Source organism: Malus sylvestris, chromosome 8 (assembly GCF_916048215.2).
Source record: "Malus sylvestris chromosome 8, drMalSylv7.2, whole genome shotgun sequence".
NCBI lineage: Eukaryota > Viridiplantae > Streptophyta > Magnoliopsida > Rosales > Rosaceae > Malus > Malus sylvestris.
This window is the reverse complement of record NC_062267.1, coordinates 24,050,974-24,109,383: the sequence shown is the minus strand read 5'-3', so window position 1 is coordinate 24,109,383 and position 58,410 is coordinate 24,050,974. Positions and strand designations below refer to the sequence as shown.

General features: G+C 37.2%; 6 protein-coding genes across 15 annotated transcripts; 3 read left to right on the top strand and 3 right to left on the bottom strand.

Moving 5' to 3' along the window:
• The first annotated feature begins 1,424 nt into the window (after positions 1 to 1,424).
• On the top strand, positions 1,425 to 3,814 carry LOC126631055 (phosphoribosylformylglycinamidine cyclo-ligase, chloroplastic/mitochondrial-like). Its single transcript, XM_050301208.1, has 8 exons — positions 1,425 to 1,881; positions 1,996 to 2,090; positions 2,182 to 2,283; positions 2,378 to 2,437; positions 2,694 to 2,866; positions 2,966 to 3,068; positions 3,173 to 3,331; positions 3,463 to 3,814. Exons 1-8 carry the CDS (start codon positions 1,536 to 1,538, stop codon positions 3,631 to 3,633), a joined length of 1,209 nt encoding a protein of 402 aa, XP_050157165.1. The 5' UTR covers positions 1,425 to 1,535; the 3' UTR covers positions 3,634 to 3,814.
• Positions 3,815 to 7,574: 3,760 nt separating this feature from the next.
• Positions 7,575 to 19,532, bottom strand: LOC126631056 (myosin-2-like). 9 transcript variants are annotated; one of them, XM_050301210.1, is made up of 11 exons: positions 19,297 to 19,532; positions 18,441 to 18,639; positions 16,818 to 16,902; positions 16,637 to 16,746; positions 15,940 to 16,043; positions 15,677 to 15,814; positions 15,230 to 15,247; positions 15,095 to 15,159; positions 14,925 to 15,011; positions 14,751 to 14,828; positions 14,084 to 14,221 (listed from the first exon to the last, which is right to left on the bottom strand). In XM_050301210.1, the coding sequence occupies exons 1-10, from the start codon at positions 19,426 to 19,428 to the stop codon at positions 14,765 to 14,767; spliced, it is 1,002 nt and encodes a 333-aa protein (XP_050157167.1). In that variant the 5' UTR covers positions 19,429 to 19,532; the 3' UTR covers positions 14,084 to 14,221; positions 14,751 to 14,764. The 9 variants fall into 9 exon arrangements, 8 of the variants coding, with proteins under 8 accessions (XP_050157173.1, XP_050157172.1, XP_050157167.1 ...); XM_050301213.1 differs by having other exon boundaries at positions 15,940 to 15,968; XM_050301209.1 differs by lacking the exon at positions 16,637 to 16,746 and adding an exon at positions 16,510 to 16,619.
• On the top strand, positions 12,526 to 13,506 carry LOC126631058 (uncharacterized). Its single transcript, XM_050301217.1, has 2 exons — positions 12,526 to 12,906; positions 13,084 to 13,506. Exons 1-2 carry the CDS (start codon positions 12,838 to 12,840, stop codon positions 13,504 to 13,506), a joined length of 492 nt encoding a protein of 163 aa, XP_050157174.1. The 5' UTR covers positions 12,526 to 12,837.
• Positions 19,533 to 34,858: 15,326 nt separating the features above from the next.
• Positions 34,859 to 37,232, top strand: LOC126631053 (phosphoribosylformylglycinamidine cyclo-ligase, chloroplastic/mitochondrial-like). Of its 2 annotated transcripts, XM_050301206.1 has the most exons (8): positions 34,861 to 35,318; positions 35,433 to 35,527; positions 35,621 to 35,722; positions 35,819 to 35,878; positions 36,136 to 36,308; positions 36,408 to 36,510; positions 36,618 to 36,776; positions 36,906 to 37,232. In XM_050301206.1, the coding sequence occupies exons 1-8, from the start codon at positions 34,973 to 34,975 to the stop codon at positions 37,074 to 37,076; spliced, it is 1,209 nt and encodes a 402-aa protein (XP_050157163.1). In that variant the 5' UTR covers positions 34,861 to 34,972; the 3' UTR covers positions 37,077 to 37,232. The 2 variants fall into 2 exon arrangements, with proteins under 2 accessions (XP_050157161.1, XP_050157163.1); XM_050301204.1 differs by having other exon boundaries at positions 34,859 to 35,318; positions 35,433 to 35,722.
• Positions 37,233 to 37,485: 253 nt separating this feature from the next.
• On the bottom strand, positions 37,486 to 47,388 carry LOC126631051 (uncharacterized). Its single transcript, XM_050301202.1, has 23 exons — positions 47,050 to 47,388; positions 46,890 to 46,961; positions 46,046 to 46,660; positions 45,448 to 45,671; positions 45,165 to 45,230; positions 44,929 to 45,063; positions 44,383 to 44,501; positions 43,995 to 44,300; positions 43,416 to 43,503; positions 43,233 to 43,338; positions 43,035 to 43,142; positions 42,094 to 42,257; positions 41,852 to 41,972; positions 41,477 to 41,701; positions 41,201 to 41,391; positions 40,141 to 40,308; positions 39,941 to 40,046; positions 39,641 to 39,778; positions 39,080 to 39,241; positions 38,792 to 38,992; positions 38,171 to 38,365; positions 38,013 to 38,084; positions 37,486 to 37,919 (listed from the first exon to the last, which is right to left on the bottom strand). The coding sequence occupies exons 2-23, from the start codon at positions 46,935 to 46,937 to the stop codon at positions 37,767 to 37,769; spliced, it is 3,711 nt and encodes a 1,236-aa protein (XP_050157159.1). The 5' UTR covers positions 46,938 to 46,961; positions 47,050 to 47,388; the 3' UTR covers positions 37,486 to 37,766.
• A 3,826-nt stretch (positions 47,389 to 51,214) lies between these two features.
• Positions 51,215 to 57,256, bottom strand: LOC126631052 (glucose-6-phosphate isomerase 1, chloroplastic-like). Its single transcript, XM_050301203.1, has 14 exons — positions 56,562 to 57,256; positions 56,305 to 56,427; positions 55,997 to 56,095; positions 55,514 to 55,597; positions 54,694 to 54,837; positions 54,555 to 54,620; positions 53,988 to 54,056; positions 53,762 to 53,869; positions 53,085 to 53,137; positions 52,865 to 53,003; positions 52,555 to 52,711; positions 52,271 to 52,349; positions 51,679 to 51,745; positions 51,215 to 51,580 (listed from the first exon to the last, which is right to left on the bottom strand). The coding sequence occupies exons 1-14, from the start codon at positions 57,090 to 57,092 to the stop codon at positions 51,446 to 51,448; spliced, it is 1,854 nt and encodes a 617-aa protein (XP_050157160.1). The 5' UTR covers positions 57,093 to 57,256; the 3' UTR covers positions 51,215 to 51,445.
• Between the last annotated feature and the right edge of the window lie 1,154 nt (positions 57,257 to 58,410).

The following is a 58,410-nucleotide window of genomic DNA, read 5'->3' as shown; positions in this document are numbered from 1 at the left end:
TGGACAACATGTTACTTCTGTTTCTTAAGGAGACGGGCATCTTGCATGGTTTTTACTTTGCACGTTTGTGCTTGAAAACTATGATGCTAGAATAAGAAGAAAACAATTTTTATATTTTTTTGTCAGTTGCTCAAACATGTGCCTAACCTACAGGATATATATTTTGCCACCTTTACTACAGGGGCAAGATTTGTGTGAACTACATGTTACTTATGTTTCTTCTTTTTATTAGGGAACCAAAACGTTTTGTTTCATTATGTTAATTATACAATGTCTTTTCATATAAGCTAAGTTGAATGTATATAAAAACAAAGTTAAATATCTTACCGACCCCATTCACTCATCTATCCCTCTCTTCATTCTTGATTATATTGAATTTATTCAGGTAAAATGTATCTTAATCATGCAGTTCAACGTCATGCATTCAAGTCCTGCAACATCGCGCATGCAAATTTTCTAGTGTAATCTATTTTGATTGATCTTTCTCTCTTATTGTAATATGTTTTTGTAGCATGATTTTGTAGAAGTGGATGGTCCTATGTTGGTGAATGGAGGCAAGGCCATAGTCCCAAATGTAATCAAGGCCATCCAAATCACTAGGTATCATGGGATTCTTGTAGTTTGGGTAAATCCTCTTTCCTTTCTTTTGTTTTTCTAGTACAACAATATATTTTACATTAAAAAATAATGAGTTCGGTTAAGCCACGCAATGGGTAATCTAATTTAGTATCGAATTCACCATCTATGATATTTGAACCTAAAGCCTCTCACTTACAAATAAAGATAAATACCGTCAGACCGTAGTAATTAGTGACATTTTCTTTTCCTTGTTAAGTTTATTGAAAATATGACTTACGTATTGAACAAAATCCAATTCCAAAATAGTTGCAAAGGCAAAAAGATAATTAAGAGGGGTGTATTCAATTTAGATTTTGAGAGATTTTAATTCTTTTAATGAATTTAGACGTATTCAATCAGGATTTTCAGTGATTCTCTAAAATTCAAGGTGTATTGAATTGGAATTTTAAGATGGTTTATTAAAATCCTTAGAAATCCGAGTGTATTCAATAGGGATTTTAAAGATGTTTATAACATTTCAGGTGTATTCAATTAGAAATTGAATTTTGAAAAAAAAAATTAGAAATTGAATTTAAAGAATTTGATAAAGTTGAGGAATTAGAGAGAATTGAAGAGATTTGGTAGTGTATTTTAAGCATCCACAAATCTCACCTCTTCCCATGAGATTTCAAGGGAATTGAATCAAAATTTTATATGGAATCTCTACAAATCAATTAAATCCATAAAAATCCATAGATTTATAAATTCATTAAAATCTCTCAAATTCTCAATTGAATACACCCCATATCAAAAGCGCCTTTTTTGTTTTTTGGTTGAGAGGTAAATTTGAGAGGTAAATTTACGAAACAACAACCCTAGCCAAGGAGCCATTGCTTCAGCTCGCGTTTTATTCCCGCCACTCTCTCTTTGTGAGCTCCGTCGCTTTCGGCATAAACCCAGCTACTCACTCAGTTACCATGGTCTCCTCCTTGAAACCAAACACTCAGCTCTCTCGCTGCTTGCCCACTTCGCCCAGACCCTCTTTCTCCACCCCCAACTCCGCCCAAACCCAACTATGCACACTCCCACCTGGGTCTCACTCCGCCGCCTTCTCCGCCCTGTCCATGTCTTCCTCCCCCGAAACTTCCCGGAAAACCCACGTGCTTTCAGCCTCCAAAAACGAGTCCGGAGAAAGTGGCAGCGGCTATGACGGGCTGACGTATAAGGGCGCCGGTGTTGATATTGACGCCGGCGCGGAACTTGTTCGGCGAATTAAAAAAATGGCTCCCGGGATTGGAGGTTTTGGGGGTCTTTTCCCTTTCGGTACGAATATTGTTATTCTAGCTGTTTGAGTTTTTGATTACTTGGGGTGATCTGTGCTCTGTTTGTTTGAATTTTGGATTACTTTGGGCTGATGAACATTTGTGGTGATTGCAGATGATAAATACCTTGTTGCCGGGACGGATGGCGTCGGGACGAAGCTTAAGCTTGCTTTCGATACTGGAATTCACGATACCATTGGTATTGATTTGGTAATGCTGATTTTGTTTTCAAGTGAATTGTCATGTGGTACACAATTGTCATCGATTTGTTACTTCTGTGCTAATTAATCTCGATTCGCAGGTTGCTATGAGTGTCAATGACATTGTTACTTCTGGTGCTAAGCCATTATTTTTCCTTGATTACTATGCTACAAGCCGCCTCGATGTTGATCTTGCTGAAAAGGTAGAGCTCACAGTGCCTGAGTTGCTTGGGTTGTGTAAATATATATCACTAATTGAAGCTTACTCAAGTTTTGTGTTTGTTTTACCTTTTCTAGGTTGTAAAGGGTATTGTCGATGGTTGCCAACAATCTGACTGTGTTCTTTTAGGTGGAGAGGTACGCATGCTTAAGAATCAGTTCGTATGTTAATATGTATATCAAGCATATATTTTTGCTGTTTATTTGGATATATAGCATTTTGTCCCACACACATGTTAATACTTTGATAAGGTAGAGGCTCGCTGAATTGCATGTACCGAGCATATATAATTGCAGTTAATTTGTCTGTGTATGGTGTTTGTTCTTATTTTTTGCACATGTTATTACATATTTTGGATAAGGTAGGGCATCAATGAATTGCATATGTTTGCAGACTGCAGAGATGCCAGGATTTTATGCAGATGGTGAGTATGACCTCAGTGGTTTTGCTGTTGGAACTGTGAATAAAGATGCAGTGATTGATGGGAAAAACATTGTGGCTGGAGATGTCCTCGTTGGCCTACCCTCCAGTGGGGTTCATTCTAATGGTTTTTCTCTCGTAAGAAGGTTGGTCCTGTCAAATAAAATTAGTTCTTACTGGTTTTCATATGCTATTGTAACAGACGCAATTAGCCTGAAGAATTTTTTTCCGGTGTATCTTTACAGGGTTCTGGCGCACAGCGGTCTTTCTCTGAAGGATCAGCTACCCGGAGAAGATATTACATTAGGTGAAGCTTTGATGGCCCCAACTGTGATATACGTTAAGCAGGTGACCGCTAAACCGTGCATCCAATTATTTTGCATCTTTGCTTATCATTGGGTGTTTTGCTAGTTGCTGAAAATGCTCTCTTTTTTTCCATGCACCAATAACAGGTCCTTGACATAATCAGCAAGGGAGGCGTAAAGGGGATAGCCCACATCACGGGGGGTGGTTTCACAGACAATATACCTCGAGTGTTTCCAAAAGGCCTAGGCGCTGTCATCTATAATGGTTCTTGGGAAGTCCCGGCTGTTTTCAAATGGATCCAAGAGGTATAAATATATATAACATCCAGCAAACCCAATTTCGGATTTGAAACTTGTATTATATAAATCTCTTTGAGCTGGCATCTTGAAACTATGAACTCTATTGTTTTCTGATTGTTTTTAATTTCTATCACTAGGCTGGAAGAATAGAAGAGGCCGAGATGATGCGAACGTTTAACATGGGTGTTGGGATGGTTCTTGTTGTGAGTCGAGAGGCAGCTCATAGAATACTTGAGGAGGCAAACGGAGCAAATAAAGCTTACCGCATTGGTGAGGTTGTACGTGGTGAAGGAGTTAGTTACAGTTGAAATGTCTAATGTTCGAATCCTGTTTTAATATTTGCTCTTTTGAGCCAATTTGACAAGGTGAGGTACGAGGTAATGTAAGTGCGGCTTGGATTTTGCGGTTTATGTATCTTGACGTTCAGAAGTTCACTGGAATATGTATGTCAGAGTTGTCATGAAAGGTTGAAATCACCATGTTCTGGTACAGCTTTGTTTAAGTTATGTAGTGATCGCTTTCACCGCTAATGTTCGAATTTGATTCTGAATCTCGTATTCAGTGTGCAAAAAATACCTTATCGGCACTGGTACGCCCTGCATTTTTCATGCCGATGCTTTCAGCTAACCGGTGAACAACAGTTACACTACATAATTTAAGCATCCATACAGTATAGAGAATCGAACAACTTTGGGTTATGTGTTACGGTTGTTATTTCTGTTTCTAGGCTGGAGCCTTTTTTTTTTTTTTTTTAATCAACTTTGGGTTCATGTCTTCTGTTTTGCAATTCTGGTAGATACTAACTGTTCGTCTCTTTCTTGCAAAACATGGATGAGTAACGGAAACAAAAGAGAACCCCAGGGCTGGTCGAGCCTTCGCTCAATTCATTCAATTTCATTGGCCGTTGTAGCGTTGGCCCAACCCAATGCTCATTTCGGATGTTACCGCCATTCCCTCCCTCTCTTGGTTTGGTAAAACTCTTTTGATCAAATCAAAAGTAAAGTGTATTACGTAGGAATCAACCATTCATACGATTCTTTGATACAAAGAAATCACAAAAAATGGTTCGGTGGGTTTGGCTTCGTGCCTTGGTGTCAAAACCAGGGTATCCCATTGCTTTGGTGAAAATTATTTGTTATTTGGTGGTGCTTGGAGGGATCCGCAATCCACCTATCTGTTTTGCGTTGTATATTGCATTCAAAGGTATTAAATTTATGCAATTGTTATGTAGCCATCCAATAGGTGGCTCTTCTGTTTGAAATTTTTCCCTTTTTTTTTTTTTTTTGGCCCTCATGTTAGACGTTTTGTTTATGTGTTTAGATTGTTATTTTCTGTTTGTAGGCTCTGGAGCCTTCTTTTTTAATCAATTTTGGGTTCATGTCTTCTGTTTTGCAATTCTGGTAGATACTGATGCTTGCCAAACTCTTCGTCTCTTTCTTGCAGAACATGGATAAGTAAATTGCACGTCGTTTATAATTTTCATTGTTTTTTGTTTCCTTAGTTTTGTGGGAATTTCTTATGTGTCGTTGCAATTTCCTCTTCATAGGATAAATGGAAAGCGTGCTCCCAACTCCTATTGATCGGTTAAGACCATATACGAAGGTGGACAAAATCAAAGTTTGGATATGCAGTAATTGGAAATCCACGATCCCAAGAACTGTTCAGAAATACACTGCCCTGCACTGTATATTGGGTTACGAAGTAGTGAAAAATTGTTGTTTGATTTCTTTAAACAAAAGTAGAGACAGTGACAATTAACTGAGTAGACTGCTCATCTCGGGATTGTGCATCCACCATCTGTTCCCTCTCTTCTTTTTCTTTTTTTTTCCCTCAATTTTTCGGCTTCTTCGCTTATGATTGACACGTGGCTTTTTCCGTCTCAATTTTTTGTGCGCCCATGGATTTTTGTTTACATCTTACTTGAAATAATTTAACTATTTTGATTCATTATGTTTGCTTATGGTAACACTTTGATTTATGTGATGTTGTTTGTGTTGTGCATGATATGTGTTTTCATTTCTTTATCGACCGATTTTCTGACTTTTTTTTTTCCTCTTTTTTAATACAATGTGAAGCAACATGCTGTGGAGGGTTGTACACCGGATGTTGATCATGATGTTATGGCCTCCAAAATTGAAGCCAGTGGATGCTAAGAAATCACCGATTTTCGGACTGTTAGAATTAGAAGACAATACAGGGTAGTGTTGCATGAAACTCAGGTTTTGTTTAGCTCAAAAACAGTGTTTTAAAAATTAATGAAAACGTCTTCCCGCCTATCCCTCACCATCGATTTTTTGTATAAGATTACAACACACTATATCCTCGCTTGAACAGAGTTGATATTCTCACAAGTATTGTTAATGTATATGTGCATGTACATGGGTTAAAGTGTGTTTACATTTGTTTTCTAAAATGGACTTTAACGATCTGCATGTGTTTATCTTTTAAATAATAAAATGTCATTGGTTGTATAAGCGTTGTGCAACATCGTGAACCTAAACAGATTAATCAGAGGATTGCATACAAGTGTGACGTCTGTATCCAAAAGATAAGGGTTTTTTTCTTATGGATGTTCTTCGCAATTCTTTTCAATATTTGTTACTTTGCTGCTGTAAAAAAAAAAAAAAAGTGAAAATTTTATTTGTTGTTCCCTTTGTCAACAGAAAAGAGGAACTGATGGTTACGTTGTGGGCAGACATCAGAGAAGCTTTTTCTTCTTAGCCAACGAAGACGTTTTTTTTGCCAGCTGTTGTTGTTTTCACAAGTCTAAAACTGAAGCTCTACTTGGGTATTTTGTTTTCTTAAAAACTTATTTTTGTCTATTTATTTTGGTTTGTGCAGACGTTGTTTTGTTTAAATTTTCTAGATGTTTCATTGTTCTGCAATCTATTATATGTCTTTGGCCCGATTTGTCGTTATATGTTTTCCTTCTTCTTCATCGATTAGTTTACAAGTATCTTAATATATGAGTGATTAGTCACCCCTACTGATCATTTTCTTACTTTATTTTCTTTTTTATTCAGCCATATGTGTTAAGTAGATTTGAGCATGGTCAGTTTTTTTATTAATAGTTTGAAAATGATCAATATTGTGTTATGAATGAGTTAGTTGGTTTGAAATGCACCACATCATAAAGCTGATTGTCCCAACATTTTAAAAAGAAGAGTATCTACGTATTGTTGGTTATCTTAAAAATAATGCCTCCCTCTTCAAAACAAGCAACGAGGATGAAGTTTTGCAGAATGCTAGAAAGGTTACGATTGATGAATTAGCTTCTTCAGATCCGGAGTTGCACAAGGTATAAAAACTAATTTTGGTTTTTTGTGTTCTCTCAAAATTTTGTATTTTTAACAGAACTAAATTATGTTGTTGTTCTGACTGTTACAAATGTGTGACAAAACATATTACAGGATGATACATTTATGTGTCGAGCATCTGTTAGCGTTTTGACACATGCTTTGATTGGTGGTACAGTGTTTACCCGAACTGTGTAAAACAGATGCACAAGGATCTAACCACCGGGCAGCTCATTTGCCAAAAACATCCTTACCAGATTCCAACGCCTTGGTAATGTTAAATCGAATATTTAAAGCGAGGCTACCAAAAATTTGCTCTTTCTTTGTGCTGTGTTTGTTGTCATTAACTAATTGGAACAAATAAATATAGAGAAGGTTATTGACGTTCAGTACGGATATACAAATTCAGTTTGATAAGTTACGCAATCACACTTTAAAAAATTTTAAATTTGGGATTATAAAGCATTTTTACAATGGATGTACAGAATGGTTGCTAAACAAGCTATTGTTCGAAAATTTATTTTTGTTATCATTGTCTTCTCTTTGCTTTGTGTTTTTGTCTGACTTAAGTCATGTAAACTTAAATCTTATAATTTTTTTCCTGCTGTGGCAAAAAAAAAAAAAAAAAAAATCTTCCCTTTGTTTCCTTTTCCTTTTTCTCTTTTCTTATATCTGGTTACCTGTGAGGGTTATATAATTCTATAAAGTTACCTTACATGTGTAATCTGTTTTTATTGTACTTTTTTACATATTGAGTTTGTGGCAATCTGTGACTCTCAAAAATCTCATCAAGTTCAGTTTCCAAATGTTGGTACAAAGTCAACCTCATTCTCGAAGATGAAGCAAATGGAACTTTTTGGCATGCCCTGTGACACACCCCAACCTAGATCAAGGCATGCTGGCCGTCACGTGAGGGTGACGTAGCCATGTGCGCAGTGCAGAAGTGATAAGGATATAGAAATGCGAGTGTCGAGATTTAGGTGTGATTACAAATAATCAGAGCGTAGATAGCCTAAGTGCAGTCCAGCAGGACAATACTAATTATACAATATTAGAGATGGTCCTACATTAGTGATAATCTGTCAGAACCGCCGTCGATTCCTCGTGAGCCACCAACAAGCAATCCTACCTAAAACCTGGAGGGGCGCAAAACAGAAAGTGTGAGTGGGCAAAAAATAAAGCTTTTCAAATCCATTTCAATTATCAAAAGTAGTAACCCCTCGCCGTAAAACCTGTATAATTCCCAGAAAACAACAGGCATGTCTATATCTCAAAATCACATACGAAATAACAATTTCACAATCTGAAATGGTATGCCATCCGGAGTCACCTAACGTAACCTGTACGGCTGGATCTATAGCTCATCAACTGGTTTTCTGCACACAAGTCGGAACCACCTAAAGTTGTATGTACGACAGGCTAAGTGTAAATAAATACGCTCAAGTGCTACGATCACGTGAAGGCTGTGCAAAGTATCGCAAGTCACCTACGACTCGGAATCACCTAATGTGGTCTGTACGACAGGCTGGCACCTACCTTGGATCCAAGGTGAGCATGTGGTGCAGGAGGTGAACGATCACGTGAAGGTTAGGCCCTGTCCTCAGGCGGAGCACTAACACCGAGGTGCAGGTTTATGAGCTCTAAATGCATCAAATGTAATCATAACCATACAACTCACATCATCCACAATCTATAAACTCACCTGGAACTTACATAAGCGCCCGCAGCGTCAACAACAACATATGCAACTTCTAAATACATATTCTAAGTATAAAACATTTGGCATGGCATTTCCAAATTTTTCAATGTCCAATGCGCCGGCCAAGGTACGGCCACACGCATAGGCACGTGCCTGGCACGCTGGACAGAAACCCTAACAACGTTTGGGAATATTCCGTTAAAAATCAGCATATACCGTTATTTTTACTTGACGCCGTTAGCATATTTCGTCAACTTTGACAGAATATTCTCCTCATTCTTCCTTGGTTCGTTGGAGTCCGGCGCCAGCCACCGCTATTATTGCCAGATTCTAGGAAAATTTCAAACCTTAATATCTCATCCATTTTTCAACCAAAATTCATAAAATTTATATCAATGTGAAGCTTAGGATGAAAGGAACATATCCTTACCACTTTTAGGTCCTATAACCAATGGAATTTGGTCGGAAAAATCTCGATAGTCCAGCCACCCCTGCAACTCTTCGAACTCGAGTGTTCCGACGTCCAAAACCTTCTAAAACTCTTCTATAAGCTTCGTGAAGAAGTTCTAAGGCTCCCTAGGACCCTAAAACTCGACGAAACATCCGCGATCAAGACGGAGCAAATTACACCCCTTGCCGGAGCTCGGATATTTCGAGTTTCCGAGGTCCCAACGTCGAACTAAAGGTATGGTTCAACTCCTAAGCTTGCAAGGAGTCCAAATCTCGCCTCCATAGACTTGATCCACGACTGGTGAAGCTCGTTGAGAGATTGACCGTACGATTGTACGAAAAAGGAAAGAAAATCCGAGAGGGAAAGAGAGAGAGAGAGTCAACGGATGTGTGGTCCAGATTGGTCACGATATAAAATCCTTACATTCTAATTGAGTCCAACTAATTAGGACTTATCCATTTTTATCATTGTTAGCCAATAAATAATTATAAAAGTAACTTCATCATGGCAATAATCATATCCAGCACCGTTCCATGATTGTTATCAACCTTTAAAATCAAATTTAGCATCAGTATGTTTTGCCTCTATTTCAATCTTAACCATAAGCGGCTACAATTTTGTATTAATTACCGTTATCGATTGTTCTTAACATATGATCATCAGATCCCAATACGTCTGCAATCGTTTTCCCTACCTTATCATATGTGAAATGATTATATTTGCACTCATTTTTATTCATTGCAAACAGAATTTGGATATGTTTCAGTTTCCTACAGCCAAATTGAAAGCAACCTGAAAGAGCTACGTCTATTCATCGTCTTCAAGGTATAACATTGATCACTCTTAACTTTTAATTTCTTTTTCAACTTTTTTTCCGTATGCATTTCTTCAATAGATATTGATATGGTCACTTACAGCATAAAAAAAAACTTTTTTTTTTGTCAATATTTAAGTTTTTCTTAATTTTCTTCATGAACCACATCAGCCCATAACTCTGTAACCATCCAAGTATAGAACTTATCCATTTTTATCATTGTGGTATCAATACAAATTTTCTCTTATGCTTTCAGGTGGGATTGGTTTTAAAACACAAGAAAAATTAAATTGATCCCATTGTTCTCTACACAAAAATTCCATCGACCCAAAAACCTCACATGGAAAACAAACGTATTCACCTCTTTTTTATTCTGCTTCTCCTTTGTTTTTACCTATTTTTAAATTTTTTTCACAGCGTTTTCTTTTTCAGGATTAGGTTTAGCACACAGTTTTTAAACATGTTAAAGCCTATTTGTTTTAAGTGTTTTGCTTCATTTTTTAACATTCATTTGGGTTTTTTATTGATATCAATTTGGTCAGGTTTTCATTACTTGCAAAGCATGGAAAATCTTGGATCCCTTGACATTTATCCAATCGATAAATTCATGACATTCTTTTTGGTGAAACACTAAAGGTCCCATACGCCAATTTCTCTTTTATCATCATCAGCAAACTATTCTTATCATCTTGAGCCCAACTTCAGCCAGTCCGCATTTACTAATAAAACGATTGTGACTGGGAAGGAAGGGTCATAAAAATTAATGTTCAGTTCCTCTAATTAGTAATCATTAATCTTGTTTGGGAGAATGTAATTGAGTGGAAAATTTTGTGTATCAATTCTATAACTGTAAACCTAATATTCCTAGTTCCATCATTTCAGAATTACTTTGTATCCTTTCTTTTATTCGAGCGGTATTTTAATCTAATTTAATAATGAGAGGGAGATATCAAACTTTAGTGTAAGGAGGACGCAGATTTCTCAAGCCCTTTAGCTACCCCAAGTCAGAAGATAAATTACTCATCCTTCACGTGTGATCGCTTCTAATCCCCTCAAAATTTACATTCATTCACCTTTACCCTCTAGCTATACTTTAAATTTACAAGTTATCCAATCCAATACAATCCTAGGCACCAAAATCCCTCATCCAAACATATTGCTAAGAAGTTGAATATAGAATAATAATAATAACAACAATTATATAATGTAAACTGCTGTTAGAAAGATAATAAAAAAATTAAAAATAAAAAAACACATTGGAAAAGTAGGTACTAATCACTTCATACACAGGCAATATGAACATATATTTTCCACATCTTCAATAACAAGATCTATACTAGCACATTACATCAATGCCAACAGATTATACACAAACTACGACAACTAATCAATTAAGAAATAACGGCTGAAAGCATTTAGGGAAGTCCCTAGTTTTCTGTTCACATGATCCCAAAGGTTCCGAATCCGGAGTCTGTTGCTCAATTCAATCCCATTAGCCTGTGCAACTTTTCTTATAAGGTACTTTCTAAAATCTTAGCCAATCGTCTTAAACCCCTCTTACCGAAGTTAATTTCTCCATTGCATAATGCTTTTGTAGCAGGCCGGCATATTCAAGATAATATTCTGATTGCCCATGAGATTTCCATTTCATGAAACTAAGAAGAACTAAGAGAAAGTTTGAACTGGGTATAAAGTTGGATATGAATAAAGCTTACGATCGTGTGGAGTGAGATTTCTTGGAGGAGGTTATGGTCAACATGGGGTTCAATCGAAGATGAATTGATTTAATTATGAAGTGTGTGGTTACTGTTGATTTCTCCGTTATAATCAATGGCATACCTGGTAGGAAATTTCTTCCTTCTCGTGGACTTCGGCAAGGGGATCCTCTCTCACCCTACCTTTTCTTGTTTGTAAGTGATGTTCTTGCTTTGCTAATTCAAAAAGCTGTGGATTTGGATTATATTGAAGGAATTAAAATTAGTTCAAATTGTCCAAGTATTTTGCATATGTTCTTTGCGGATGATACCTTGATTTTTCTCCAGGCCAATCAACAAAATTGCAGGAACATTATTAAGATTTTAAATGCTTATTGTGATGCTTCGTGCCAGCAAGTTAGTCTTAATAAATCAAGTATGTATCTCAGTGCTAATACCCCAAGAAATGTAATGGAAGAATAGGGTGCTATTGGAATGCAAATTGTTGGTAATCCTGGTACTTATCTTGGTTTGCCAACAATTTTGGGTAGGTCTAAACGTCAAGCTTTGGGGTATATTAAGGATCGATTATTAAGGAAAATCCAGGGATAGAAACAGAAGTTGTTGTCTCATGCGGGAAAGAAGATGCTTATTAAAGCGGTTGCTCAAGCTGTACCAGTTTACCCAATGAATATTTTTAAATTTCCTGCTAGTATCTGTAAAGAATTTGACTCTTGTGGCTGGGTTTTGGTGGGGACAAAATTATGATGATAAAAAGATTCGCTGGGTTAGTTGGGATGTATTAGGTTTGCCAAAACAAGAGGGAGGTTTGGGTTTCAGGAACTTACAGGAGTTTAATGTGGCTTTGTTGGCTAAACAATGTTGGAGAATGGTGATGGAGCCGGAATCCTTATGGGTGAGAGTTATGAAGGCAAAATACTTTCTGAATTCATCATTTCTGGAAGCTAAAAAAAGGAAGTAGAGCTTCGTGGGCTTGGGCAAGCTTATTGGAAAGGAGAGAGATTTTATTGGGCAATGCTCAATGGCAGGTGATGAATGGTGAAACAATACGGTTATGGGTCGATCGATGGATTCCTTCATTACAAAATGGGCATCCTAATCCTTGTGAGGATTCTAATATAAACCCAAACCAAAATGTTGCTTCTATAACTCGGCCTTCCTCTCAAGAATGGGATCTTCAACCCATTAGTTCTTGCATCTCTCAGAGGGAGCTTAATGAGATAAAAGAAATACAAATTGGGGATCCTTCCTGTAATGATAGATTAATTTGGCCTTTGGAGAAAAGGGGTGTCTATACGATGAAATCGGGTTATCATTGGATTCATGATAAGGAGTCTAATCGAAACCGGAGCTCTTCCTCCAGGCATAAATTAGTTGCCAAGTCTGGAAATGCATCTGGAAGCTGGAAACCCCTCCTAAAATTCGCACTTTTATGTGGAGAGTTCTCCATAGAGCTCTTGCTACAAGGTTGGCCCTCTTTAAGAGACGTGTTGCTGACTCTCCATTATGCCCCATTTGTAATGAGTAAGAGGAGACTATGGAGCATATGTTTTTTCTTTGTCCATTGGTTGAATCTGTCTGGTTTGGAGAACAACTTAACTATAAGGTGAATAAACATGAAATTGATACTTTTAATAATTCGTTGCACTTTTTAATTGTGCATATCATGGGCAATAAGTAGGATAAAACATGAATTTTGTCACAAGTGGCGTTCACTTGTTGGAGTATTTGGAAAGAGAGATGTAATGCTATTTTCAATCAAAAGAGTGTGTCACCTTTGCAGGTTATTCACAAGATTAGATGTGCTTATGCTGCTTTTATGGAGGCTACTAAGAGAACTCAAAGGGCTATAAGCGGGATGCGGACAAGTTCAGACAACCATGGAAATCTAGAAGGTAATTCTCAACCCATATATGCTTGGTCTCCTCTTGATCGGTCTTTGTTTAAAGTAAATGTGGACACTAGCTGGAATGCTACAACGAAGAAAGGAAATGTTGCAATAGTGATTCGAGATTTGAATGGTAAGTTTGTTGCTGCAAGGAAATTATGTATTTCGGCTTCAAGCGTTCAAGTGGCGGAGGCTAAGGCAATTTTGGAGGGATGTATGCCTGCCAAGAACTTGGAGCTAGACAAAATCATTATGGAATCTGATTCAAAGGAAGTAATTTTAAGTTTATGTGATTCCACTTTCAATGGCAGGATTTAGGGTGACACAAAGTTGTGGTTTGTGTCGGGTCTTTATTCCCTTTGTCACTCTGTTGTAGTTTATTATGTTATGTTTGTGGGTTGGTCCTTGCTTTGATCTCCCTTGTATCTTTATTGGCTTTGCCCTGGTTATAAATCCAGTTTACCAAAAAAAAATACTACCCCACACCAAATTCACCGATCTGTGATGCCATGTATGTAAACAGAGGAGAAGCTAATGAAGAAGGAGAGGTAGCTTACTGAGAAGGTTCCTTTCTTCAATCATCCTCTTAGGTATCTCCTTCTTGGTCCATCATGAGACGGTGATTGATCATCTAAAACAAGATATTACAATGCTCTTGAGCCTATCTTTCCCCACCATTTTCTCCGTCGCTTTTCCTCCTGTGTGCCAAATTTTATGAAGCTTTGTCTTTGTCTCCCGTAATCTTGCCTTGTACTCTTTCGTCCAGGACTCAAAGCGGTGTTCAGGTTTTTGTATCATCGCCGAATATCTGTCTCCACTGCTCAAATTCCCTCAACAGATTGCTGACTGCATTTGAACTGCCGTTAGCCTGACACCCTGCTCCATTAAAGGGTGTGCTTGCACCAGGAGTTCCAGGTCCCAAAGATGTGGCTTCTTCAGAATCGTAGCGGGGTGATGAAACAGAACCTAGTCTTCCAGGTTGACCAGCAGTATTGTCAGATGCAAAACTCCTTCTGGCTGCAGAAAGACTCGTCTGCATAATAATGAGCATTAAAGGTGATACAAAGTTCAAGCTCAGTAGAAGAGCTGGCCACATACTTGATAACGAAATCCACCAGATTCACATAATGGCTTTAACGAAAGAGGCAAATACTTTGATCACTTCAGAAAAGCACCCTTCTTACTTTGCAATGGGAGAAGAGCGCCCAATGAATTTTACAATTAAGAATCAATTAGAACATTACAAGTGAAATGGATAGTTGAGGGGTTTTCCTCCAGCTGAGCTATTGAAGTGTTTCTTTAAAAAAATATACAGAAAACAGAAGACTAATACCACCAAATTCATAGCTTTTATAGCCATCATGCAATGTGGAACTCTATTAAGATATCATAAGCATTCAAATCAAGGTAAAGCAAACATGTAAAGGCACAACCCCTCATTGTCATAAATTATACGAGTTGATTTGAATGTCATATATACTATACAGTGAAGATGAATCTAATGAACTTGTGACGAAAAATTAGCAGGTCAATGATATAGAAGGCTTAAATCAATGAAATACCTTCTCAAATAGATTCAAGCATTCTTGATTGTCTTGAAAATCAACTTTAGTCCAATCAACCCCATCCAATTCACATTCCTGAAGTAAAAGGATTGTCACAATTCAAACGTTTAGTCATAACATGTAGCCTGACACTAAGTAACCTTAATGCTACATTGCACTTGAGATGCTCACCTCCTGCTCAAGCTTATATAATTGTCGGTTGAAATGTTGCTGCAGCCTCTCATTTGCATAATTAATACACATTTGTTCAAAGCCGTTCTTTGAAAAATAGCCCTTAAGATCATTACTAAATACACAAATCTTATTGCAAACATCACCAAAAGTGAAGTATATATTATTACCTGGAATGACTCAAACCCGTAAATACCAAGTATACTGATGGATCTCCCAGTACAGCATTTCCCCACTGCAAGTGACTAGTTAATTTGTTCTACAAGCCAGTCAAACAAGCTCACAAAGATAAATTTTGCCAATACCTTTCTTGCAACAATTGCCTGAATACAAGAGAAAGAAAGAAAAAACAAGCCTCATTTTCATAAAAAAAAAATGCATTTAATAGCTGTCAGGACTCAAGCATAGATTGTTACATAAACTAACAGGTTGAGTGTCAATCTAACAAAACAAACACATTCTGAGACTGCAGATAGTTGACATGGAATGAAATCAGAAACTGAGGAAAATCTCAGACAAAACTTGGGATAGACAAAATCTTAAAGGTCACACTCTTAACACTGCTCAATAATATGACTGCAGTTGTGGACCTAAAAATGCCATTCCAGTGATGCAGTTAATGACCAAATATAAAAGCTAAGTAGTTAGAACTATCACTAAAAATCCAAGCCAGGAATGCAACTGGCTTAGAATCAGCATTGTATGCAAAAGATCCCACGGAAAGATCACCAAGTGAATGACCTGTATATTACCTTCATCAGCCAACACTTCCACATGCTTCTCATTGTCAATTGCTTGAAATGATATGTTTCCCAGCCATAACACTGCGGCCAGCAATGAAAGCATGTGTTCTTGATCTTCCTTACAGACTTGAACAACATCAGCACTTCCTGAGAAGATGCGAAAACAATAAAACAAGGAAGAAAGTGACACTTTGGTTATAGAAGGAACAAACCAGAAAAGAAAGTGTATTGACTGCTTGAATGGTGATATAAACAACTATCTGTTTACTTACCAGAAGTATATGAAACTTCCGCGCATCACCTACACCATCAATTTCCAAACAATCACTCTGATTAAGATACTTGTACTCACTAGCCCTTTTAACGTTTAGCCTCACTGCAATTAAAAACAAACAATGATTCCCTAATACTTGCACAGAAGAACTGTTGAAGGTTCTAATTTTGTAAAATAACCGAACTAAAAAATTAAAAGGCAAATGGTTATCATAGAACTTGTATATGAAATTATGAACTCATTTAAGCAAGGGCCATTACTCATAACTGATCATTGCTAATTATCATATGAACCAGTTGTAAAAAGCAATCAAGAAGACTGGAAAAAGTCAACTCAATGCTTCTACTAACACGCCATGTTCTAAGAGACGCTAGGTGCTAGTTAGGCGGGGGGCTAGGACTTAGTGCTTAGGCGGACTAGACGAATTTAAGTTAATTTATTACATATCATAAAATAAGTGTCTATTTAAAATATACATAATTGCAAAATACAATAACATGTAGACTAAAAAGTATTAAAACATATTGGAGACATGAGAAATAAGCATATAATTGCAATTAACGCTTACCCCATAATTGTCCGCCGCTGTACGGGTCGTTCGCTGCAGCTTGGTGTAAAAGGTCCCTCACAAACTCTACTGCTCGAGCCCCATCTGCAGGAAGATCTCGGAGAATGATGCTGCAAACAACGCTTACCCCATAATTGTCCGCCGCTGTACGGGTCGTTCGCTGCAGCTTGGTGTAAAAGGTCCCTCACAAACTCTACTGCTCGAGCCCCATCTGCAGGAAGATCTCGGAGAATGATGCTGCAAACAAAAATCTGTTAGCAGAAGAATGACTTCATATTGCAAAAATATTACATTATATTTTGACTTACTGGTCTGATCCAGACCCCGCAGCTGCTGGCCACTGACCACCACCATTATCATCCTTTGTAAAGGAGCTGGTCCTCCAGCTCGGCGACCGCTCCGCCACCGTCGTCGAAGCGTCCTTTTTGCTTTTTCAAGCCTACTGCTTGTAAACCTGAGTCTCTCATGGCGTTTTTGGACCCAAAAATCATTTGGGTTCTCAAAACTCCATTCCGGTTCCTATTGACGAAGAGCAAACAACCCTTTATATTTTTAAAATTTTCCCATGTATTTTCTTCTTGCCGCATTCCTACTGCTGTAAATCTGACTCAGAAAGTTGATTTCCTACGGCTGTAAATCTGCTCTTCGTCAATAGGAACCGGAAAGGAGTTTTGAGAACCCCAAATGATTTTTGTAAAGGCACTGACCACCCTCCATTATCATCCTTTGTAAAGGCACTGGTGAAGCCATGACATTGTAGATCTGCTGGTGAGAACTGTTAAGATCCCAGCCAACGACCAGGGCACCGGCGGGATCACAACACCTAAACTGGTAAGCCGTAAATGCCGCTCTATGGCAAACTCATCATCTGTTATTAATAATATAGTATTTTAGGAACCAACAAACTGATGATATATTAAAAGAAAATAGACAATGATTGGTAAAAGAAAAACCCAGAAAATAAAAATAAAAATTTTACCTCTTCACGAACCTGCTTGAGCATCAGCCACCAACTTCCGGTTACGCCGTTCATGGTCATGTAAATGTCGCCCCATCCCCAATGCAGCTTCGGGCATGATTCGCTGAGAATAAATCCCCATAAATCACAGAGCCTAGAATCACACGGGACGACCAATATCGCTTATGCGCACTCTACAGATATACTTGTAGCCATGGATTCTAGGCTCTCTGATTTATGGGAATTTATTCTCTACGAATCATGCCCGAATCTGCATTGGGGGTGGGGCGACATTTACATGACCATGAACGGCATAACCGGAAGTTGGTGGCTGATGCTCAAGCAGGTTCGTGAAGAGGTAAAATTTTTATTTTTATTTTCTGGGTTTTTCTTTTACCAATCATTGTCTATTTTCTTTTAATATGGCATCAGTTTGTTGGTTCCTAAAATACTATATTATTAATAACAGATGATGAGTTTGCCATAGAGCGGCATTTACGGCTTACCAGTTTAGGTGTTGTGATCCCGCCGGTGCCCTGGTCGTTGGCTGGGATCTTAACAGTTCTCACCAGCAGATCTACAATGTCATGGCTTCACCAGTGCCTTTACAAAGGATGATAATGGAGGGTGGTCAGTGCCTTTACAAAAATCATTTGGGGTTCTCAAAACTCCTTTCCGGTTCCTATTGACGAAGAGCAGATTTACAGCCGTAGGAAATCAACTTTCTGAGTCAGATTTACAGTAGGAATGCGGCAAGAAGAAAATACATGGGAAAATTTTAAAAATATAAAGGGTTGTTTGCTCTTCGTCAATAGGAACCGGAATGGAGTTTTGAGAACCCAAATGATTTTTGGGTCCAAAAACGCCATGAGAGACTCAAGTTTACAAGCAGTAGGCTTGAAAAAGCAAAAAGGACGCTTCGACGACGACGGTGGCGGAGCGGTCGCCGAGCTGGAGGACGCCTGAGCTGGCGCCGGCCCACCAGGAGCAGATGCTTGAGCCATCGGTGGTGGCAAGTGAGCTTGCGCCGCCATCGGAAGGACGAAGACTCCTGGACCATCCTTTTCGGCCAACTTCACCACAGAATCTTTCGAGGCAACTGGTAAGGGCCCTGCGGTGTAAATACTTTTCATGCCACCATAAGCTGGCATTCTCTTTCCTAGCTGAGACTCCTTGCACAGAAGAACAAATTGCTTAATGACCTCCCTGTTGATCTTTTTCGATGCAACTTCAGGGGTTCTCAAGAAAAGGCATGTTTATTGGGACTCAGAAAATACCAAAAGAATTACATTGTTCCCGGAAACCCTCTGAGTCAAAAATACTGAATAGAAAAGTGTTTCGGGAACGTGAAATCAACTTTCTGAGTCAGATTTACAGCAGTAGGATTGCGGCAAGAAGAAAATACATAGGAAAATTTTAAAAATATAAAGGGTTGTTTGCTCTTCGTCAATAGGAACCGGAAAGGAGTTTTGAGAACCCCAAATGATCCCAAAAATCGCCATGAGCGACTCAGGTTTAGTAGGCTTGAAAAAGCAAAAAGGACCACCCTAAAAAAAATAACTAAAAATAAAAAAAAATTGAAAATACATTGAAAAAGCAGTAGGCACTCCAGAACCGCCGGTTCCTCTACGAACGACTGAAACCATGGAGGAGCGCCGGTGTTTCGAAGACCAAACAATAACTAAAAATTAAAAAATACTCAGAAATATTTTTAAAATTTGTAAAAACTTAAAAGTAAACGAAAATTTGGAGTTTTGAGTTTTCAAAAACATAAAACTAAAAGGAAAACGTAGAAAAATACCAACAGAGGAAGGAGAATGAGGGCTTACATCGTAGTGGTGTTGGTCTCTCGCCGCCGCAACCTCCACTATCAACTGGGTGGCCCTGACATCTCCGAACTTCCGGTAGCCAGGCCTCGTCGGATACGCGACGGCACCGCCAGGCGGGACGTCAGGGTACATTGTAAAACGTGTTTCACTGGCCCTCTGGCTAGAGAGAGAGAGAGGGATTTTGAAATTGAGAGAGAGAGAGAGAGAGGGGGGGGGGGAGTACGGGTTTTGGCGTCCTTCAGAGACCTATAGTGGGTGTCGTTGCAAGCTTTTTTGGTTGAAGCAGCTGAAAAGTATTGATTGGGGCATGACCATTTTACCCTTACACTACACGCCTTGTAATTGGGCAGCTGATAATTGATTATTATTATTTTTGTTTATGTTAAAGTTGTTATATATTTGGGTGTTTATTTGTAGGTCTGATACGTCAATGCATATGGTCATGTCTTTATTATAAAAATAGTATAAATGATAATACAAATATATGATAAAAATAACATTTTTGTTATTTTTTAAGACCAGCAGCGCAATAATTAATGTATATTGATTAAAGATTTCCAAGAAAAATTTAGAATACTATGTTCCTAGTCCTTCTTATTACGTTGTTTCACTCGTTACCACCACGCCACCTTTAAGTCTATAAGTTGCCGCCCACTGAGATTACATGGGCGACGGCGTTCGGTTGTCATGTGAGATCCCAATCCACATGTTGACTGTTTTTTTTTTTTTTATCGTTATAACGAAAAATTATTTTATCAAGTATCAAATTTGGAATTGTTATTGGTACTCTAAAAATTTCGTTTTGAGCTCTAAACTTTTAATAACTAGAAAAAAAATGTACACTTATGAGAAAAGTAGAATAAAATTTTTAAAATGCTAATAATAATTTTTATTTTTACTTTTTGGTATTAAAATGTAAACAAATAATCATCCAACAGTTAACCTTCTCATGACAGAGAGTAGTTGATTGGCTCTATTGCAATTTCTACGGAAAACTGTAACGGCAACAAAAAAATAAATAAAGAATACAAATAATGAATAAATAAAAAAAGACAAATTTTCTTTTCATTTCCTTGAGTGCTCTTCACCATATACCATCAACCCTGAAAATTGCTAATATGCAGCAAATCGTAAAATCCTCAACAAAATATTAAAAACTTAATAAATTTTTCTTGTATTTTTATCTAAACTTAATGGTTGGTTGTAGGCTTAATTATCTCTATGCTCCGTAATACTCAATTCCGACACTTAACCTCATAAAACTTGCATTGTGTACGTAGGCTTTTCCCGGTTACAACGGCAATGTAGAGATATGGCCAATGGTCCAAATGCTTAAAGAGTGGCCGCATTGCTTTCTTCGTTGAATTTTGTTTGCTCACAATTTTAATTGTACGAGATGGGTAATGGATCTAATTGTGTGTAAATCCAAAATACTATATTGAAAAAGGTGACAAGGGTGAAATAATGTGAATCCTTTAAAGCATTCTCTGTTTTACTGTCATCATTCAAACTGCGGTCAATAAAAATCTTTGATTAGTTGGAAATGCTGCATTTATATTTGTTTGAATTTAATTTCAAAGTTAAGTAGCTTCTTCGTTTGTAAGTGAGAGGTCTTAGGTTCGATTCTCGTCAAAGACGAGTTTGAACCACATTATTGCTAACTCATAGTGAAGCTAAGCTCATCTCTCTTCTTTAGTGTAGATAGTGTTGTTTGTTCGGAAAAAAAAAAAAAAGTAGCTTCTTCGTTCTTAAACATTTTTGGTTCTTAAAAATCATTCCCAAATCATTTTTTCATCCCCTATCCTTTAGTGGGGATAGTATTATTTGTTCGGAAAGGAAAAAAAAAGTAGCTTCTTCGTTCTTAAACATTTTTGGTTCTTAAAAATCATTCCCAAATCATTTTTTCTTGTTGTGCCAGGTTTGGGCAAGGAAGACCATAAACGGTCAATATCGTAAGACCAAGCCTGGGGTTTTTTTTTTCCTCCTCAAAATTGACCAAACCATGTTAGTTATGGGATTGATTAGAAAACTCTCATGGATTCAGCTGTCAACTAGAAAATTAAAGGTTTTGTTCGATCCACAAAAAGAAGGACCTCGTTGGTTTACATGAATTTAGTGTAACTATCCTATCGTAGACGATGAAGGTGGTTGTTTGGTCGTCGTTAGAGGTGGTGTTGTAAGCGGACTCCTTCTTGACGTGGGGGAACCGAAAATAGTCGATGCCGATGAGGATGGCAGGTTTGGGGCCGAAGAACTTGGGCCAAGGATGGCTATTGCAGGTGGCATGATGTGGGACGTTAAATTTATAACGGTTGTATCATCAAGCGGTCCTTATTAAGCATTCATTTTTAGGGTTAAATTGTTTTAGATTTTTTTTTAAATGGCAGTTAGCTATTGTGCCACATGGCACAATCTAGACTAGCGGATTGCAAAAGAAAAATTTTAAAAATAATCCAAATGGTCCATATGAATTCGGTTCAAATAATTCTAAAAATTAAAATTAAAATAAATTATGACTGTGGCACATGGTTAAAATTTTATTGAAAATCTATCTACAAAATTCTTACTAGATCTTAGGGGTGAGCACGGTTCGGTCCGGTTTTACCCCCAAAACAAAACCGAAATCGAAAAATATCAACAATACCGTTCAGTGTGGTTTCGCTTAAATTTATTACTAAAACCGTACAGTTCGATTCACATTGGTTTCAATTTGGTTCATGCCCGTTCATGGTTCGGAATACTAGATGATTTGAATCTTACAAGCATATATTTAGAACAAATAGAAAAGATAAAGGATTTTTCTAGTAAATATAGAAATGGGATCACACAATGAAGAATGATGGTCTACAATAAAAGAAGATTTAAATGTAAATGACTCTAAAAAAAATGTACATGGCACTAAAATTTTACAAAGTTAATGAATATTATTCATATCAACAATTCACAAAACACAAACGCATAACTAACAAATTTAGCTAACCAAACTCATTCTTGTACTAATTTAACAATCTAGAAAATAAAGAGTAAAGCACTCTTACTAAGAAGTATGATCAAACGGTTGAAATTCAAAATTATATACACGTTTCGATTCAGTTCTGAATGGTTATAGCAACATGAAAACCATAACCGGTATTAACAGTTCGGTCCGATTGTTTTGAGTTAATTTTGGTCCCATAAAACTGAGAACATGAAAGAATTAAAAATATAATTATATAATTAACCCTATTAATATGAATTAATTAAAGGAAAGAAAGAAAATTAAGCAATTGTCAAGCTCCCACACACACATGTATATAATACATTGTATTTTATGGTACATTTTTTTTAGTGCCATTAGAGAAATCAGACCAAAAGGTCTTCTGAAAAAAGCAGCTTGCAATAATTAGGGGCAGACGGTTTGCTTGCTCTGCAAGTTTTTTGGGGTGACCAGTCAACAAGCAGCGAATATGCAGTGTTTGTGTGCTGTGAATATGAAGTGGACACGCGCTTTGGAGCGCGTGATTTGTTACACTGGCTTCTCACCTTTTATGTGATGGGATATATATGATATATGTATGCATGCCAACCATTGTCATGGAAGGAGAATCACATTTCAACTTAACCTTCTCTCCTTTTTTTTTTTAATTCAATTTTATTTATTTATAAATAATCCTTAAAGTATCTGTGATTTATATCCTCAGTGTAATTTTGCACATTAAAAAAAAATACACAATTTTTTTTAGTCTCATTCACTCTTATATTTAATTTCTTTTATGTTGTTTTTGTTTGAGTTATTCCAGGATAGTCAACAATAAATAAATGTATTTAAGGTGGCTTGGACATGCTAACCGAAGACCTATAGATACTCCCGTTAAAAATGCAATTGTGAGATAGAGACTCATGACAAAGGGATAGAGAAAGGACCTATGAAGACTTGGAAAGAGACTATAAGATACATGAAGCACTTGGATCTAACGGAAAACTTAGCGCAACACCGTTCGTAGTTACGTTCTAGGATTCATACCATCGACTCCACTTAATGGGATAAAATTTTGTTGTTGTTGACGGACTTATATTGTTCTTAAATCCATACATTCGTCCACTAATAAGAATGCAACCCTATTAATATGAATTTTTTTTTTGAGAATTATTAATATGAATTAATTAAAGAAAAAGAGAGAAAATTAAGCATTTGTCAGGCTCCCACACACATCTCTAATCTCTAATATTAGAAAGCCAGAAGACTACTTTGGTATCTCAAGGCTTGACAAAAAAAATTTGGACTAAAACACCCATAAAACAAAAAAAAATCTAAAACTGATAGAATTTGATACATATAAAAGCACAAGGGCAATTTTGTCAGAAAAATTAAAATTTGTTAATAAAAGATAATAAAGAGAGAAAAAGGGAACGTGCTGATCAAACTCCTCCTCCATTTTAGGAGACATAATAAGAAAATAAAAAACCAACGTGGAAAGAGGGGTAGATAAAAAGTTGGATAATTATCTTCCTATTTTAAAAACTAAGAGATAATTATCCTCTTAAACTGAGCAGTTATAATTTTGACACGTTGAAAAAAAAAAAAATTGGCGTTCAAATTTGAAACTGCAATTAGTAGTTGCAATTGGTTTTAATCCTTTCCCACAAAAACTAAATCGTCTTCACTCTCAGGTATGGTACTTTGATGTTTGATTTATTTTTAATTTCCCTTTTTATCATTAACTCCATATTTGATCAAATATATAGGAGTGATTGGTGAACCCCCAATGAATGATGCGTTTTCAATATATGAGGTGGTGGTTTCACATGAAAAATACGGAAGAGGGGCAACTAATAGTTCCATTATTTTGGGTAACTTCGTTTAATTTTTTTTTCCCTCCTGCCCATGAATTAATTTTAATTAATTTACCATAAATGTTCACTTAAGGTTTCTAGGAAAATAAGGGTCTGTTTGGTATTCTACTTGAATCCAACTTTTTAAACTCAAAAACAATTTTCAAGTTTTGGGCCTTAAAAACTTGTTTGGTAAAATTATTTTCAAAAATTGAACTCAAGACTAACTTAAAAATATAGTATATTCTCCAAAAACAAAAAATGAGTTAAGAGTTTTTAAACTTAAACCCAATTTTTTTTTCTTTCTCCCTCCTCCCCTCTCACTCCAAATCTATCTCTCTTTTTTCTTCTTTCTTTCTCCTCTTTTTCTTTTTTTACCTTTTTCGTCTCTCTTTTAATCCGCTTTCTTCATTATCTCAATTATTTCTCTCACTCATCTTCCTCTCTATCTCGTTCGATCCTCTCTCTTCTTTCTTTTTTCTTCAATCATCTCTTACTTTCTTTCCTCCTCTCTCCTCTTTCTCCCTATCCTACAACCCCCTCTTTTTAGATCTCCTTGTTTAGTTTAAGTCGTAAGATTTAAAAATTTTAAATCGCAAATCAATCAAGTTTTTGAGTCTTAAAGAAAATTATTTTCAAGAAATGTTCTTAAGAAATGATTTGAGAAATGATAAAAAATTTCAAATAGGATAACAAACAGGTCAAGTTTGAACTTTTTTATTTGTGTAATCAGTTCTAAAGTTTGTTTCACAAGGAAAATATGGAAGAAGGAAGACAAATAGCGGAAGAAGAGGGAATCGAAATAGTTTTGAGTCATCCTTTCTGTTTTGAGTAACATAGTTTCATCTCTTTTCATTTTGCCTTCCGTCCATGATTTTGGTTTTAACTAATATAAACAAAATGTTCATTTTTTGTTCTTAGGTAATTAAAGTTTGGACCTTTTGTTCTTAGGTAAATTACACTTATGTTTGTCGATTCATCAAATTCTCTGTCAAGTCAGTATTTTCATTTTCTTTGTTTCTTTGAATGTGTAGAAGGATAAAGATTTGAATGGAAGCAGAGCCACAAATAAAGATATTCACATTCTCCCGAACTTTTTCTTCGTCATTATGTGTTCTCGAATTTGGAATTTGGTGTATTAATATTTAGTATTTTTGTATAGCTATTTCATGTTCTCCACTATGGAGTTTTTGTGTGTGCTAATTAATCAATTTTATTTGTCTTTGTTTATGGAAAATGTCTACAGCAGCAACGATGATATTCCGCATAAAATGGCACATCTTGGCGGTTGGGAAATCGACAAGCAGGGACTAGTAAGCCAACTTCACACCTATTGCACTTGGAGAAGGGGAATTCTCCAGTCTAATGTTGTTGCTATTGTTACTTTTTTTTGTGTCTCTTGCACATTGTTTATTTTGTTTATCGTCCACATATATGAATAAACAAGATGATAAGAAATGTGTTGTTAGTTGGGAAAGAGGAGCAAATGAAGCGAAACAAAAAGGTTATATGGAGACTTTACTGATGTTTAAGAAATGTGTTCGTTTTCTTTTGTTTCTCTTGCCATATCTATAGTCTATATGTTTCTTCTTTATGTGTTTCTGATTCTGATATTGTGTCTCTTTTGCAGAGCATGTGGTGTGGAAACACACCAGCGGGGCCTCACATACGAGTAGATAGTGTTGATATCTTTAGTCACCAGGGAGATTAACTGGTTAGAGGTTTTAACAAAGGCTTCGACAATAGTAGATTCATTAATGATGCCATGTACAACTCTTTGAATTTATAAGAGCTATACGTATAGTTACAATGATTGTATCAAATCATCATACAATCAGTTGTTTATTCAAATATTATATTTTCTATTTTTAAACATATGTAACTATATTTGAATAGACTAACGTATGTAACTATATTTGAAAAAGAATTTGTAGTTTGATTGCAAACAATGTTAAGCAACAAAAAAGAATTTGTAGTTTCATGAGGAACCATTAATTCACCAAGGATTTGAAGCAGCAAAAAAGAATACAGAATCACCAAAGCATCTTGAGGACTTTTTTTTTTTTTTGTAAACAATGTGAGTCTTTCTTCGTTCGTTGATGCATGTTATTTTTTATATGCTAGCTTTTTTCATGTAATTTTGTTGTTCAACGTATTCAATTGGGGTGGTTTTTCCTTTCCTTTACAAACTATTTGATTTGGTTTGTATCATTGTTTGTTTTAATAGGCACAAGAGGCCTACACTAGCGTTCTATGTCACATCCCGACCCGGGCCCCCATCACATCCCGGGCTCGACTCCACCGTAGCATGATATTGTCCGCTTTGGGCCCCGACCACGCCCTCACGGTTTTTTTTCTGGAAACTCACACGAGAACTTCCCAGTGGGTTACCCATCTTGGGATTGCTCTCGCGTTAACTCGCTTAACTTCGGAGTTCCGATGGAACCCGAAGCCAGTGAGCTCCCAAAATGCCTCGTGCTAGGTAGAGATGAGAATGTACATATAAGACTTAGAGGATCCACTTTCTTGGATGATGTGGGATGTTACATTCTACCAATTTTTTATATTTTTAATAATCTTAATTATGCTTTTACGTGTAGAATATAATATGACAACAAGATAAATGTGAAAATTTGCTACCAGTAGAAAATAAAAGAAGAAATTACACATTATGGATTAATCTAAAGTAAAAATAGAGGGAGTTAGAGCTAGATTACAAATAAAAATCGGATATTTAAAAGATTTTAGGGCCACACAGTGCCCTTAATAAATAAAAGCTTAAGGAAGAAATCAATAGATAAATTACACATTATGGATTAATCTAAAGTAAAAGACCTAAGGACTTTAAGCAAGAAACTCTGTACATAGTTACACGTGATGTAAAAAATGACTTTTGCACGCGCAAGGCATGAAGAACAAGTATGAATTGTTTTTGTAGTAAAGATGTCCTTACTAATGCATAAATGTGAAAGGAAAAAAAAACTTTGAATGCCGCGCGTAGCGTGCCGTGATGTAAAAAAGATCTTTCGCACATGTAAAGCGAGTGTAGAAAGGCTAGTGTATATAGTCCAAGGAAACAAAAATTGGATTGTTTTGCACCAAGTGAGTAACGGACACTTGAAAAAAGGGACCAGGATCCTCCCCGGATCCTTCGGATTCCGTGAGAATCAATTTATCCTGACCCTTGAGCACACATTCTACGGCCCACAATTATTTAAAATTATTTTCCTTTTTTTTCAGCCGTTCTCCGTTCTCTGGCCTTCTTCTAACCTACGCATTCTTTTTTCTTTCCCATTCCAAAAACCAAGGATCAACCCATCAAATTACCCAGAAGTGCAAAAGACTTCTCATACTCAAGAGTTATTCCATCAATTTTCCAAAAAACCACAAATAAAATCTTTATTGGCTGCAGTGCTTTCAAGCAAGAATAGGGAAAAACAAGACGGAAATGGAGTTGGGAAAATTTTCAAGGGCAAATCCATAGATGAAGAATTTTGAATTCTTAGAAATTGAAGACGGAGAACTCTTGAGTCTCACACACCACCATCGCTCCGACTTTGAACAAACGGACTCCGCCGGTGGCTCCAATCACCGCCCGCCAGCTCTTTCGCCTTCCTTCTCCTCTGCTCCTGGCTGCTATTTCGAAGCTTCCGTTCTTTCTTATTCTTCTCATTTCAGTTCGTTCCCACCAGACGTAGAGATTATGAGCTTGAACTTCTCAATTATTCATGTTGCCCTCTAGTTAAATTCTTCATTTGATTCAACTGGGTGCTTTCTTTTTAGTTTCACTTGTTTGTTTCCCGCTGTTGTCAAATGTAAATTACAGTCCTATTTGTCAATCAACGAGCATTGCCACAGAACAAGTTTGTCAGTTATTATTCCAATACTGCCCCGATTGGCACAACACAATGGATTGATTTGTTAGATTGAAATAATAAGGGAGCATGCCTAAGTTTATTTTTTTTATTTTTTGTTTATTTTTTGTTTTCACAAACTGTATGATAATCTTTAATAAATTACAGGGAGAAGGATTTAAATATGAAACCTTGGATGCGAGGGCAAATATTAAACAAATCGCTATAAAAACCCGTATGTGCCAAATTCATGCTACATATAGTATGAAAAACCAAGCAATGAAGTAGAAACAGTTATTCCGGGAAATCAAGTAAAACTCAATATAATATCAATACAAAACCAACAAGAAGGATCCAACAGGTGGATATCACAAATCCCACAGTATTTCATTGTCAAACCGTAATTGTAGCATCTCACATCGTCCAGGGGAGTGAATCATGTAAGTCTTATATGTACATTATTATTTCTACCTAACACGAGGATTTTTGGAAGCTCACTGGCTTCGGGTTCCATCGGAACTCCAAAGTTAAGCGAGTTCGGGAGGATGAGTGACCTACTGGGAAGTTCTCGTGTGAGTTCCCAGAAACAAAACCGTGAGGGCGTGGTAAGGGCCCAAAGCGGACAATATCGTTCTACAGTAGAGTCGAGTCCGGGATGTGGTGGGGGTCCGGGCCGGGATGTGACAATTTGGTATCATAGCCAATCCCTGAGCCGAAGTGCGCCGACGAGGACGTCGAGCCCTTATAGGGGGTGGATTGTAAGATCCCACATCGTCCAGGGGTGTGGATCTTGTAAACCTTATATGTACATTCTCATCTCTACCTATCACGAGGCCTTTTGGGAGCCCACTAGCTTCGGATTCCGTAGGAACTCCGAAATTAAGCGACTTCACGCGAGAGCAATCCCAGGATGGGTGACCCACTGAAAAGTTCTTGTGTGAGTTCCCATAAACAAAACCGTGAGGGCATGGTCGGGGCCTAAAGCGAACAATATCGTGCTACGATGGAGTCGAGCCTGAGATGTGGTGGGGGCCCGAGCTAGGATGTGACAGTAATAAATAAGAGAATAGTCCATTGGCATCGATGAAACGCTTGTAAATCACATCACCAATCAAACAAATAAGGTATGCTCATCAAACAATACAGACACATAAGCTCATTTAGAGATATCCTGACATGAAAAAATTTTGGACTAAAATAATCCTAAAACAAAAAAAACTTAAAACTGATATAATTTGATACATATAAAAGCGCAAGGGCAATTTTGTCAAAAAATTTATAATTTGTTAATAAAAGATAATAAAGAGAGAAAAAGGGAACGTGCTGATCAAACTCCTCCTCCATTTTAGGAGACATAATAAGAAAATAAAAAACCAAAGTAGGAAGAGGGGTAGATAAAAAGTTGGATAATTATCTTGCTATTTTAAAAACTAAGAGATAATTATCCTCTTAATGTCACATCCCGACCCGGGCCCCTACCATAATCCGAGCTCGACTCCACCGTAGCACGATATTGTCCGATTTGGACCTCGACCACGCCCTCACGGTTTTGTTTCTAGGAACTCACACGAGAACTTCCCAGTGGGTCACCCATCCTGGGAATGCTCTCGCACGAACTCGCTTAACTTTGGAGTTCCGATGGAACCCGAAGCCAATGAGCTCCCAAAAAGCCTTGTGCTAGGTAGAGTTGGGAATATACATATAAGGCTTACATGATCCACTCCTCTGGGCGATGTGGGATCTTATAATTCATCCCCTTAAGAGCCCGACGTCCTCGTCGGCACACTTCCGGCCAAGGATTGGCTCTGATATCAAATTGTCACATCCCGACCCAGGCCCCCACCACAACTCGGGCTCAACTCCACCGTAGCATGATATTGTCCGTTTTGGGCCCCGACCACACCGTCACAGCCACCACAACCCGGGCTCGACTCCACCGTAGCACGATATTATCCGTTTTGGGCTCGACTCCGCCGTAGCATGATATTGTCCGCTTTGGGCCTCGACCACGCCCTCACGGCCACCACAACTTGAGCTCGACTCCGCTGTAGCACGATATTGTCCGCTTTGAACCCCGACCACGCCCTCACGGTTTTGTTTCTGGGAACTCACGAGCAACTTCCCAGTGGGTCACCCATCCTGGAATGCTACGACCCCATTCTCACTTAACTTCAGAGTTTCTACAGAACCCGAAACCAGTGAGCTCCCAAAAGGCTTCGTGCTAATTGGAGGTGTGAATGTACATATAAGGCTTACGGGGTCCACTCCCATGGGCGATGTGGGATCTTACACTTAAACTAAGCGGTTATAATTTTGACACGTTGAAAAAAAAATTGGCGTTCAAATTTGAAACTACAATTAGCAGTTGCAATTGGTTTTATTCCTTTCCTGCAAAAACTAAATCGTCTTCACTCACAGGTATGGTGCTTTGATGTTTGATTTATTTTTAATTTCCCTTTTTATCATTAACTCCAGATTTGATCAAATATATAGGGGTGATTGGTGAACCCCAAATGAATGATGCGTTTTCAATATATGAGTTGGTGGTTTCACATGAAAAATACGAAAGAGGGGCAACTAATAGTTCCATTATTTTGGGTAACTTCATTTAATTTTTTTTTCCCCATATGTCCATGAATTAATTTTAATTAATTTACTATAAATGTTCACTTAAGGTTTCTGGGAAAATAAGGGTTTGTTTGGTATTTTACTTGAATCCAACTTTTTTAACTCAAAAACAATTTTCAAGTTTTAGGCCTTAAAAACTTGTTTGATATGACTATTTTCAAAAATTGAACTCAAGACTAACTTAAAAATTTAGTATATTTTCTAAAAACATAAAAAATGAGTTAGAATTTTTAAACTTAAACTCACTTTTTTTTTCTCTCCCTCCTCCCCTCTCACTCCAAATCTGTTTCTCTTTCCTTGTTTCTCTCTCCTCTTTTTTTTTTTACTTTTTCGTCTCTCTTTCAATCCACTCTCTTCATTATCTCAATTATTTCTCTCGCTCATCTTCCTCTCTATCTCGTTCGATCCTCTATCTTCTTTCTCTTTCCTTCAATCATCACTTACTTTCTTTCCTCATCTCTCCTCTTTCTCCCTATCCTGTAACCCCCTCTTTTTAGATCTCTTTATCTAGTTTAAGTTGTAAGATTTAAAAAAAAATTTAAATCTCAAACCAATCAAGTTTTTGAGTCTTAAAGAAAATTATTTTCAAGAAATGTTCTTAAGAAATGATTTGAGAAATGATAAAAAAATTCAAATAGGATAACAAACAGGTCCTAAAAGTTTGAACTTTTTTATTTGTGTAATCAGTTTTGAAGTTTGTTTCACAAGGAAAATTTGCTACCAGTAAAAAATAAAAGAAGAAATCAACAGAGAAATTACACATTATGGATTAATCTAAAGTAAAAATAAAGGGAGTTAGAGCTAGATTACAAATAAACATCGGATATTTAAAAGATTTTAGAGTCACACATGGCCCTTAATAAATAAAAGCCTAACAAAGGAAGAAATCAATAGATAAATTACACATTATGGATTAATCTAAAGTAAAAGATAGAAGGACTTTGAGAAAGAAACTCTGTACATAGCTACCTGTATGTGCCAAATTCATGCTCTATATAGTATGAAAAACCAAGCAATGAAGTAGAGACAATTATTCCGAGAAATCAAGTAAAACTCAATATAATATCAATACAAAACCAACAAGAAGGATCCAACAGGTGGCTATGACAAATCCCACAGTATTTCATTGTCAAACTGTAATAAATAAGAGAATAATCCCTTGGCATCAGTGAAAAGCTTGTAAATCACATCATCAATTAAACAAATAAGGTATGCTCATCAAACAATACAGACACACAAGCTCATCTAGAGATATCCTGACATAAAACATGCTGGGTGTATAAGGTGTATAAGGTTAACGATGCATGTGAAGATACACGTGAAGTCGATCCCTTGGTAAGGCGGATTGGAATACAAGTACCTCAAACGTCCGATCATGGACTCAACAACTATGAAAAAAGCTAGATTTACGGAGCAATGATGCCACCATCGTCCTATTCCAGAGCTGTGAGCAAAGTTCGAATGACTATGCTCAGATTGACCATGCTTGGTCTGCAAGATACGGGAACCTGATCCAACATGAAATCAGTTAGATTTCCTATATTATTTGGAGTTCCCACAATCTAGTAATTGGTGTGCGCTGCAAGTAATCACACTCCTAAGAGGATGAAATATTTACTCCTAGATGTCATTTGTGATTTTTCCAGTTTTATATAGGATTCTATCATAAAATTTTCTCTCTCCCAACCGATATAAATACACCCTTGTAGGGTTCAACTTTGGTAAATCAATCATTGCACTCTTACTCTCTTGCCAACTGCTTGAGTTTTATTATTGCTTACTAATTTGACTGCTGAAGAGCCTTTAACTGGCATACCTCCCCCCAAAGCCTTTGGCTTGCTCACGATTTTTTACTCTTTTACAAGTTACTCGGATTTGTGCATCTTCACCACCTGCAGCGGTGCATGATTTGATTCCAACAATAGGTGTTTTCATTTAGAGTGATCTCATATTACTATTGACCAAGTCATTATATCCCTATGGCGGCCCTACTTAAGCGATCACGTTGCGACTACGCCACCACCCGACACGATGCCGCCCTCGAGCACGAGCATGCTTCTACAATGGACCGTATATGGGGGAGTATGTCGCATATATATGCATCAGTAAAGGATCTTTGAAGAATTTCGCTAGTTATGAAACAAGTAGAGATGACAATTCAAACCGTTAAACCCAATAACCGTGGATAACCACCCGAATGGATCGGATGTGGGTATGAAAATTTGGTTATATTATGGATATGGGGAAAAAACCGTGAACTTTAATCGGTTATGGTTTTGGATATGGTTCTAGGGGTCTCAAATTAGTATATGTTCCCTATTCCGAACCGATAATATATAATATAATAGTATTATGTAATATATATATATATATATATATATATATTGTGTATATTATATTTGAGTGAAGTTATACCATTATTACCATATTCATTATTCCCCGCATAATATATTTAGTATATAATATAATAGTATTTCACTAAAAAAATATAATAGTATTCAACGAACCCTATACTATATTCCTTATGCATCAACCCTTATACTATATTCATTATGCACCAAACATAATGCTTATGGGAGATATCAACAAATCACATCATCAATATTTTATTCAATACTCTTATTTTTATACTCTACAAAATTCATTTATTGTTATGTTTTTTTATTAATAGACGTGGCTATTTGATGAAGAAATTAGTTTCTACTAAATTATTGTGCATTAATTGGATGAATATAATTTTTGTTTTTGACGAAGTGATTTAACTCGAGCAATTGTTTGAATTCATGCGAATTACAAGGAGACAATTTAGATGTCTGTGATGAACTTGATTGTTTGAATTAAGTTTAGAAATAGTGGGAGTGGATATATAGGTCCATTGATATCAGTTTGATCATAATGTTATAAGTGCATATTGAACATAAGTAATCTAGAAGCATCAGTTGCATTTTGGTTGTGATTGTAAGCTTTTAGATTCTGTGTTTTGAAATGCATAGATAGATTGATTATGATGTAACTCAAAGGGCTTAGTGATCACCCTGTTATAGTCTTAATCGAACTGGTTTTCTTGGTTCATACTTGCTCAAGTGGGAGAATGTAAGAATATGAGGATGAGTATGAATCTGTGAACTTGGTTACAGGATTAGAGATTGAATAGAAAGCCTTGTTGAGAATGGATTTATGAATAACTACTACGTAAAAGGAATTGGTTTTCTATATGGATTTTAATAGGGAAATCTTTATAGAATTTGGCTAGGATTATGTAGTATATATATGGTGGCCTCTGTTCTCGCAGTGTGTGTACTCTACTCAAAACTAATACCTATTATTAGTTGAGAACCTTGAACACTAAAGAGAAGAGAAGGTGCACTGCATAATTCTTGCAGAACTTGAGCATGGCGTCCGGTTCCGGTTCATCTGCATGTATGGTCTTTCTCTGTGCTTTGGTTGATGTATTATGACTTTGTGTTTTAATTACAATGACTTGTATTACTTGATCTTGGTTTTATGTCTAATCTAATAAGAGGAAGACCGGTCGTAGGCATTGACGGTGTCAGCAAGAAGAACGACGGGAAGAACGACATCGGCTAGGGGGACGACGGCAAGAACGATGACGGCTAGAGGAGGTGTTGTGGAGAACGAAGTGCGAGAGAGAGGGAAGGGAACCGGACTAATAATCCACTCCTTTTGGAAGGATTTATCATGCAAGTGTATACCTACTAAATAAGCATACTGACTAAATTAATTCAGCGACTATTTAATACAAGATAACACCAAACGACTAGGTTCGTATTATTAGTCCTATTGGGTCCTTATACAATCCACCAAATGAGGCCTTATTGTAATCTATTTTTGTAGCATGATTTTGTAGAAGTGGATGGTCCTATGTTGGTGAATGGAGGCAAAGCCATAGTCCCAAATGTAATCAAGGCCGTCCAAGTCACTAGGTATCGTGGGATTCTTGTACTTTGGGTAAATCCCTTTCCTTTTTTTTGTTTTTTTAGTACAACAATATATTTTATATTAAAAAAATGAGGAAGTTCGGCTAAACCACGCAATAAGTAATCTAATTTGAACCTAAAACCTCTCACTTACAAATAAAGAGAAATACTATCAGACCGTAGTACTTAATGACATTTCCTTTCCCTTGTTAAGTTTGTTGAAAATATGGCTTATGTATTAGACAAAATCCAATTCCAAAATAGTTGCAAGGGCAAAAAGATAATTAAAGCCATATCAAAAGCGCCTTTTTTGTTTTTTGGTTGAGAGGTAAATTTACGAAACAACAACCCTAGCCATGGCTTCAGCTCGCGTTTTATTCCCGCCACTCTCTCTTTGTGAGCTCCGTCGCTTTCGGCATAAACCCAGCCACTCACTCAGTTACCATGGTCTCCTCCTTGAAACCAAACACTCAGCTCTCTCGCTGCTTGCCCACTTCGCCCAGACCCTCTTTCTCCACCCCCAACTCCGCCCAAACCCAACTATGCACGCTCCCACCTGGGTCTCACTCCGCCGCCTTCTCCTCCCTGTCCATGTCTTCCTCCCCCGAAACTTCCCGGAAAACCCACGTGCTTTCAGCCTCCAAAAACGAGTCCGGAGAAAGTGACAGAGGGTATGACGGTCTGACGTATAAGGGCGCCGGTGTTGATATTGATGCCGGCGCGGAACTTGTTCGGCGAATTAAAAAAATGGCTCCCGGGATTGGAGGTTTTGGGGGTCTTTTCCCTTTCGGTACGAATATTATTATTCTTGCTGTTTGAGTTTTTTATTACTTGGGGTGATATGTGTTCTGTTTGTTTGAATGTTGGATTACTTTAGGCTGATGAACTTTTGTGGTGATTGCAGATGATAAATACCTTGTTGCCGGCACGGATGGCGTCGGGACGAAGCTTAAGCTTGCTTTCGATACTGGAATTCACGATACCATTGGTATTGATTTGGTAATGCTGATTTTGTTTTCAAATGAATTGTCATGTGGTACACAATGTGTCATCGATTGGTTACTTAATGTGCTAATCAATCTTGATTCGCAGGTTGCTATGAGTGTCAATGATATTGTTACTTCTGGTGCTAAACCGTTATTTTTCCTTGATTACTATGCCACAAGCCGCCTCGATGTTGATCTTGCTGAAAAGGTGGAGCTCACAGTGCCTGAGTTGCTTGGGTTGTGTAAATATATATATCACTGATTGAAGCTTACTCAAGTTTTGTGTTTGTTTTACCTTTTCTAGGTTGTAAAGGGTATTGTCGATGGTTGCCAACAATCTGACTGTGTTCTTTTAGGTGGAGAGGTACGTATGCTTTATAATCAGTTTGTATGTTAATATGTATATCAAGCATATATTTTTGCTGTTTATTTGGATATATAGCATTTTTGTCCCACACACATGTTAATACTTTGATAACGTAGGGGCTCGCTGAATTGCATGTACCGAGCATATATAATTGCGGTTAATTTGTCTGTGTATGGTGTTTGTTCTTATTTTTGCACGCATGTTATACATATTTTGGATAAGGTAGGGCATCAATGAATTGCATATGTTTTCAGACTGCAGAGATGCCAGGATTTTACGCAGATGGTGAGTATGACCTCAGTGGTTTTGCTGTTGGAGTTGTGGAAAAAGATGCAGTGATTGATGGGAAAAACATTGTGGCTGGAGATGTTCTCGTTGGCCTAGCCTCCAGTGGGGTTCATTCTAATGGTTTTTCTCTCGTAAGAAGGTTGGTGCAGTCAAATAAAATTAGTTCTTACTGGTTTTCATGTGCTAAATGTAATAGACGCAATTAACCTGAAGAATTTTATCTCGTATATATTTACAGGGTTCTGGCTCACAGAGGTCTTTCTCTGAAGGATCAGTTACCCGGAGAAGATATTACATTAGGTGAAGCTTTGATGGTCCCAACTGTGATATACGTTAAGCAGGTGAACACTAAAACCTGCTTCCAATTATTTTGCATCTGTGCTTATCGTCTGGTGTTTTGCTAGTTGCTGAAAATGCTCTCCTCTTTTTCTCGATGGACCAATAACAGGTCCTTGACATAATCAGCAAGGGAGGTGTAAAGGGGATAGCCCACATCACAGGGGGTGGTTTCACAGACAATATACCTCGAGTGTTTCCTAAGGGCCTCGGCGCTGTCATCTATAATGGTTCTTGGGAAGTCCCAGCTGTTTTCAAATGGATCCAAGAGGTATAAATATATGACATCTAGCAACCCAACTTTGGTTTTCAAACTTTTATTAGATATATCTCTTTGAGCTGGCATCTTGAAACTATGAACTCTATTGTATTATGATTTTTTTCTTGTTTCTATCACTAGGCTGGAAGAATAGAAGAGGCCGAGATGATGCGAACGTTTAACATGGGTGTTGGGATGGTTCTTGTTGTGAGTCGAGAGGCAGCTCATAGAATACTTGAGGATGCAAACGGAGCAAATAAAGCTTACCGCATTGGTGAGGTTGTATGTGGTGAAGGAGTTAGTTACAGTTGAAATGTCTAATATCCGAATCCTGTTTTAATATTTGCCTTGTGAGCCAATTTGACAAGGTGAGGTACAAGGTAATGTAAGTGCGGCTTGGATTTTGCGGTTTATGTATCTTGACGTTCAGAAGTTCAATGGAATTTGTATGTCATAGTTGTCATGAAAGGTTGAATTCACTGTGATGGTACGGCTTTGTTCAAGTTATGTAGTAATCGCTTTCACCGCTAATGGTCAAATTTGATTCTGAATCTTGTATTCAGCGTACAAAAAACACCATATCTGCACTGGTACGCCGTACATTTTTCATGCCAATGCTTTCAAGCTAACCGATGAACAACAGTTACAGGATTGCTTGTACAACAAATACTCCGTCGAGAGTAGACAGCCAGAAGACGAATGACAAAATTGCTATCCGAACTTGTAAGAAGAAGTTGATTCAATTCAAAACTATGTAAAACTGTACCATCCAATCTTTAGGCGCATGAGTTGAGCCAATGTTTGGTCAGTACAAAATTTGTGAATCAATCCTATATTTTGGTGAAAAATATACGCAAAACGTAGAGTTCTCTTGCGACTCTAGAGCAGCCGAGTTGCTTGCTCCCTGTACAAAAATAAGCAGCACCCGGCTTATAGACATCAATACAAAAACGCAATCTGTCTCCCCAACTTGTTCAGAATTCGACGTGTTTGATACAATACCTAAAAGTAATAGGTATTGTCCTTGTTATTAGCCGCATCCTTGCAAAGCATCGACCGGACTTCCATGATTGATCTAGGAGGCTCCAGATCTTTCTCCTGCAATGCATTTCCCAACAACTGCTGCATCTGTGATGCAAATGTATCATCCAGAATCTGCAATTGGGAATAGAGCAAACGTTATAAGGGAAACTGCCATGCACAGAAGAAAGAAAAAGTGGGGAGGTTCAGAGTTCAATCACTACTTACAGAGACAGCAATACGCGAACCCTTGTACCATGATTTGTTTTCTTTTCGGTTCTCTAAGAAACTCAGAACATCCTGCAACAGGAAAAGAGCCACATTAGATAAGCAAAAGCATCAGCACTGAGCCCTGGATTCTTGAAATGCTAGATAGATGAATTTACCTGTCCCATTCGGTCCCAATAACCTCGACAAATTGCAATGAAGACATGAGTCCCGAACACAGTATGCAGGTGATTAACTGTGGTTGTCAGCTGGTCTTTCAGAAGCTGCATTCTACTTCTCACATCAGATTCTACCACGGTTTCTTTCGAATCTTGGAGAATCTTCTTCAGTTTTGTAGCACTCTGCAACTTCGACTGGAATAAAAGATGAAAATCAGTCGCACTTACAAAAGTCACTACATAATTTAAGCGTCCATACAGCATACAGAATGGAAGAAGAGAGTGCTTGCTTACTGCAAACATGTGCAGAAGCCGAGTAATTCTTTTTATTGGCCAAGTAATTCAGATCGTTGCACAAATATACCAGTAATTCAGATCTTTATACACCAGAATCTAGTTCAGATATGGCATACATAGAACATGCATTAGGACACGTTTTAATTATTCTTCGAAGGACATTTGCTTTTAAAAGGCATTTTGTACAACGTAACAGATTGGGAAAACACGTTAACCCTTTATTCATCAGCAATTTTCTTTTTCTTTTAACATTTACTCTCTAATTTTGTAACACTATCACACAACTAATTCAAACAGAAACGTGCAAACCACAATAATACTCACATTCTCCGCAAGTTTTTCAACAACTGCTTGTATGTAATTTTTTAACTTGGCTCTCAACATTACAGTGACTTCACTGAGACGCTCTCCAGGAACTGTGTTCCCACCACCCGGAATGCAGGAACCCCATGATTTGAAATGAACTTCGACTTGGGGACGAAGGACATCAAGCATTCTTTTTAAGGAATTCAACAGAATTCCCAACTGAAATGCAAATATCAAATTCTTTATAAAAAAAATGAAATTTACAATAATTCGAGATACCCCAAAACTTTGGAAAAGTCAACTAACCTCTTCAGGGACCGTATAGGCGCTCACAGACCTTTTGGCCAGTTTCTGAACATACTTGAGGCCAAATTTCTTTGGGGCTAAATTTTCCTTTAATGGTGACAGGACGTCGGCATACTGCTTGTCTAGGGATTCTAAGATCACCTTCTCAATATCAGCAATAGCCTATGTATTGAAAGGAGTTGAAACTATCAAACAAGCTTAATATATGTATATTTATTTCTATTTCCAATATGATAATACACAAGTACAATTTCCTAGGAATGAGTAGCTCTGTATTTTATTCTTTAATCATCATGTAGCAAAAAAGATTAGATTAAATAAGCAAATGAATGGAGAAGGTTCACACATCACTAAAAGTTAAGGTGTGTGCACTTTCTGCAGTATGAACATATCTGCATTAATTGCATGGAAATGATCCCTTCATAATGTGGATCGTACATTCATGGATGGGTTACATATGTCTAATCCCAACATAAATTGTTGGAAATGTTCATAATGAACAATGGTGATGAGAAATACAAAGTTGACAAAAGACTTTGAGACACAAGGAATCCGACTTACATTCTCTAGAACGCACGCATATTCAGGCCATCTGGAAATGATGATCTCATAGTCACTCAAAGTTCCTCTCAGACGATCATACATTTCATCCACAAAAGGAGTCGTGGAATGCTGTGTCCTAACTCCTGACCACTTTACCTGCAAGTGTATAATTTTTAGATTATTGAACTGGAATGTTAAAGCGTCACCAATTTACATAAGTGAGGATATCTTTAGAAGCATCCTTTAACATTGCCCTCCAAAAATTCCAGTATAAAATTTGTTGATAAACCACAAAACATAGTATGGACTCGTAAGTACCTTGTCTAATTTGCATGCTTCGAGCAACGACCCACGCTTATTTTGAATCCATAGCATAATATAGAGGTGGAACAATTCTTTTGCATCAACTCCACCTTTAATATGACTGAGATAACAAAGAAAATGAGTTGGAACGATGCAAACCAAGAAATATAATCAAGTGTTAACAGTAGTCGTAGTAGTATTAGTAGTAACATTACCCGATGTTCCAACTGGAAAGGTCTCTTTGGAAATCTGCTGTGGCTATAACAAGGTCTCCTACGGGGGATGAAGGACCCGTTGGGGGGCAAGCAATGAGGAAAGCACGCAATCTACTGCAGAGCTCTGTGCTGTATATTGATGACGACAGATGTGGGAGGTCTACGAAACTGTGCAATGAATGATAAAGCATCAGAATTTTATCTGTACAGCATCAAACAGCCAGACAAACTACCAAGAGAAAACTATGCAGATAAGCAGTGTGGAAACATAAAGTATGACCTGAAAGAATGGATAACTACATATGGGGAGATTATCTTAGTCTTTCATGACTGCACTGGTTCAAATAAAAGAAACAGCTTTTCTATATTTTCACAAACATAAAGAAAGACAAATTAATCTCTTAACATGATCAACCATCTCACAAGAAATATTAAACAAACTAAATTAATTATGCAAGAATATACTTAAATGTTAATAAAATGATAACGAAGACTGAAATCAGTGGTTATTGCATCTCAGAATGCAAGGGAAATGATTAATTAAAAATCTTAACAATATAGAGCCTTAGTTGACACTGATAATATTAGATATAATTATCAAAATTGCCAATTTCTAGTTTTCTTTTCACCTAGGGCCTTAATTTTCAAGGGGCATCCCCTCACATTCCATAATAAGATCCATTGACCAGAGATAGGGGAAGTGTTCATCTATTTCGAGCCATTCAGTATAGCAGATAGAACTTCATCTCAGAGTATATATGCACGTGGAATAATTATATTCATTAAAGATAATTTGACAGGAACGGATCATATATACACAAGACATCAAATCTCAACACAAGATTCAACATCCTATGTCAAAATATCACTTGCCATAGGCTTACAATACTGTAACCGCAAATAATAGCATTTTATCATAATTTTCCTAACAATAAAAAAAGCCAACTGTTTAAAAATCTAAAGAAGCATAAAAAAGAAGATAGTGCATCAAATGGAAAAATATTTTTCAAAATATTGAAATCAGATTTGAGAGTGTCACTTGATGGTTTAAGGTGTATACCTGGGGAGTATATGCTGATTATGGAGCTCAATATCAGTGCGGATTTCATTCCTAATGTTAAGGCACAGAGATTTCATTTTCTGGTAAGCAGTTGCCATACTTAAAGTATCAATCAAAATTCCATCAGTGTTGCTGGTAATATATTCATCAGTCTCAGCTAAGTGCCTCCGTGATCTCTTTCTTGCAGCAACCTGGCCAGTCACATAATCCTTAGAGAAAAGAATAGATATATCACCTATGCAAATCATTGTTAAATAAACTGGAAGTTTCTCAAACCTGGAAATGGTGGCATAAAGCAGTTTGCGCCTCGGGAGACAAGATATCATGAAGAAGTGTGTAAAGTTTGACAGCAGGCTCCAATGCAGGTGCAGCATGCCCGGTTGCAGGTTGAAAGACCTCCATAATTCCTGAGAGCGATGACTCATCCAAGGACTTGTAATTCTCAAAAAGTAAAGCAAGAGTTTGTTGAATTTGATCTTTAGTTTCTCCTAAGATTCGGTTCTGTGATAATAGAAGGTATTAGACATTTTGTTAGAAGAGAAATGACAAGTAGAATGCAATAATAAAAACCCATTCCAAAACAATATAAGTTAGTCAGAACATAAAAGTTAACATCAAAAGAAAAAACAATGATACATGCTTCACAAGTACCTCTTGGTGACTCAACATGCTCTTGTTGTGGCCTTTCATCAAAACAGGCCTTAGCAAATCGTACACCAAGTTGAGGCAATCAGCTGTTGGTGTAGCTACATCCATAACATAAGAGAGATACCTATCGAGAGCATGACTCGGATATGAAATCAATGAACAAAACGAAGGGTTTTATAACAATGATTCACATGGTCAAATCATTTTAACAGAATCAAGCAATCAATCCAACAACATTCCATTACCTCAGCTTGGTGTATACATCGGAAACACCGTAATATGTTGCAAACTCAATTAAAAGCCATTTCCATGGACCATGCAACACTAGATTCCTTTGTTGAAAATGCTGAACCTTCATAGCAGCTTCTAAAACAAGGTCATATGCAACTGTTTCTGCAACAGAGCCACACTGAACCACAAAAGCAAAAACAAAATCACAAAAGCCATTTTGCAATACATTGTATATAATGGAAGTATCCATATTTTTACAATCAGCTAATGGATTAATGATCATTCTATTTTACAATATTAAAAGTCAAAATAATTATAAACAAAACTATATGATTTCTTCCCTTTTCTTGTTTTTTTCCCCTATCCTTCTATGGCCCAGGACTGGGACATCATGGGTAATATGCATTGCTGAAGAATAATACGAGAAATCGCTGAAGGAAAGATTCAACTCTTATCACTCCTCCATCTTTAGAAGAGCAGCACAATATTTAATACAACAACAACAAAGCCTTTTCCCACTAAGTGGGGTCAGCACAATATTTAATGAGGTACATTAATTTGCTAAACCTTGAGCTAAAAACTGTTACAACCTTGAGCTAAATACTGTTACCCACCAGTAAAAACTAAGAATGAAGAGATGCTTCCTGTCTGTCATGCCTACATATATACTCTATACCTACAGATCCTAACACCTGATAACGAAAAAGTAATCAGAAGATCATTTCTACATCTACGTCTTGAACTGTCAAGATAAAAGTGTGCATGTAACCTTGTATGATAATTAAAATAAGATTTTTTTTTCTTTCTGAAGGATTACCATTGAATTAGATTCCAAAAATCTAATTCATCAATGAAACAAAAAATGGAGAAACTCTTAATAAACAAGGCTAAAATATATTTAAGGTTTTCTTCTCAAAAATATATATTAAAGGATATCAAAGTAACAAATACACACCTTGGGATTGTCATCTGAACTTGTTGAATAATATGTAGATAGCTGCATCTTTCCCACAAGTTCGTGTTCTGGTTCACTATAGACAGAGAACCACCGTTGCTTGTCAGCCTACAATCAACAATAAGATGAGCCTTTCTGCCGGAACCATTATAATATTAATTTACCCTAAAGCTACCATAAAGATTAAGAAGGCATTACTGGGTCATCCACAATAGTTGCCACTTGAACAATGACTCTACCGAAATGCTTTCCCTTCGAATCAAGGACTTCGACTATTAGATCATCTCCCAAACTATCTGGAAAGCTGTAAGAGGTGTCAGTACCCTTCTCAACTTTCTCAAGCAGATTTAGTTTAGAAAAAACAAGAACAAGAGAACATACAAGACATGAGTTTCACCGGATCCAGGTTGCATCTTGATCGCATCTTCTTCAGTTGAACTTTTCAGTCTTAACAAACAAGAGTACGTTTCTGATTCCATTTAAAAGTGATGGTTAACATTCCAGTAATTCATGAAAGACATTTGAAGAGAATTATGTTATATACACTACAAAGTACAAACACAGTAGATTATCCAAAAATTGTATCATGCAAAAACAAAATGAGGCAGCCTAATTAGTGGAGATTATTTGCATAAGCACATTCTTGTATTAGAAATTTATGGCCACTAATTAGTTAGTGGAGATTATTTGCATATTTCTATATCTATATCCATCCGTTTCCTTCATCTAAGTTGTATGAAAGGTTGCACACTATCAATTATACTCTTGGAGACAATAGATCTGTTGATATTGAGAATAGTGAAAGAGATGGTGCAGGTTGTATGAATTAACTTCTATCATCAATCTTTGCAGTACAAGGGGAATTTCAAAATAACATGCAGAGAAAGAGAGAGAGAGAGAGAGAGAGAGAGAGAGAGAGAGAGAGAGAGAGAGAGAGCAATGAATTTTCCATGCTCATACCATGCACAACTTCATATGAGGACGAACTGTCGCGTAGACTTGTTACACCAGTTTTCAGGAGTCCAGACACCTGTTTTATATACTGAGTACCAGCATGCACATACGCCAAGCTTTGACGTGAAAAAGAACCATTTGAAGGTACACGAGGTGCAACTCGAATATTTCTAAGGGCTTGCCATCCAGAAGCAAGTGTAGACTGGAAGCTGGAGAGATGATAACGAATTGATTCCAGTTTGATTACTGGTGGCCTTAGAGCAGAAATACTGCAGCCAGTAGGTGGGTCCAGGCCCATTTTAATTCTACGCACTGCACAATGAAAAGAATTCAGGACGACCTCATAACCAAGCACTTGACTAGTAAGAATTTAAAAACAGGAGTTAGATGCTACCTTGCACTTTCATCTTGCCAACAATTTTCTTTGGTTTTGGAGCAGCTTTCTCACTTGCAAGCTCTGAAGTCTGCTTTGCCAACAGTTCTTCCTCTGATTGTAAAAGCACTTGTCGTAAACTACAGTTTGACAACAAGGTTTTAACAAGATTAGGAGTGTCAATACTGGAAAAGATAAAATTGTAGTTTTTCACATCATGCACTGTACTATTTTAAGCTTTCAGCACTAAATATTCTACTAATTCTTCTGATAAAAGAAATTGTCAACATCAATGAACTCCCATAAGGTTCAAACTTTTATCTCAAAACCCATCGTAACCTAACTCACTTCTGGCATAGTCGTCAAACCATAAAGTTGCACAAAAAACACAGTTATCTTAATTTGTTACATAGCATAACATTGATTAGACAAGGAATTCATGCAAGGATTCGAACACGAAACTGGCGACAGACACGTAATTATACAGGGTTCAGTAAGAATGTATTGAAAATCCGTATAAATTAAGAGTACGATAGAAGAATAAGGTGATAAAAAGCATGGACTCACCTAAATGCATCTCGTAGAAAAGCACATTCATTTTCCAAGAACATGGGAGCTTCCATGCATTCCTTTGCCCAAGCATGAAGGCACAAACGCACACATGCTTCATATGCAATGAAACCATGCCATGGCCCTAGAGCACTGATATTGGTTTACAGCACATAAAGTCTATAAATTTTAGATGGCAGAAACAAAGGTTAAACTTAAAAACCAAGTACAATTATGGCATTGGTTAGAGATACCTTGCATAAAATGTTGGGAGGCGAGCTGGACAAGATGGTGCAGCAGCTTCGGAACTAGTTGTAGTTCTGTTAACAGAGATTGACAATAAGTTGGTCCATTTACCGAAACTAAATTCATCCATATGTGACAAAGTGTATGACTATGACCGAGAAACATAAAAGTTATGGCAGCATGCATGCTTCAAGTACTTAAGTTAGAGATACCAAAAGTTTCATGTCTCTTTCCTACATAAGCACAGACGCATACCATTTTTCCCAAAGAGGACTGCAGTAACATGCATACCTTGCAAACTGTTCAAGATTCCCATTTCCAGTAAGGCTGTCCTGCGTTTTACCAGTGGTTGTTTTGAATTCAGATGAAGAGGTAGCATGCGGTGTCCTATGCACTCTATTTGGACTTTTCGCATCATCCTGTTTAATTTCCTGAGTTACACCACAAAAGGGTGGTGCACTGGGAACCTCGTCATCGGAAAACATTTTACTCTGCAGGTTCCTGGAATTCAAATTCTGCAAAATGGACAGGTTCAGAAAGAGTATCAGTACGGTCGTACACCATTGTTTAGATATCTTAAATGTTATTATGCTGCAATGCTGGCCTGTTAGATAGAAATTCCCTCGATACATGAATAAAACTTTTGTATCTTATCAATTTTAGCTTTACCGATAAATAAAAGGAAATGGTATCCAATGGTTATTAGCTAACATTGATTTAGCCAGCATAACAGTAGAAGTCTCAAGTAGGAGTGTACTAGCATGCTTTCTTGGATTATTTAGCCAGCATAACAGTAGAAGTCTCAAGTAGGAGTGTACTAGCATGCTTTCTTGGATTATTGGATATCAAACAACAACCCAGGTAATATTAAGGATATAAATTCAAAAACCTTTTCAGCAGCACTTTCCAAGTTCCTACGTGAAGGTGCGCTTGAGGCATATCCCTCAGAAGCATAAGCTTTATTATGTGACAACCCACTCTTGATGCTTCCTCCTGCTTGTGAAGTAGAAAACTCTGAGCTCGCAGCTGAATCAGATGACTCATCCTCAGTATAACCATTCTGCGCAACTGGATACTTCCTCGCTCCCTTCACCAACCTCTCTGCCACAGGTTTATGTCTCCCCACAACAGTGTCCATCGAGGAACTGACGTCTGAGTAAGTATAATCACTGCCATAATTAGGTGGCCCTTGCGACGGCTTCCCATACCTATAAGCAGCAGCATTAGGAACCCTCTCATCTTGCGGTGATGAATCCAGCGAGTACCTGCCTCCATATATTCCATCTTCGGAATCAGTGGTTCTATCATTGTCAGAAGCAGACCCACTCTCATCCCCATCAACTGGAATTGTCTGAACTGGTATGGCATTGGAGGGCAAGTGCCCACTTCTAAATTTAGACGGAGGGGGGAGTCCAAACCCCCTGCCACCACTACCACTGCGAATGCGCGTAATCGGATCAATTTTACTCCTCAAATTAGAACCCGAAAATGGAACTTCCTCCTTCTGATTAAGAAACAAAACCCATAAATCCAAATTTCAGAATTCAGAACAAAGTTTTCGACTTTGAAGCACACATGCAAAATTAAAACAAACCCACACCCTAAATTCCTAAAAGCACCAGAATAAGAAGCAGCATTCACTCAACCAACAGCAAAAATTAAACCCTTCCTTAATTATTTATATTTTAGTAAATTCAAAAAAGGAAAGAGGGTAATGATTTTTCTTCACAAACCTCTCTAACCCAACGAAGGGCGCTCCTATCAAGTCCTTCAGTGAACATATTTCTTTTGGGTTCTTCCTTTACCTGCACAAAAAGTAAAAAAATAAAAACCCACAATCAAAAATTCAAAAAAAAAAAAAAAATCACCAGAATCTTCACACAAACAACTTACATATGGCAATGCAGAAACCCAGATGAGAGAGAGAGGGACTTCAGAGAAGAAGTCAAATCAGCGAGATTTTGGAAGAGAAAAAGTGCTTCTGCAAAAAGCTATTACGGAAGACGTGCTTGTTTAATGATCTCTCTGTTTCTTCTGGGTGTGGAAATCTGTCACTCACACTGTAAACTATAATCTGACTTCCTTCTTTCTCTTTTCTTCTCTTTATTAATTTTTGGATTTTTTTCTGCTTCTTTTCAATGTTATTATCATTGTTATAGAAGTTCAAAAATCCCAACAAATCTCGTACGTGGTCGGTGACTCCGTAGGAATATTTTGGATTTGAAAGCCCAAACGGCGACGTAGAAGGGTATGGAGATAAATTGAATGAATTAAAAGTTCCGACGTAGATTATAGGATAAATTATTCTCCAAAAATAAAGGGGCCGTATCCGTCGCGGAATAGTAGAGGGATTTCTTTTTTGTCTTATTATTTTTATAAAAAATAATATAAAATGTTAACGTGATTTAACCTGATCATACAAAACAGAATGACATTTTTGAATTATTTGTCTCAAGTGGGAAGAAATATAATAATTTCCTAAATTCCGAACGTTGCAGTGGGGACACGCTATTTGGTCTGATTTCGCGCTAAACAAGATTTTCCACTAACTTGGATTGGTACTGTAGTGGGGTCCCATATGCCGTACTTTTCTTCTTTTCTAACTTATTTGGCAACGGAAAATTAGATCACATTAAGTTTCTTCTTCTGTGAATTTTTTGTGATTCCAATTATTAACCGATACATATTAAGTTTTAATGATTGGAAGCACAGTCACACAAATTTGGATGGGAAAGATTTGATCTCACTGAAAACACCTTTTTAGGCAACAAATCAAACTTTTAATACTGTCAATAATATTACGTGACTATTTATTTTTGGTCAATATGCAATTTGTAGATAGTTTAAAGATTTGTTTGAATGTGTTTTTAAAATAACTTTTAGAAAAAATATTTTTGAGTTCCAGAAGTGCTTTCTACAAGAAGTACCAATTATGCACTTCTTTTATAAAATACTTGTTCGAATTCTTTCAGTGACTAATATAACATTTAACCAACTAAAGTTATCTCTCGACTCAAAAAAGAAAAAGTAGCACACCAAAACGAAAATTAAAATCAAACAACAGTCAAATTTGCATCCATATATTAATTCCTATAATGTTTTCTTGCTACAACATTTAATGTTATAAATGCGATATTGCTCATTAATTTGCCATATTTACTCTTATCATATTTTGACGTTTTATATTCTCTCACTCCGACAATTATTTATACTATTACATGTCATGGTGAACTTTTTGAGAGTAGATATGATATTCATTGATGAAAAGGAAAACGTATAAATCAGGATGAGTATAGCATGCATAATTGGGTCTCGATAAAAACTTTGTCGGATATTTCAACCTGATCGAAGAAAAAGAGCTTCCCGCACTAACAAACTTATAGTTAACTATTATCATCGATACGTACAAAATATTAGAAAACTAATAAATCGTCACAAAGCACAATCGTGCAATTGCATTAGCACATCAGTAAGAATTGCAGGTGGATGCTCTCCTTCCTTCAACTCTCATCATAAAATCATAACGGACTTCAGTCCGTTAATCAACAATTTTCATCTCGTGATGATAGGATAGGAGGGCATTCAAGCCTATATGGTACGAATTTAACGTTCATATTCAAGCAGCCCATTGCGGCATAACCAAATAGGTATATGAATATGTTAAATTCGGTAGATTCAAATAACTTCGAGTATTTATTTCCGACATTCATGAGAAATTATTTTGTCTACTTTCTTGGATTGAGGTTTAGGGTTCGTTGATATGTATGACAATATACTTTTTTAGGGTATTTATTTTAATATACTTTTTTGTTTATACATACATTGGGATTTTGTAGCTAAACAGAAATTATAACAATAGTTGACATAAGTTTAGTCAAGTATAACAGGGTGAGGAGGGCAGAGAGAGGATCATCGCCGAATCCTCTTTGTGAAGATCATGGGAATCCTCCAATCACATCTGTTCATCGTACATAGTACGGCCAGTTTTTGTCAATACTGTTTATATTCAATTTTAAATAAATAAAAAAATTTACAATAATTTCTGACAACACAATGTACGATGAACCAATGTGATTGAAAGATTCTCATAATCCTCATAAAAAGGATCCGGCGAGAATCCTCCTAGAGGTGGGTAAGGGCCATTCTGGAAGTCAAGAATTCGTGAGGGCCTCCTCACCTGATTCTAGGCTTTCTCACCTTCTTCTCCTTCAAAACCCCACTCAACTATTGACAAAATATAAATTAACTACAATAGTGTTCTATCATTTTTGTAATCATGCTCGAATCTTTCTGCTTGTTATTTAGATAAGTTTCATATGGATATCCCTTATATTGTAAAAATCATGTAATTTGTAGTGTTAATATAGGCTCATTTGGAAGTTGTTTTACAATGGTTGAAAACGTTTTTGGTAAAATATTTTTCAAACAAATTCTTTGTAAAAATGCAAGTAAATCCTGGAAAAGTATTTAAAGTGCTTCCTATAAGAAACACATTAATTGGTGCTTCTTGTATGAAGCACTTTTAATGCTTTTGGAACAGAAAAACATGTTTTCTAAAAGTATTTTCAACTTTTTAAAAGTACATCTAAACGAGCAGATAATCTACTTGATTTAATTTGTTTTGGGTATGGGTTTGGGCATACTTTAATTTGAAAAATAAATAATGTTCACTTTGTACTACCACTTGAGATTGGAATCGGAATGGACCAACCCATTTGTTAAATGAGTTTAAATTACTATGTTTCCTTCTCTTTTTCAATTTACTTTTGAGTGTGATAAGTAATTAACAGATTCGATGTGGCTTATGCCTTAGCCCTCATGCTATTTGTGCATGGGGTGGGAGCCACCGGCCACATGCGGCTCACACCGCAAACCAAACATTGGACGCACGCGAACTGTGTACATCTAGATGTTCTGCGTTACCCTTAAACTCACCACCTCACCAAATACTTTACACTCTACCTTTATACAAGTGAAAAACAAATACGGAGTATACAATACAGTATACGTGAACAAAATTGTACCTTACATTTTTATGTATGTATGTATGTATTATTATATATATAAGATATATTGATAATATACTTATCTCTTTCTTCATGCAGTTCTGGTACCACATGAGGCAGCAACGTACTGTTAGTGTTCGGGTCAATCAATACACGAAAACAAAGCCACAACTCCAATAAATGATATATGAGAGTTTCAACTCAAATTGGGGTTCTAAACTTTTGCTTGCTTTCCAATAGACCAACCATTAGAGTTTGGATTAGATTAACTAACAATTATCTTAGGCCATACCACACAAGCAAAACACACAAAATGACTAGTAGGAAGGCATTTTCCGTCCTAAATTCCTAATCCCTACATGTTTATAAAGTGCAAGTAATGTGTTGCTTAAATTTTTTTGTTATAGAATTGTAACTTTCATACTTTCCTTTTCCCCTTCTAGATAAATTGGATTCTTCCTCTTATTTCCATATACGTTGATTTCAATTTAATAGCAAAGACAAAACATGAAAAATAAAGTGCAAAAATCATTTTGCTTTTCCAAATAACCATTAAATTGATAAAGAAATCTCTCACTTACCAATAAAGAAGAATACAACTAAACCGTCGTATTAAGTAGCTTAGCGATTTTTCGAAAACGGTACTGAAAATCCAGAGTTTCACTCAGCTTCCACATATAGTTCAAATTCTTGTGCTGTTTTTTTTTTTATTTTATTTTTTTTTTGGGAAAATAGCAGGCAACCGTTGGAGATGGACAATGACTGATATGGACAAATTGGAAATTTGAGTTGAATCTCACCCCAACACCAACACAATCATCCATTACTTGTCTTTTCTTTTGCTTCGTGGACCATTTGGTTTGTCAACTTGCAATCCAGGACAAAATCATTTGAAAATTGAAAAATCGGTCATTCCATCGACAAAACTTTCATGTGCTCTTTTGGGTTATCGGAACGTCTGCCATTATTTGACTCTAATTAAATCCTCATTAGAACAAAACACCATCAAATTAGGCTGACAGTGTCGATACTGTGCAGAAAATGTTGACAAATGACTGAATGAGGACGATTTCATGTATAATATTCTGATAAACCAGCTTATTTATCCCTAATTACATCGTTACAAACGCTCATAACGAAAAAGTCTCGTAAGTGGATTTTTATTTCCAGGTTAACTCGACCAGATTTGCAATTCCAAATATAAGGACAAGATACAGAGGGAAGAAGATGAAACTTTCCGGATGTGTAAATTCAAATACTTGCGTAGTACAGGAAGGATGAAATTAACCGTACAAGGCATCCACGTTGCACTCTCCGAGGAAAACTTTGATGCTTCGTGGTGAACCGCAGTTGCCTTCAGCGATGATTGCTCTGTCGTTGGCAGCCATGTGAGCAATGATCTTGTAGATCATTTCAATCTGGAGGAGTTGGGTAAGAACGTTAGCAAAAGAAATGAACTACTTGAAATTAGTTTTGGTTAACGAGAGATAATTATCAAAGGGGAAACTGGTAATACATCTTCAGTAGCATGACACCGGTCAGCTACTTCTTCAAGCGTCAACGGTTCAACAGGATCCTTGCAGCTGAAACAGAAAGATAGTGGCAGTGAGAATCTGAAACAAACAATGACAACAACAGTTGCATTTTTAGCTTATGTGACATATGGTAGAAGTGGTCCTTCATTCAGATTTTGTTTCTTTTCCAAACAATGACAAGGTTGTCATATTCGTAATAGTATAACAGATAAGACCTTCCGCATATTTCCTTCCACATTTGAGAGGCCTTCAAATTCAAAATTCGGCATTTCATCACCGGGATGTGACACCAAATGTGTTCCATAGCAAATTCCCAATTTCCTTTTTATTTTGTTAAAAATACAAAAATCCGGATTCTCTGTGAGCATCTTTCCGAATAATGATCCTCTTGTCACACTTGTAGAAATTTTTGTTTCTTTTGGGTAATGATCTGTTGTAAGAAATTGCCTTTTCCTTTTAATTTTGTTAAAATATAAAATCATACACCAGGAAGATAAACATAGAATTGTGAAAGTCTCTTCATTTCAGAACCTATGCAAAAACGAGGTTGATTGCTAATAATTTGACGCATACCTGGCCTCATTGAGTACTGCTAAAACCCGCTTCTGAAGGGCTAATACTTCTCCAGCTGCTTTTTTCCCAGCTTCAACGCCTGAGACAACAATTAAATGCAGGGGATTTAACAAAGACAGATGAAAAGAAGAAAAATTATGTGTCAATAATAAATGAACGTTCTCAGTTTTAATACCCGGGGCAAATGCATAATGCACTAAAACAAAATAAAACAAAAAAAATAAATCTTTCATTTCTCATTCATTCACTTCCAGACCCAAGGCTAGTCAAAACATATTATTTACCAGGTTGATGGTAGGCGTTAATGTTTACAAGTGAAGCATATATCCCGACTGCTCTCTCATAAAGTGCAATGAGAGCACCAACAGATCTTGGTGTCACTTCTTCCACTGTAACTGTAATTGACTCCCGCTCGTTTGAATAAAGAGCCGACCTTGTTCCCTGTAAAACCTCAGTTTACAATTTTTACATAGATGCAGGTATGTGAGGAAATAAAAACATAACCAGTATCAGTCTGTCAGAGAGATAAAACAATAAAACATGGAGTCACCCAACAGGTAGTCACTTATTATGGGCTCTTATAATGAATCTAACCTGTAGCATTCCAAACAGGTAGTCACCACATGTGACGCCGGGTTCAAGCTCCCAATCATGACCTGGGGGCCTATCACGTAGTACTTCGATGAATGTCACAAAGAAATTGTGCACACCATCTCTCAGTTGTTGAATGTAGCTGTTGAAACAGGTGCATCAGGCTCACAAATAGTTTACATCAAATTATGGATCAACTTAGTAATGAAAACTGAAAACTTACGCATGCTGATCCGTGCTCCCTTTATTTCCATAGACAGTAAGTCCTTGATTCACCTGTAAAGCAAAAGGTGAGCTCATTCTGAAACTATCAATTACAAAATATTGACACCCACCGTTGAAGCATCTATTATGGATACTACTAATTAGGCATGAACAGACTTAAATAATCTACTATGCTTGGTCATCAAATGAAGAAGGTTCAGAACGCATTCTATGCTAAATTCCTAAATAACAACTAATACAGCTTACACACATTACGAATGGGATCAAAATTCAAAGATCAGGACTTGCAGAACTTAATAAAAGCTCGACACTATCTGCGACGCTACGTACACATTTAAATCTCATATTATTCCACACTAGCCCTAAATTCATCACATATGCCAACTGTTCTAAGTGATGAAGCATTTAAGCATGGTCACCTAGGGAACTTATACAAGGGTAAAAACACGGTATGAATGTCCGTTTTTATTTGGCTCAAAACATGGTACAGAAGTCAAAACTAGACTGCTATTTATTAGTGCAAATACCTACCATGCAGAGGGCAACATCTAAAAATATCGCAAAATCCAAGTCTTTATTGAAAACTGAACTAAATGTTTTCAGGACGATCAACTTTTACCCACTCAAAATCAAAGTAAATGAACAAAAGAATGGTATACCGATTGCTGCACATACCCGATTACCATTAAGGTCAAATTCTTTCCCAATAGATTCCATGACCAGCTGTTGCAAATACCGACTAAATAATAATAGGCTGTCCTTGTACGGAAGAACAACCATATCCTGATGAAATGCGAAGAGCGAACAATTAGAAACTTTGGAATGAAAAAAACCCACCATCAAGAGATCAGACTAAAATTTGACAGTATTTAGGGAGTAGAATAGAAGAATAAAAAGTTACCTTTGATCCCACGCCGTCAGAAGCCCAATACCAGCATAAAGCAAGCAATGCAGCCGGGTTATTCCTAAGCTGAACAAAAAAGCATGAAATACATTTGTCATTTGTTTTCCACTTCTATTTTGATTAGGGGACGTACTAGCCAAACAACGTAACTAGTCATTACTTATTACTTCCCATTTAGTTATGCAATTTTATTCTCATGGAGTTAAACTTGAGGTCAGACTGGAAAATCATTCACCGTTGGGAAAAAACGACTAACTGTATGACCAAAAACTAAAAAGAAGAAATGAGAGTAACAGAATACAACAGTAACACAGCAGGTAAGTCAATGACTTCTCCAAAGAGAACTATCAAATTTGAGGAGCCAGTGGTGAAAGTTAAATGATAGAGATTTGCAAAACAACAGAATTATACATCACCATAGACAAAATGGTTTTCTTCAGAAGTAAAGAAAACTCTAGTATACAACCTCACTGACATTATGATTCAGAAAATTCGCTCTGACCAAACAGGCAGCACTAAATCCAATCAACCATAAAAAAACAGAGGTAGCGAATTGATGCTCACAACAGTGGTTCTGTTTGCCTCATCCATCAAGTGTCCGCCAGCAAGCATTTCTTTAATATCAATTCCCTGAAGAGGATCAGTTATATAAGATTACCCATGATAAAAATGAATGGTGCTCATATCATTTAAGGTCTCCAACCTGCAGTGCTGCCGGAAGAAGACCAACTGCAGACATTTCAGATGTTCTGCCACCAACCCAGTCAAACATGGGGAATCTAGCTAACCATCCTTCAATTCTGGCGGTGTTGTCCAATAATGATTTTTCTTGAGTTATAGCAACACCCTACACACACAAATAAATGACAAGTTGGTGATTACAATAAGAGGAGAAGGACCTGCATCAAGAGTATGGGCAACAATGGAACTATAAGTTACATCAAGATACAGCACTGCCCAAGATTAAATAAGAGGCAAAAGGTCCAGTCAATGAGGTTCTATTTCGCATTCAAAATAGGGAATCTGATGCAGACAAACAGAGAAATCCAAATAGCGCTAAAACTCCTCGTAAATTATGAAAAGTAAGCCAGCCGTAAAAATTAATTCAAATTAAACATCAAAGGGTGGGGTAGACAACTAAGACCTTTAGATTAATAGGCACAAAGCACTCATCAAAATAAGATATCCGAGGCTTAAATCATGAAAAAGGAAGATGGTGAATGCAATTTCCTCATCCACGTGGCATGTTCGTCAGTCACAGTGTTGGACACCATAAATGACAATAGAAACTAAAATAGAGCTTAACATCCACTTGTAGATGTAGATACAAGAATGAGTAATTACACGAGTAAAGGAATGCCAACCCACATCCAGCCAGCTAATAAACCTAATATTGTACTCCACAACTCTGGCTCCAATAGTGACACCATGGATTTCTATTTTTCTATAATGAAGAGAACTATTATTGATAAGTTGAGCAGCAGAATACTAATAAAGCAGAAAGAAAAACCTGAGATCAAAACCTGTTTTGCAAAATTCAGGCCAGCCTCACGGAAGGCCTTCTGTACTTCCAGTAACCCATTTCTCGTTTCAGGAGTACCTCCACTCTGAAGGAAAAAAATATTGAATTCATATCAGCATCTTGCATTAAGACATAATTAAGAACAAGGATTTTAGAATACAAAAACTAGATGGAACTGTACACTGAATGCATGCATCTTGTCTCATCTTAAATTAGTTTCTCACCTTTATCGTACCAAAAGGACTTATTTTTCTAAAATCTGGGGCTGCTAGAGTAGAAACTAATTGGAAGAAAAAGGTGCAGTCCATGTGGCTTTGCCAGGAAAGTGGGGATGAAGTAAAATTGTTCGTTATAGCATAAAGGATTTTAGATGTGTTTTAAACCGTATCATCACATCTATTTGAGGTACTGATGGGAGTCACTTTATGTAGTACAATTAACGTATAATAACACAATAAAAGGCAAAGATATTTTGTATTCAAACCTTTGAAATCACAATGACAAGTGTAGAAGCCAACTCAGGACCAAGCTGTGCAATCTGATGATCAATTCCCGCTGGATCGGTATTGTCAATAAATCTTATCTGCCAACAAGACAAAAAAAAAAAATCATTTGCACATAAAGAATCAAAATAGGAGGGATAGAGTGATTGGCATTGAACTACACCCATATTTCATACAATTCTTCCCGCATGTAAAGATTGTGCACCGATTTTAGTTCGATGGGGGAAGTCTATAATGTCACAGAAAAGGTTGCGTGGAGGTAAAAAGTACAATGCACTTGTAAATGTACCTTAAGAGGAGGGTTATCAGGAGCTAATGCCTCAGCAACGAACTGTGGTCCAAGTGCTGAACCTCCAATTCCAACTGAAAGCACCTGAGTAAACCGCCCTTCCGGCGAAGATGGCGGCTTAATCTGCAATTTCAAACAAACCCCATTTCATCAAATTATCAAATTACACATACAAACATCTCTATTTATCAAATTATCCGTAACTAATCAGATTTAACACCAATCAACAAACGGACATTGAAACACAAAAATCTGACCTTACCGCTGACGACGTCGTTTGAGAACTTAAGCAGCGCCTCGAGTGTGTTCTCAATCTGCAACCTGAGGAACGAGTTGGGGGCAAGCTTAGGATTACGGAGCCAGTAATGGCCGACCATGCGGCCCTCATCGGGATTAGCAATCGCGCCTTTCTCCAGCTCCTCCATAGCCTTGAACGCCGCCTGGAACCGGGGCTCCATTTCAGAAACGAACTCGTCGGTGAACCCGACCCGACTCACATCCAGAAACAACCCGAGCTCCTTGTGCTGGTACAGCCAGTCAACGTACCTCCGCCACAGCGCATGCGGGTCCTTCACCAGCTCCTTCATCTTACTCGGAGCCCCATCGGTCTTCGCTAACTCCGCCGAGACCTCCCTAGCCACGGATAGAGAAAAGCCCCGATCCGCCGATTTGACCCGGGCCGGAAACGCAACCGAAACCGATACGAAGTCCTTCCGCAGCAAACTCGCCGGTTTCAGCTGGCGCTTGATCGTCGGAGAAGCAGAGTAAATGCCGGAGATTGAAGCCATTGGAATCGCCAATTGAGGAATTTCGAGGATTTTGGTGCTCTCACACTCCGTCACAACATGGATGTGTGCTTGGGAGTTGCAGTTGGGAAATGCGTATGGCTTTTATCTCTCTCCCCCCCTCTATTTTTGGTGTGAGTGGCCGGCGTTTGACATGGTTTTATTACGTTGACGGAAATAGCCTCTGTTGGTGGTGCAATTACGGGAATGCCCGCGAATATTCTTGCGTTTTCTGTCCATCGCGCTCTTTTGTGCGCTTCGCCATTCGCCGGCGCGCGGATTTGGCTCCCCCATGTCTCGAAAGGTCAATTTGGTCAAAAGGTGTCGACCGGCTTCAGTGGCGTTGATTATTATGTTTTGGTTGTTGAATTGGTTCATCATTAATCATTTTGATCATTCCGTAAAAATTTTCATTAAATAAGAATAAATGACAAAAATACTCTCAATTTTTATCAAATCAACCATGGTTTATTAAATTAATAGTATTTTTGTCATTTTGGTCATTATTTAATGAAAATTTTCACAAAATGACCAAAATGATTTATGGTATATAAATTTAGGAACTACTTCTATTGATTTCAAATCTCATTGACCAAAGTGAGGAGTTATGCAAATTTTAAAGACTATTTTGAATAAAAAAAAACCCTGATTTTAATTCCCACGTGGAATTAGCCAAGATTCACGCCATTTTTTTTGGGCCGAATTGTACTTATATGTGTTTTTTTTTCTCGAACATGAAATCTCTCACTTACAAGTAAAGAGGAATACGACTAGACCGTAATACTAAGTGTCATATGTGTTAATGCTCAAAATTTGCAAGGTAATAAATTAAAATATTAAACCCTTGAGGGGTTTGGAATATGGGTTAAAATAAAATAAACACAAAGATTTAAGTGGTTTACCCTTTAAAAATGAGCTATATCCAATGTGTTGCTCTAATTCTACTGAATGTAAGACTAAAAGTTAGTACTTTGCTAATACATCAACTATCTCTCCTCCGCTGTCCGACCTCCATATAGGAGGCTTTCATCCCTTTATATGGGTACTCAATAAACTCCTCAGCCGTGGGTTTTCCTCACTTGGCATTTAATTCACTACCTATGTAGACTAGCACAGTGACACATTTTCACCTATCAACCAAACATTCGACGGTGACGTGATTTGTGTTCAGTCGAAATGGTTATCAACCTTGCCTCTCCGAGCACCGTTTCGACTACCCTGATGTCTTATCTTAGATCTTTATCACTGATTAGGAGTTGCCATGCGACCTGATTGACATCTGAGTAGGCCCTGTTCCTTGAGACTTGTGTCATAAAGCTAC

Coding starts and splice junctions, on each gene's coding strand:
- LOC126631055 (XM_050301208.1), top strand. CDS start 1,536: ATGGTCTCCTCCTTGAAACCAAACACTCAGCTCTCTCGCTGCTTGCCC. Junction 2,091..2,181: donor ATACCATTGGTATTGATTTG/GTAATGCTGATT, acceptor CTCGATTCGCAG/GTTGCTATGAGTGTCAATGA. Junction 3,069..3,172: donor CTGTGATATACGTTAAGCAG/GTGACCGCTAAA, acceptor CACCAATAACAG/GTCCTTGACATAATCAGCAA.
- LOC126631058 (XM_050301217.1), top strand. CDS start 12,838: ATGGAGCATATGTTTTTTCTTTGTCCATTGGTTGAATCTGTCTGGTTT. Junction 12,907..13,083: donor GAGAACAACTTAACTATAAG/GTGAATAAACAT, acceptor TCACCTTTGCAG/GTTATTCACAAGATTAGATG.
- LOC126631056 (XM_050301210.1), bottom strand. CDS start 19,428: ATGTACCCTGACGTCCCGCCTGGCGGTGCCGTCGCGTATCCGACGAGG. Junction 16,747..16,817: donor GCGGGGTCTGGATCAGACCA/GTAAGTCAAAAT, acceptor TTTTGTTTGCAG/CATCATTCTCCGAGATCTTC. Junction 16,044..16,636: donor CAGCGGCGGACAATTATGGG/GTAAGCGTTGTT, acceptor TTTTAATTGCAG/TGAGGCTAAACGTTAAAAGG.
- LOC126631053 (XM_050301204.1), top strand. CDS start 34,973: ATGGTCTCCTCCTTGAAACCAAACACTCAGCTCTCTCGCTGCTTGCCC. Junction 36,511..36,617: donor CTGTGATATACGTTAAGCAG/GTGAACACTAAA, acceptor GACCAATAACAG/GTCCTTGACATAATCAGCAA. Junction 36,777..36,905: donor TTTTCAAATGGATCCAAGAG/GTATAAATATAT, acceptor TTCTATCACTAG/GCTGGAAGAATAGAAGAGGC.
- LOC126631051 (XM_050301202.1), bottom strand. CDS start 46,937: ATGTTCACTGAAGGACTTGATAGGAGCGCCCTTCGTTGGGTTAGAGAG. Junction 45,064..45,164: donor CTCCCAACATTTTATGCAAG/GTATCTCTAACC, acceptor AACCAATATCAG/TGCTCTAGGGCCATGGCATG. Junction 41,702..41,851: donor GCATGTTGAGTCACCAAGAG/GTACTTGTGAAG, acceptor CTATTATCACAG/AACCGAATCTTAGGAGAAAC.
- LOC126631052 (XM_050301203.1), bottom strand. CDS start 57,092: ATGGCTTCAATCTCCGGCATTTACTCTGCTTCTCCGACGATCAAGCGC. Junction 56,428..56,561: donor ACGACGTCGTCAGCGGTAAG/GTCAGATTTTTG, acceptor TTGAAATTGCAG/ATTAAGCCGCCATCTTCGCC. Junction 53,138..53,761: donor TTGACCTTAATGGTAATCGG/GTATGTGCAGCA, acceptor TTTGCTTTACAG/GTGAATCAAGGACTTACTGT.